This window comes from Triticum urartu, chromosome 1A (assembly GCF_056163025.1).
Source record: "Triticum urartu cultivar PI428250 chromosome 1A, HENAU_Tu73, whole genome shotgun sequence".
Classification (NCBI taxonomy): Eukaryota; Viridiplantae; Streptophyta; class Magnoliopsida; order Poales; family Poaceae; genus Triticum; species Triticum urartu.
This window is the reverse complement of record NC_141873.1, coordinates 408,318,415-408,390,503: the sequence shown is the minus strand read 5'-3', so window position 1 is coordinate 408,390,503 and position 72,089 is coordinate 408,318,415. Positions and strand designations below refer to the sequence as shown.

The 72,089-nt window shown below is 45.4% G+C and overlaps 1 pseudogene; it reads left to right on the top strand.

Annotated features, from left to right (window-relative positions):
* The first annotated feature begins 67,610 nt into the window (after positions 1–67,610).
* On the top strand, positions 67,611–70,827 carry LOC147991457 (protein FAR1-RELATED SEQUENCE 5-like; annotated as a pseudogene).
* Positions 70,828–72,089: the final 1,262 nt, after the last annotated feature.

Below are 72,089 nucleotides of genomic sequence, written 5' to 3'. Positions count from 1 at the left end.
AGCCTTGGTGCTGATCATGTTTTGCTCGTGGAAGAGGCTTAGTCAATGGGTCTGCAGCATTCAGATCCGTGTGTATCTTGCAAATTTCTATGTCTCCCACCTAGACTAGATCCTGGATGGAATTGAAGCGTCTCTTGATGTGCTTGGTTCTCTTGTGAAATCTGGATTCCTTCGCTAAGGCAATTGCTCCAGTATTGTCACAAAAGATTTTCATTGGACCCGATGCGTATGACACCTAGATCGGATATGAACTCCTTCATCCAGACTCCATCATTTGCTGCTTCCGAAGCAGCTATGTACTCCGCTTCACATGTAGATCCCGCCACGACGCTTTGTTTAGAACTGTACCAACTGACAGCTCCACCGTTCAATGTAAACACGTATCCGGTTTGCGATTTAGAATCGTCTAGATCAGTGTCAAAGCTTGCATCAACGTAACCATTTACGATGAGTTCTTTGTCACCTCCATAAACGAGAAACATATCCTTAGTCCTTTTCAGGTACTTCAGGATGTTCTTGACCACTGTCCAGTGACCCACTCCTGGATTACTTTGGTAGCTCCCTGCTAGACTTATAGCAAGGCACACATCAGGTCTGGTACACACACTACTAGAAAAAGGGCTATAGATGGGATTGACACTAATGGCGCACCAGACAAGCGGTGCGCCATTAGTATATACTAATGGCGCACCACCTTCTGATACGCCATTAGAGTTGAAACTACTAATGGCGCACCTGGCCCAGGGTGCGCCATTAGTATAAAAAAAATTGAACTAGTGCGCCTGTCCAAACATACTAATGGCGCATCCAGACACAGTGCGCCATTACTAGTTGTAACTAGTAATGGCGCACCTGTCGGAAAGTGCGCCACTAATGTTGTTTTTTTTATTATATTTTTTATTCCTTTTTTTGCAAAACTACTAATGGCGCACCTAGTAAAAAGTGCGCCACTACTATGTTTGACCAAGCTTTGACCCACTTCTGGACATAGTAATGGCGCACTTTTCCCTTGATGCGCCATTGCTATTTTTGATACTAATGGTGCACTTTTCCATGCGGTGCGCCATTGTGGTTTTGTAGGCAAGTGCCGCAGCCCGACCGCCCACCATCTCTCTCCTCTCTCTCTCGCACGGAAACCCTATCCTCTTCTCCCTCACCCCACGCACACACGTCTCTCGGCCTCGCCCCGGCCCCGATCCATGCTACCTACCAGTGCTCCCTCCTCTTCCTGCGCGGCGGCCCTTGCCCTCCTCTCTCTTCGGTCCCCTTCGCGCCTCCTCGCGGCAGTCGCAGCCAAGGAGCCTGAGCTCGGCGGCGACGGATCGGAAGGCAGCGTCGGTGCTGGATCTGGGAGTGGTGGAGCCGCCGCCGTCCCCGCTCCACCCTCTCCCGCGCCCCCCACCTTCTCTCCCATCCGCAGATCGAGAACCTTCTCTCCCATCCGCGGATCGGGAAGGGAAGGTCCTAGATCCACATCGGGTGGGTGGGTGGGTCCTTGCGCTTCGGCGCGCCGCCGTCCACCTGGGCCGCGACCACCGAGGTCCTCGAGGCCGGCCATGGAAGTCCGACCTGCCAGCAGCCATGCCTCGCGCCCGAAACCCTAGCATGCATGCCGCAGGAACGAGGTACAGCACCGGACCCCTATGCTCCTCCTTCTTCCATGGACTTCTCACCATGAGAGGTCTCATCTCTGTAGGAAGGAGGACAACGCCATGGAAGCTGCTCCTTCCCCTTCCCCACCAGGACCATGCACGCCATGGAAGGTATCCTCTCCTGTTGCTGCTACCTTAGCTCTTTTTCCATCTCCAGATCTGATTCCTGAGCATTTGTGTCTCTGACCTGATTTGGTCAAGGGGGAGAAAGAGAAGCTGCTCCCATCCGCCTGTGCCTTCAGATTTGGCCGCCCATACAGTACGCACACAGTTTAGGGTTGCTCAAATCCATTTACACTAGTTTGGATGAAACAGAGGCTGTCACAAATGCATCACCTCATGTAGCTTCTTGGTCCGCTAGCAAGTTAGTAACTTGCATGTATTTTTTGGTGACGAACAAGTCTGACTCCAATGGATTGACTCTGTCCGTATCGCAAATTTGTTGGATTAACCCAGCAACGCTTTAGTTTTACTTCCCCCTCCCCCCTAGCTAGCTAACTCTTTTAAGGTCCAGTAGTGCGCTGTGATTAATTGTTCGATTAAATCCAGTCCTGCTAGTCCGGCACACACAGATTTACTTTACTGACGATGAATGGGCTTTATATGTTGTCGTTCCATATTATCAAGGGTTCACTGCTCTTTAAAACTACACGAGTGTGTTGTGTTGTTGGCCTGTGTCATCTTGTTAATTCTGGTTGGTCTCTATTTCTAGAATCCCTACCTGCCTGTGATATTTTTTTTGGCACTGACAGGGATGCCTATATGGTCCTATATTGTAAGTTTGCAGACTCGTATGGAACAATATCTATATTCCTCTATCCCTAGAATGTAGGCAGTTTGCTTCGCTCACATCACCAAGTTCTCCCACTATGCTTAAATCTATTCTACTCCATTTCCTGAGATGAAATTGTGATGATGGGAGTGACATTAAACAGCTTGAACATCTAATTGTGCATGTACTCCATTGTTATATACTGATCCATCTTGTCTTTGCCTCTTATTAACATTCAAATTGTTAATTGCATTGAAAGTGTTAATTGCAGGAGCAGACACAGAGGAGGAATCTGCTACCTCAAAGCAGTTGATCGACGCCGGGAGGGTGGGTACGTGATGTCGGAGGCTGTCGGGAGGGTGGTGACGAGCTACCGAAGAGATGAGTTCTGGCTCTCCTCGATGCCAGGACGAGGCGCTGCTACCGATCGGACGTGGACTCGATTGATTTTGATTTGAAATATGACGGGTTGTAATGTAAAATGCACTTCAGTTCAAAATTTCCTCCCCTTGCGAGAGGTATTCTTGGACGGAGGGAGTAGAAGATTAGTTATAGGATTTTGTTTTATTTCTGTGCAATTTTCTTTTTATTGGATACTTGTAAAGACATGGTAATATTCTTGCTATAATAAAAATTATGGTTCTATTTCATTTTTTGTTTTTAAATTATTTTTACTTATAGGTTTTTTTTTAAATTTGTGTTTTTTTTGTTTTTCAAATATACTATTAGTGGCGCATTTCAGCCTTTATTGATGGCGCACCTAGCTTTTTAGCTAGTGGCGCACCTCTAAGGTTACTAGTGGCGCACTTGGCTTTATTACTAATGGCGCACGTAAGGGTTAGTAATGGCGCACTATTAGGTGCGCCATTACTGTCTGGGATAGTAATGGCGCACCAAATGTGCGCCATTACTAAAACTTACTAATAGCGTGCTAGTAATGGCGCACCTAATGTGCGCCATTAGTAGCCAAAATAGGTGCGCCATTAATAACCTGTTTTCCAGTAGTGACAGCATTGCATACATGATAGAGCCTATGGCTGAAGCATAGGGAAGATCTTTCATTTTCTCTCTATCTTCTGTAGTGGTCGGGCATTGAGTCTTACTCAACTTCACACCTTGTAACACAAGCAAGAACCCTTTCTTTGCTTGATCCATTTTGAACTTCTTCAAAACATTGTCAAGGTATGTGCTTTGTGAAAGTCCAATTAAGCGTCTTGATCTATCTCTATAGATCTTAATGCCCAATATATAAGCAGCTTCACCGAGGTCTTCCATTGAAAAACTCTTATTCAAGTATCCCTTTATGCTATCCAGAAATTCTATATCATTTCCAATCAGCAATATGTCATCCACATATAATATCAGAAATGCTACAGAGCTCCCACTCACTTTCTTGTAAATACAGGCTTCTCCAAAAGTCTGTATAAAACCAAATGCTTTGATCACACTATCAAAGCGTTTATTCCAACTCCGAGAGGCTTGCACCAGTCCATAAATGGATCGCTGGAGCTTGCACACTTTGTTAGCTCCCTTTGGATCGACAAAACCTTCCGGTTGCATCATATACAATTCTTCTTCCAGAAATCCATTCAAGAATGCAGTTTTGACATCCATCTGCCATATTTCATAATCATAAAACGCGGCAATTGCTAACATGATTTGGACTGGCTTAAGCATCGCTACGGGTGAGAAGGTCTCATCATACTCAATCCCTTGAACTTGTCGAAAATCTTTCGCAACAAGTCGAGCTTTGTAGACAGTAACATTGCCGTCAGCGTCCGTCTTTTTCTTGAAGATCCATTTATTCTCAATTGCTTGCCGATCAACGGGCAAGTCAACCAAAGTCCACACTTTGTTCTCATACATGGATCCCATCTCAGATTTCATGGCTTCAAGCCATTTTGCGGAATCTGGGCTCACCATCGCTTCTTCATAGTTCGTAGGTTCATAATGATCTAGTAGCATGACTTCCAGAACAGGATTACCGTACCACTTTGGTGCGGATCTTACTCTGGTTGATCTACGAAGATCAATAGCAACTTGATCTGATGTTTCATGATCATCATCATTAACTTCCTCACTAGTTGGTGTAGGTGTCACAGAAACCGATTTCTGTGATGTACTACTTTCCAATAAGGGAGCAGGTACAGTTACCTCATCAAGTTCTACTTTCCTCCCACTCACTTCTTTCGAGAGAAACTCCTTCTCTAGAAAGGATCCATTCTTGGCAACGAATGTCTTGCCTTCGGATCTGTGATAGAAGGTGTACCCAACAGTCTCCTTTGGGTATCCTATGAAGACACATTTCTCTGATTTGGGTTCGAGCTTATCAGGTTGAAGCTTTTTCACATAAGCATCGCAGCCCCAAACTTTCAGAAACGACAACTTTGGTTTCTTGCCAAACCATAGTTCATAAGGCGTCGTCTCGACGGATTTCGATGGTGCCCTATTTAACGTGAATGCGGCCGTCTCTAAAGCATAACCCCAAAACGATAGCGGTAAATCTGTAAGAGACATCATAGATCACACCATATCTATTAAAGTACGATTACGACGTTCGGACACACCATTACGCTGTGGTGTTCCGGTTGGCGTGAGTTGCGAAACTATTCCGCATTGTTTCAAATGTAGACCAAACTCGTAACTCAAATATTCTCCTCCACGATCAGATCGTAGAAACTTTATTTTCTTGTTACGATGATTTTCAACTTCACTCTGAAATTCTTTCAACTTTTCAAATGTTTCAGACTTATGCTTCATCAAGTAGATATACCCATATCTGCTTAAATCATCTGTGAAGGTGAGAAAATAACGATATCCGCCACAAGCCTCAACATTCATCGGACCACATACATCTGTATGTATGATTTCCAACAAATCTGTTGCTCTCTCCATAGTACCAGAGAACGGCGTTTTAGTCATCTTACCCATGAGGCACGGTTCACAAGTACCAAGTGATTCATAATCAAGTGGTTCCAAAAGTCCATCGGTATGGAGTTTATTCATGCGCTTTATACCGATATGACCTAAACGGCAGTGCCACAAATAAGTTGCACTATCATTATCAACTCTGCATCTTTTGGCTTCAACATTATGAATATGTGTATCACTACTATCGAGATTCATCAAAAATAGACCACTCCTCAAGGGTGCATGACCATAAAAGATATTACTCATATAAATAGAACAACCATTATTCTCTGATTTAAATGAATAACCGTCTCGCATCAAATAAGATCCAGATATAATGTTCATGCTCAACGCTGGCACCAAATAACAATTATTTAGGTCAAATACTAATCCGGAAGGTAGATGTAGAGGTAGCGTGCTGACCGCGATCACATCGAATTTGGAACCGTTTCCCACGCGCATCGTCACCTCATCCTTTGCCAGTGTTCGCTTAATCTGTAGTCCCTGTTTCGAGTTGCAAATATTAGCAATAGAACCAGTATCAAATACCCAGGTGCTACTGCGAGCTCTAGTAAGGTACACATCAATAACATGTATACCACATATACCTTTGTTCACCTTGTCATCCTTCTTAGCCGCCAAATACTTGGGGCATTTCCGCTTCCAGTGACCAGTCTGCTTGCAGTAGAAGCACTCAGTTTCAGGCTTAGGTCCAGACTTGGGTTTCTTCTCCTGAGCAGCAACTTGCTTGCTGTTCTTCTTGAAGTTCCCCTTCTTCTTCCCTTTGCCCTTTTTCTTGAAACTAGTGTTCTTGTTGACCATCAACATTTGATGGTCCTTGATTTCTACCTCCTCAGCTTTTAGCATTGCGAAGAGCTCGGGAATTGTCTTATTCATCCCTTGCATATTATAGTTCATCACGAAGCTCTTGTGGCTTGGTGGCAGTGATCGAAGAACTCTGTCAATGACACTATCCACCGGAAGATTAACTCCCAGGTGAGTCAAGTGATTATGGTACCCAGACATTCTGAGTATATGTTCACTGGCAGAACTATTCTCCTCCATTTTGCAGATGTAGAACTTATTGGAGACTTCATATCTCTCAATCCGGGAATTTGCTTGAAATATTAAATTCAACTCCTGGAACATCTCATATGCTCCATGACGTTCAAAACGTCGTTGAAGTCCCGGTTCTAAGCCGTAAAGCATGGCACACTGAACTATCGAGTAGTCATCAGCTTTGCTCTGCCAGACGTTCTTAGCGTCGTCAGTTGCATCAGCAGCAGGCCTAGCACCCAGCGGTGCTTCTAGGACGCAATTCTTCTGTGCAGCAATGAGGATAATCCTCAAGTTACGGACCCAGTCCGTGTAATCGCTACCATCATCTTTCAACTTTGCTTTCTCAAGGAACGCATTACAATTCAATGGAACAACAGCACGGGCCATCTATCTACAATCAAACATAGACAAGCAAGATACTATCAGGTACTAAGTTCAAGATAAATTTAAGTTAAATTAATCATATTACTTAAGAACTCCCACTTAGAAAGACATCCCTCTAATCCTCTAAGTGATCACGTGATCCAAATCAACTAAACCATAACCGATCATCACGTGAAATGGAGTAGCTTTCAATGGTGAACATCACTATGTTGATCATATCTACTATATGATTCATGCTCGACCTTTCGGTATCAGTGTTCCGAAGCCATATCTGCATATGCTAGGCTCGTCAAGTTTAACCTGAGTATTCTGCTTGTGCAAAACTGGCTTGCACCCATTGTAGATGGACGTAGAGCTTATCACACCCGATCATCACGTGGTGTCTGGGCACGACGAACTTTGGCAATGGTGCATACTCAGGGAGAACACTTTTATCTTGAAATTTAGTGAGAGATCATCTTATAATGCTACCGGCAATCAAAGCAAGATAAGATGCATAAAAGATAAACATCACATGCAATCAATATAAGTGATATGATATGGCCATCATCATCTTGTGCTTGTGATCTCCATATCCGAAGCACTCTCATGATCACCATCGTCACCGGCGCGACACCTTGATCTCTATCGTAGCATCGTTGTCGTCTCGCCAATCTTATGCTTCCATGACTATCGCTACCGCTTAGTGATAAAGTAAAGCATTATAGGGCGATTACATTGCATACAATAAAGCGACAACCATATGGCTCCTGCCATTTGCCGATAACTCAGTTACAAAACATGATCATCTCATACAATAAAATTTAGCATCATGTCTTGACCATATCACATCACAACATGCCCTGCAAAAACAAGTTAGACGTCCTCTACTTTGTTGTTGCAAGCTTTACGTGGCTGCTACGGGCTTAGCAAGAACCGTTCTTACCTACGCATCAAAACCACAACGATAGTTTGTCAAGTTGGTGTTGTTTTAACCTTCACAAGGAACGGGCGTAGCCACATTCGGTTCAACTAAAGTTGGAGAAACTGACACCCGCCGGCCACCTATGTGCAAAGCATGTCGGTAGAACCAGTCTCGCGTAAGCGTACATGTAATGTCGGTCCGGGCTGCTTCATCCAACAATACTGCCGAACCAAAGTATGACATGCTGGTAAGCAGTATGACTTATATCGCCCACAACTCACCTGTGTTCTACTCATGCATATAACATCAACGCATAAACCAGGCTCTGATACCACTGTTGGGGAACGTAGTAAATTCAAAAAAATTACTATGCACACGCAAGATAATGGTGGTGCATAGAAACGAGAGGGGAGAGTGTTGTCCACGTACCCTCGTAGACCGAAAGCGGAAGCGTTAGCACAACGCGGTTGATGTAGTCGTACGTCTTCACGATCCGGCCGATCAAGTACCGAACGTACGGCACCTCTGAGTTCAGCACACGTTCAGCCCGATGACGTCCCTTGAACTCCGATCCAGCCGAGTGTTGAGGGAGAGTTTCATCAGCACGATGGCGTGGTGACGATGTTGATGTTCTACCGACACAGGGCTTCGCCTAAGCACCGCTATAGTATTATCAAGGTGGACTATGGTGGAGGGGGCACCGCACACGGCTAAGAGATCAATGATCAATTGTTGTGTCTCTAGGGTGCCCCCGTATATAAAGGAGCAAGGGGGGTGTGGCCGGCCAAGGGAGAGGGCGCGCCAGGAGGAGTCCTACTCCCACTGGGAGTAGGACCCCCCCCCCCTTTCCTAGTTGGATTAGGACTTGAGGGGGGAGGAGTGGAGGAGAAGGAAGGAAGGGGGCGCCCCCCTCTCCTTGTCCTATTCAGACTAGGGGGAGGGGCGTGCGGCCAGCCATTGCCTCCTCTCCTCTCTTCCACCTAGGCCCATTTGATTCCCGGGGGGTTCCGGTAACCTCCCGGTACTCTAGTAAAATCCCGATTTTACCCAGAACACTTCCGATATCTAAACATAGGCTTCCAATATATCAATCTTCATGTCTCAACCATTTCGAGACTCCTCGTCATGTCCGTGATCACATCCGGGACTCCGAACAACCTTCGGTACATCGAACCATATAAACTCATAATATAATTGTCATCGTAACGTTAAGCGTGCGGACCCTACGGGTTCGAGAACTATGTAGACATGACCGAGACACGTCTCTGGTTAATAACCAATAGTGGAACCTGGATGCTCTTATTGGCTCCTACATATTCTACGAAGATCTTTATCGGTCAGACCGCATAACAACATATGTTGTTCCCTTTGTCATCGGTATGTTACTTGCCCGAGATTCGATCGTCGGTATCTCAATACCTAGTTCAATCTCATTACCGGCAAGTCTCTTTACTCGTTCTGTAATACATCATCCCGCAACTAACTCATTAGTTGCAATGCTTTCAAGGCTTAAGTGATGTGCATTACCGAGATGGCCCAGAGATACCTCTCCGACAATCGGAGTGACAAATCCTAATCTCGAAATACGCCAACCCAACAAGTACCTTCGGAGACACCTGTAGAGCACCTTTATAATCACCCAGTTACATTGTGACGTTTGGTAGCTCACAAAGTGTTCCTCCGGTAAACGGGAGTTGCATAATCTCATAGTCATAGGAACATGTATAAGTCATGAAGAAAGCAATAGCAACATACTAAACGATTGTGTGCTAAGCTAACGGAATGGGTCATGTCAATCACATCATTCTCCTAATGATGTGATCCCATTAATCAAATGACAACCCATGTCAATGGCTAGGAAACTTAACCATCTTTGATCAATGAGCTAGTCAAGTAGAGGCATACTAGTGACACTTTGTTTGTCTATGTATTCACACATGTATTATGTTTCCGGTTAATACAATTCTAGCATGAATAATAAACATTTATCATGATATAAGGAAATAAATAATAACTTTATTATTTCCTCTAGGGCATATTTCCTTCATGGCCTTCATCTTTTTGAGGTATTTTTTATATTTTCCAAAAAGTTGCTCCGTGAAGTTTCAGGTCATTCCGAGAACTTTTGTTTCTGCACATAAATAACATCATGGTAATTCTGCTGAAAACAGCGTCAGTCCAGGTTAGTTCCATTCAAATCATGCAAGTTAGAGTCCAAAGCAAGGGCAAAAGTGTTTGGAAAAGTAGATACGACGGAGACGTATCATCCCCTGTCTCCTGTTACCCATCGATCCTAAGACACGCAGCTAGGGACCCCCTACCCGAGACCTGCCGGTTTTGACACCGATAATACCCCCTTACTATCAGCCTAGCAAAGTTGTATAGATCATTTGTCCGTCGCTTTGTGAGTTTTCATCCATTTGTTCGAGAAGCGGGGAGAAGTTTCAAACATTTCGGCCGCGAGGTGCGGCCACTGGCGTAGGCCTAGTTAGTATTTTGATTACATCAAATTCAGATGGAGTTCGGACATCATCAAAATCGATATGTGCCTGTGGCGTGCTCTCACGACCCCGTGGAAAAAAATTGGTAAAGTTTGGCACAAGTTTTCATGACCACTCCTTCCAAACCGGAGCATCTCACATGAAGGATCATGGTTTTCCAAAAGGAGACGTGTCAATTCAAACTCCTGTGGCCAGTGACTTCATCGTTTGGCCTCATAAAAATTTCCCCATGGTACGCAATCACCAATATACCACGTGTTTGATTTTCTAGCGCATTTGAGGTATCGTTAGCTATATTTAAGACATTTTTTGAGATTAACGTGCATTTTGTGCATAAAAAAAAATTACAACCGGAACTGCATGTGCTGTCGAAAGGGATGAGGATCGCCGTTCGATCTGCGAGCATCCAACGGTGCAGACGTACGATCCGTGGGGTTTGGGTTCTGGCCAACCACAAAGCACGACTCAGATCGTGGGCGGGGTGGCGGGGTTTGGTCGGAACAGCGGCTTTCATCAACGAATCGTGTGCTATTCGCAAACCAAATTGCATATATTTGTTCACACATATTGTAGTGAGATCAATTGAGTGTGCTACCTCAATGATATAATAATAATAATAATAATAATAATAATAATAATAATAACAAAAAACAGTTCATATTCATTGTCTGAGCTGACAGCATATTAAGGTCAACATATTAATGGTTCTTACATCAACAGAAAACCGGGCATAACTCACAAATTTAGTACACGTGATAGTTCTAAATTGAATGAATTAAGTTGCAGAGTTGGCATAAAGACTAGTCTTAAAGCTTGATTCCCATGTACATGGGGGAACTGCGATCATTAAGTTGACCCCGGATAAACTTGGGGTTTTTGATGATTTTACGATGCTCTGTTACACGGGTGCATGATCCCTTGGCTGGCAACTCATCAAATTCATCGTACTCGTCTTGATCGGCAACATCGTCGACACCCAGTACCCTTCTCTTCCCATGCATCGCTAAATGGCCGTTCTTATGCAAGGGGTCTTCCACAAAGAAAATCTGGGTAGCATTGCCGGCAAGAATGAATGGGTCCGTGTGATATGCCATCGTTGTCCTGTTAACACAGGTCTTCCTGTACTCATCAATCCTTACCTGACCAAGAGGGATCCATGCGCACCTGAATAATGCCACCTTAACTTTCACATAGTCAAGCTCCCAAATCTCTTTGATGGTTCCATAGTATACCCTTTTATCAGCTTCATTTAAAGTCATGCATTCTATTCGAATAGAGCTGTTCTGATACAAGGTCTTCTTATCACATTCCTCAGTGTAGAACGTGTATCCATTTATGTCATATGCTTGGTACGTCAACAACGTTGGTGATGGCTTTTGTGCCAACCACGTAGCAATGTCATCGATGGATCCTTGTGCCAAACGATTCTTCAGCCATTCGGCGTAGTTCTTAGTGTGCTCCTTCATCTCCACATCTCCTGAAGGCACCATTGGTAAGAATCTTTGGCGTATCTCCGCCAAGTGTTGTTCGGCATAAGCGATGAGAACTGGTTGTTAAGCAGTACCGTCAAATCGGCTTTCTCTGCCAATTCTCCGCGTGCGGCCATTTGTGTGCCAGCAAGGACCGGCTTACCTTTCAGCCTTCCCTCGTGGTGAGAGAGGGGCAAACCTATAGGTCTTTGTTTCATGTATTCGGTGCAAAACTCAACCACCTCCTGAAGGAAATATGCCCTAGAGGCAATAATAAAGTTATTATTTATTTCCTTATATCATGATAAATGTTTATTATTCATGCTAGAATTGTATTAATCGGAAACGTAATACTTGTGTGAATACATAGACAAACAAAGTGTCACTAGTATGCCTCTACTTGACTAGCTCGTTAATCGAAGATGGTTATGTTTCCTAACCATAGACATGAGTTGTCATTTGATTAACGGGATCACATCATTAGGAGAATGATGTGATTGACATGACCCATTCCATTAGCTTAGCACCCGATCGTTTACTATGTTGCTATTGCTTTCTTCATGACTTATACATGTTCCTATGACTATGAGATTATGCAACTCCAGTTTACCGGATGAACACTTTGTGTGCTACCAAACGTCACAACGTAACTAGGTGATTATAAAGGTGCTCTACAGGTGTCTCCAAAGGTACATGTTGGGTTGGCATATTTCGAGATTAGGATTTGTCGCTCCGATTGTCGGAGAGGTATCTCTGGGCCCTCTCGGTAATACACATCACTTAAGCCTTGAAGCAATGCAACTAAAAAATTAGTTGCAAGATGATGTATTACGGAACGAGTAAAGAGACTTGCTGGTAATGAGATTGAACTAGGTATTGAGATACCGACGATCGAATCTCGGGCAAGTAACATACCGATGACAAAGGGAACAACGTATGTTGTTATGCGGTCTGACCAATAAAGATCTTCGTAGAATATGTAGGAGCCAATATGAGCATCCAGGTTCCGCTATTGGTTATTGACTGGAGACGTGTCTCGGTCATGTCTACATTGTTCTCGAACCCATAGGGTCCGCACACTTAACGTTACGATGATAGTTTCATTATGAGTTTATATATTTTGATGTACCGAAGGTTGTTCGGAGTCCCGGATGTGATCACGGAATTGACGACGAGTCTCGAAATGGTCGAGACATAAAGATCGATATATTGGACGACTATATTTGGACACAGGAAAGGTTCCGGGTAAGATTGGGACAATACCGGATCACCGGGAGGTTATCGAACCCCCTGGGAGGTATATGGGCCTTATTGGGCCTTAGTGGAAAGGAGGGGAAAGGAGCAAGGGAGGGGGCGCCCCCCCCCCAAGCCCAATCCGAATTGGGAAGGGGGCCGCCCCCCCCCCCTTTCCTTCCTCCCTCCTTCCTCTTCCTTCCCACAACTACTCCTAATAGGAAAAAGGGGAGTCCTACTCCCGGTGGGAGTTGGACTCCCCCCCTTGGGCGCGCCACCCTCCTTGGCCGGTGTAACATCCCAAAATTCTAAATTTTGGAATGTTATAATAAATAGATAGATTTGACTGATTGTTTGATTGATTGTCTGAAAGTGAGTGAATTCGAAACTTTTGAAAGTTAAATGAGAGGGAATAAAAGGACTTTCCCAAACTTTCATATTTGCTTTCTGATCTCCATGAATTCAAATGCTTTTCAAGCACAAAACCCTAGAGAGAAGATGACATGACTTCTTCCATTTAATAATGGAAAGGGTGTTTGAAAAATAATTGAATTTCATTTGGAAATATTCCAATTCTGAAACTTTATGCAACTCAATGATTTTCACGAAAGAAGATAAAATGACTTCTTCAAATTATATGAAATATGAGTTGGGAGTTTCAAAGAATTAAATTCAAAGCTCTTTTGAATTTATTTTCAATTTGGAATGTTATACATTAGACCGTCATGCGTATCTTATTTTCTTGCATTTGGTCGATCCTAGAAATTTCACGCAACTCAAGGACCCTCGGAGAGAGTTGGAGATTCGTTATTTTCATATTTGAGAGTTTTCTCGAATTTGAAAAAAAAGGATCATTTGATTTATTTATTTTATCTTCAATTATTTTTCCGTTATCAAAAATATAAGAGAGGGAATAATATGACTTTCCCAAATTTAGGAAAAATGAAGATTTAATAAATAGATCAAGTTTTGGTTTTGCCGGAGTTTTGGTTGCATTTTATTTGGATAGGGAAAAATGGGCGTTTTCAAAATTTTTATTTTAGGTCCGGAGAAAAGTTCATTTTGTTCGACTCATTTTTAGGAGTCGGGGAAAATTTACTTTTAGAATTTTGGAGCCCTTTTAGTTTTCTTTTTTTTTCTGCGCGCGGAATCAGTTAAAAAAACTGGACCAAGGCCCAGCCGGGCCAAAGGCCCAAGCCAAGCCGCAGCCTCCCTGCGCGCAGCGCAGCGCCAGGCGCCAGGAGCGCCCAGGCCGCCGCCTCTTGCTCTACGAATCCTAAAAGGATTCTAGGGTAGCCCCTTGCCCCTTTTTCCTTTGTTTCGTTTTTTCTTCTAGGACTCTTTTTCCTACTCTTTTTCCTATTCCTAGTCTAATTCCTTGCCCCCTACCCCAAGTAACCTCTCCCCTCCCCAATATAAATACCCCAACACCCCCCCCCCCTCACCTCACACCAAAAACCCAAACCCCCTCTCCTCCCCAAGCCGTGCCCCACCCCGCGCCCCTCACCCGCCGCGCCACCCCACACCCGCGGCGCCGCCCTTGTGCCCACGCCGCTGCCGCACCTTGTCCACGCCGCCGCCCTACGCCATGCCGCTGGAGCCCCTCGCTGGAGACCTCGCCGAGGTTGACCCGCGTCTCTTTTCCTCGGATCGTTTTCTTCTAATCGTTCCGATTCTTTTCTTCTCTAAACCGTTCCGGTTTTCTAGATCGGTTTTTCGTTCGGTTTTTCTTCTCCGAAACCCTAGATCGGATTCGTTTTCTTTTCCGATTTAGTTGCCTTTGGACCGTTCGCCGGACCGTTCGTCCTAACGAACGTGATCACCGGATTCTTCTAGGTTAACGAACGTCCGTTCGTTTATCCGTTCTTCTTTTCTTTCTGTCGGATTTATTCCGCGATCGCGATCTCAGATCCGATCTTCGTTCTAGTTTATCTTCTCGCCCGTTTATCGGAATTAGGTGATTCAAGCGCCTGGAGTTTCGTCTCGAAACCGCCATTCCGTCTAATCAACTTAAACAAGTTTTTCCCTGGTAAAATTTGACCTAGTTTCAACTTGCTAGAACCGAGTTGTTTCTTCCGCCGTTTGTTTTCGGTTTCTTTGTTCGGTTCTTTCTTTCTTTGCAACCGGAGTTCTTAAGTTGAACTATCTGGTTCGTTCTCTTTTTCGAGTTTTACTTGTGCATTAGATGAGTATTGATTGTGTAGTTACTATTGTTTGCTTACGATAGATTGACCGGAGAGTGACGAGTAGATCTATCAAGAGTTTTAAGTGCGAATCATCTTCATCTACATTGCAGGCAAGTTCACACTTTGACCATACCTTTTCTACAACCCATGTTTTATTGCATTAGATCAATCCTCTCACATTGCATGATTAGGATCTAATTAAATTGTGGGATGGGAAGTAGATGAGGTAGTACCTATTACCTGTTTATTTTCAAACCTTTGGGAGTTACTTCTACGTTGCTTATTATGCCATGCTATGCTAGTAGACGTGGATTGGCTGAGTGATATCCATGACATATGTGAGTTGATAATTTTAATGGTTTATCTAAGGTGGCAACTTAAACACACATCTGGGTGGATTGAGGCACCTGATGTCTATCAGGACTTGCCTGTTTTTTTTCGGACCGCCACCCAGGCTCAAAGGGATCATAAGATAATTCATGCTAGAAACTTCCGTGTGCAGCCACATGCTACTATGGGCTCTGGCATAGTTGACTAAGTTGTGCGAACTCTTACGGGTAGACTAGCAGATGTAGGGGAAAGTAGGTGTACCGGTCTACCCACATGTAAGGTGCTAGCGCTTCTGAAAGACTATGTCTCGGTCATCCGTTTCTCAAACACCATGTAGTGCGAGAAAACAAATGGAGGCGATCGAGTCATGTGGGGAAAAGTGCGCAAACCTCTGCAGAGTGTACAAACTAATCATGATTAGCCGTGTCCCCGGTTATGGACATCTTGAGTATCTAGTTCTTGAATATCATGTGAATCTCAACATGTTACTTCTAATTAATGTTGTTGGGTTTTAATTATTTTTAATTGGGATTGAGAATTCTGTCAACCATTCTCAATGTTCAACAACCACCCTGATAGTTAATTAAAATGTATTCCTTTGCGGTAGGGAAAAATTGGCTTTACGCAAAAACCTTATAACCATAGAGCTTTTCCACCAGCCAAATATGCATGTAGTGATATCCATTGTTCATCATTCTCTATGGTGTGAATTTGCCAGTACATTCAATGTACTGACCCGTTTCGGGCTGCAACGTCTTATGTTGCAGGTTTTCTTACGACGAGTAAGTGATACGTTAGGGTTACGATTTCTACACTCAACTTTGCCGTTGGTGTTGATGGGAAACCACAATCTTGTTGCTTCCGCTATATGGATTGAGGTAATAGTATTTACGTTACTTTATACATGTGATTTACCTCTGCTATAAATCCTTCGAGTACTGTGTGTGTCAGCATACTGATCTAGGGATGACACATAAGCACAGAGACTTGATCCATTCGGGTCGGGTCGCTACAAGATGGTATCAGAGCACATGTTGACTGTAGGACGTGACCCTAGAAACTGGCAAGCCCATAGCAAAGATTTTTCTCTACAACTTTCCCTTTCAAAAAAAAATCTTTTACCTCTCTTCTCTTCTGAGCTTATTCAAAAATTCCTTTTTTTAGTGAGACCATACCCCTTTTCCCCTTTTGACCACACGAAGATTCGACTGATGAGACCACTCCAAGATGTACCAGATATCGGACAACCGAGACCATTCGGAAATGAAGAGGATTTTACCATACAACGGTTGAATACCGAAGACAAGTAGAATTTGAAGGCTCTGAAGAATCCCCAGATTTGTATGACCTAGGAATGCTACCCTTATGGAACTTGGCAGACTATGGAAGTTGTCAATACCCGAGATCAAGGTGTATCAGAGAAATACTGAAACAAGGAGCATGAGAACTCAAAGCTTTGTCAAGAAAACCCTAAGGTAGGAGATATCAACTATGGAATGATAGCTCATGGAAATGACAAGAGCAGAAACACAGCTATCCAAGAAGTTATCTCGCGCTGATGCTATTGTCACCATGCTAAGTTAAGGATGCATGTCATCAGAATGGATTTGATAGAAGAAGGCTGATGGAGCACCTATTAGTAAGATGAAGTTTTAACCTTAGCCGGTGTATCACCAGGATCTGGAGTAGTGCATCAAGAAGTTAAAATGGAGCTCCAGGAAGTCGTATTAGACAAGGAAACATTTCGTGAAGAACTCAGGACCCAAAAGTTGAAAGTAGCCAAGCTAGAGTAGAAAAACCTCGAGATACCGAAGATTCGTCAGGAACTGAAGGACAGTATACCATGGTTCATGTGAAGGATGTTGAAACCTAGAAGTTTGGAATGCAACTCCAGAAATATTGAAGGACGTCACGAGAGACTACGCGTCAACAGAGTTGATCTAGCTAAAGAACTTGAGAAAGACAAGCATGATCGGAAGAAGCCATTGGAGGCATGAACAAGGTTTGAAGAATTTGGAGACGTTGAAGATTTATTGACCTTTAGAAGACCAAACCCCTGTTATATACCTACGTTAGATGCGACGTTTGTGAGCTGTCATTTGTTTGATGTTTTTCGACAGCCACAACAAAAATCTGTCTTTTTCGAAACTTTTGTTTGTATTGTGTGTATCCCTCTCTATCTCTCTTATCTTACCCCAAACCCATGGACCCAATAGAGGATGAATGAATATGAGCTTATATTTTCTGGACCGATGAGTCAATTGGAGACAGACCGATGGATTCAGAACATGGAGGATCATATGGAGAACAACCCTATAGTCGGAAAGGATATGGCCCAGCATGCTCTTCAATGCTTTGAAAGAGGTGCTGCTACTTGGTGGAGGATGTACCAAACCATCAATGGATGGCAAGGAGTAACCACTTGGAAAGAATTTAAGTTGACTCTACAAAGTCTCAGTTTGTGTCCCAGAAGTTGAAGCCTTATGGAAAGGACATGAAGAAACCTTGTGCATGCAAGATTTGTGGAGAAATCGAATACACCCATAAAGAACACAGGGACGAATGCCCTAATTATGAAGGAAGTCACCCAGTTGAAGAATGCCCAACTCGGCAGATCACTTGTTTCTTGTGTGAAGGGACTACCCACTATCCTACTCAGTGTCACATTTACCCCATGGTACAAAGAACCATCCAGCAGAAGAAAGAAGCAACGAGAGGAGCCCTTATGGAAAGTTTAGAAGAACCTATGATGAAGGAAGATGTGGAGGACACACCCAAAGAAGAACCAATTAAACCCTACACCAAGTCTTGCTATTCATGTGGAGAAGAAGGACACATCTCCCAGAATTTGTATGAATGGGAATCTAGTAGAATTCCCGGCTGAGGAAGTAGAGTATGACCCACAGGAAATAGAAGCCCTGATTGGAATGGAAAAGTCCAGAAGGAGAAGTAGATTGGATTCCAGGAAGGATCTGAGTCATGTCACCTGTTATGGGTGCAAGGAGTCAGGGCACTACCTCAACAGTTGCCCAAAAAGGAAACCTCGATACCTGTCAGAAGTAATATGTTTTAGTTGTAATGGAGCAGAGCACTTTGCCAGATAATGCCCCAAGGAGAAGGAAACTTGTGCTAGATAGTTGGGTTTGCAACAAAAGAAGTGGAGTAGTAGAAGTGAGAACATTTTCTTTTATATTGAGGTGGTGAGTTGAGACTTGTAATGGAAAAGCAAGAGATTGTAATCATTGGAGAATGAATAAAGTAGCAACGTTGGTACTGATATGGATTTTATGAGTTGTTACTCTATGAAGAAGGATTTTGACCATTTTTGAGGATAAGAGAAATATGGTCTATGGAAGGTTTGTGCATTTTAAGGGTGGTAGTACCCTGTAAGAACCATTGACCCCTGGAAAAGATAAGGATACCCCACTGAGTGGATTTCCGACAAAAATGAATATGAGTTTTGTCTCGATATGTGTGATGCCCCAAGAGTATGTGGTATGAAGTTGGAGACATTCAGTTGTTTGGACCAAATGTGATCAAGGAGTCAGAAGAGAATGTTAAGTTGATTCGAGATAGACTGAAGGTAGCTCGGTCCAGACAGAAGAGTTATGTAGACTCAAAAACTCAAGGAGGTAGTCTATGAAATTGGAGACAGAGCATGTCTTCATGTGTTCCCTCTGCGAGGAGTTAAATGAATTGGAGTTAAGGTAAAAGTTAGCCCCGAGATTTGTAGGACCATACCGAGTTTTGGAGCGTATGGGAGAAGTGGCCAACAAGTTGGAGTCACCCGAAGGGCTGTCAGGAGTTCAGGATGTGTTTCACGATTCCCAGTTGAAGAAATGCCATGCAGTGATGGCCAATATTCCCGTGTAAGGACGCTTGACCGTGGAAAGGATAATGATGTTCCACGAAGTGGAATATGGACTCCATAAGTATAGGTTTTTACCTTGGTATGAGGGATAACCCACGCGGATGAAGAGATGAGTTACCATTGGATATAAAGGAGGTATGATGTTGGTAATATGGAGCAATGGCAACCCCATGATGAGTCTGAGTACTCATGTCCTAGTTTTGTACCAATAGAAGGAAGGAAGATAGTACAATTGGATGGATTTAAGAATACTAGGAAGTTGGAAGTTGGAATAATGATCGGTTGCCCGATGATAAGTTCAAGGACTACAAGTGATGAGATGGGCCATAACCCACAAGCCCCAAGACCTTCCAAGAAGCAAGCACACTCTTGCTAAAGGAAAAACCCTGGAAGAGGATATGCCCTTATCGATAGACGATCTTATAGGAGTAACGCAAAACCTGAGAGTTGTGAAGGAACGATAGATGGTTGTTTGTCTTGCAGAATCAATGGATATATCCGAACTTGGTTCATCGACAAGAGAAATTCTGCAATGCTTGTGAGGATGACCAAGTGTTAGAATGCGAGATTCGCTAAAACCATATACCAGGTAATGATTTGGGTGCGGGATGGATTGATCACCATACCGACTTACTCTTATTATTCGCCTTGCTATATGGGATGGTAAATCTGAGTGACTTGCCTATAGTAGAGAGACGACGATATTAAACCTTGTTAAACCTTAGAATGGTATAGCAATTTTTTTCCCTTGTACACGGCAGTTGTGCCAACCGTAGGTTATACGGTGAGGATCAACCAAGACCCATTTCCTGCAGGAGAAACCATAAATTGTTGACCACCATGAGATATCGATAGCTGTGTAGTTTTGGCGCCAGACCCGTCAGCTAAGAAGACCCAATCTCGAAATAACCTTACCAAGAGGAAAGGACAGAAGAAATGAGGAAAAAGTTATGCCACTACTGGAAGAGCCCAGAGAAGGAATTTGCCGAGAATCTGAGAAGACCGGCCCCGTCAAGAATAAGGTTGGAGTATATGAGTATTGATGGGACCGTAACAAAGTTTCTAAGGGTGGTAGCACCCCAGACCCCTTTGATGATCGATGGATTTTGAGGAGACCCCCAAACCCTAACCTTTTCTTGCTAGCCTCTCCGAATCTCGAGGACGAGATTCATTTAAGGGTGGTAGGTTTGTAACATCCCAAAATTCTAAATTTTGGAATGTTATAATAAATAGATAGATTTGACTGATTATTTGATTGATTGTCTGAAAGTGAGTGAATTCGAAACTTTTGGAAGTTAAATGAGAGGGAATAAAAGGACTTTCCCAAACTTTCATATTTGCTTTCTGATCTCCATGAATTCAAATGCTTTTCAAGCACAAAACCCTAGAGAGAAGATGACATGACTTCTTCCATTTAAAAATGAAAAGGGTGTTTGAAAAATAATTGAATTTCATTTGGAAATATTCCAATTCTGAAACTTTATGCGACTCAATGATTTTCACGAAAGAAGATAAAATGACTTCTTCAAATTATATGAAATATGAGTTGGGAGTTTCAAAGAATTAAATTCAAAGCTCTTTTGAATTTATTTTCAATTTGGAATGTTATACATTAGACCGTCATGCGTATCTTATTTTCTTGCATTTGGTCGATCCTAGAAATTTCACGCAACTCAAGGACCCTCGGAGAGAGTTGGAGATTCGTTATTTTCATATTTGAGAGTTTTCTCGAATTTGAAAAAAAAGGGATCATTTGATTTATTTATTTTATCTTCAATTATTTTTCCGTTATCAAAAATATAAGAGAGGGAATAATATGACTTTCCCAAATTTAGGAAAAATGAAGATTTAATAAATAGATCAAGTTTTGGTTTTGCCGGAGTTTTGGTTGCATTTTATTTGGATAGGGAAAAATGCGCGTTTTCAAAAATTTTATTTTAGGTCCGGAGAAAAGTTCATTTTGTTCGACTCATTTTTAGGAGTCGGGGAAAATTTACTTTTAGAATTTTGGAGCCCGTTTAGTTTTCTTTTTTTTTCTGCGCGCGGAATCAGTTAAAAAAAACTGGACCAAGGCCCAGCCGGGCCAAAGGCCCAAGCCAAGCCACAGCCTCCCTGCGCGCAGCGCAGCGCCAGGCGCCAGGAGCGCCCAGGCCGCCGCCTCTTGCTCTACGAATCCTAAAAGGATTCTAGGGTACCCCTTGCCCCTTTTTCCTTTGTTTCGTTTTTTCTTCTAGGACTCTTTTTCCTATTCCTAGTCTAATTCCTTGCCCCCTACCCCAAGTAACCTCTCCCCTCCCCAATATAAATACCCCAACACCCCCCCTCTCCTCACACCAAAAACCCAAACCCCCTCTCCTCCCCAAGCCGCGCCCCACCCCGCGCCCCTCACCCACCCCGCGCCCCTCACCCGCCGCGCCACCCCACACCCGCGCCGCCGCCCTTGTGCCCACGCCGCCGCCGCACCTTGGCCACGCCGCCGGAGCCCCTCGCCGGAGACCTCGCCGAGGTTGCCCCGCGTCTCTTTTCCTCGGATCGTTTTCTTCTAATCGTTCCGATTCTTTTCTTCTCTAAACCGTTCCGATTTTCTAGATCGGTTTTTCGTTCGGTTTTTCTTCTCCGAAACCCTAGATCGGATTCGTTTTATTTTCCGATTTAGTTGCCTTTGGACCGTTCGCCGGACCGTTCGTCCTAACGAACGTGATCACTGGATTCTTCTAGGTTAACGAACGTCCGTTCGTTTAACCGTTCTTCTTTTCTTTCTGTCGGATTTATTCCGCGATCGCGATCTCAGATCCGATCTTCGTTCTAGTTTATCTTCTCGCCCGTTTATCGGAATTAGGTGATTCAAGCGCCTGGAGTTTCGTCTCGAAACCGCCATTCCGTCTAATCAACTTAAACAAGTTTTTCCCTGGTAAAATTTGACCTAGTTTCAACTTGCTAGAACCGAGTTGTTTCTTCCGCCGTTTGTTTTCGGTTTCTTTGTTCGGTTCTTTCTTTCTTTGCAACCGGAGTTCTTAAGTTGAACTATCTGGTTCGTTCTCTCGTTCGAGTTTTACTTGTGCATTAGATGAGTACTGATTGTGTAGTTACTATTGTTTGCTTACGATAGATTGACCGGAGAGTGACGAGTAGATCTATCAAGAGTTTTAAGTGCGAATCATCTTCATCTACATTGCAGGCAAGTTCACACTTTGACCATACCTTTTCTACAACCCATGTTTTATTGCATTAGATCAATCCTCTCACATTGCATGATTAGGATCTAATTAAATTGTGGGATGGGAAGTAGATGAGGTAGTACCTATTACCTGTTTATTTTCAAACCTTTGGGAGTTACTTCTACGTTGCTTATTATGCCATGCTATGCTAGTAGACGTGGATTGGGTGAGTGGTATCCATGACAGATGTGAGTAGATAATTTTAATGGTTTATCTAAGGTGGCAACTTAAACACACATCTGGGTGGATTGAGGCACCTGATGTCTATCAGGACTTGCCTGTTTTTTTTCGGACCGCCACCCAGGCTCAAAGGGATCATAAGATAATTCATGCTAGAAACTTCCGTGTGCAGCCACATGCTACTATGGGCTCTGGCATAGTTGACTAAGTTGTGCGAACTCTTATGGGTAGACTAGCAGATGTAGGGGAAAGTAGGTGTACCGGTCTACCCACATGTAAGGTGCTAGCGCTTCTGAAAGACTATGTCTCGGTCATCCGTTTCTCAAACACCATGTAGTGCGAGAAAACAAACGGAGGCGATCGAGTCATGTGGGGAAAAGTGCGCAAACCTCTGCAGAGTGTACAAACTAATCATGATTAGCCGTGTCCCCGGTTATGGACATCTTGAGTATCTAGTTCTTGAATATCATGTGAATCTCAACATGTTACTTCTAATTAATGTTGTTGGGTTTTAATTATTTTTAATTGGGATTGAGAATGCTGTCAACCATTCTCAATGTTCAACAACCACCCTGATAGTTAATTAAAATGTATTCCTTTGCGGTAGGGAAAAATTGGCTTTACGCAAAAACCTTATAACCATAGAGCTTTTCCACCAGCCAAATATGCATGTAGTGATAGCCATTGTTCATCATTCTCTATGGTGTGAATTTGCCAGTACATTCAATGTACTAACCCGTTTCGGGCTGCAACGTCTTATGTTGCAGGTTTTCTTACGACGAGTAAGTGATACGTTAGGGTTACGATTTCTACACTCAACTTTGCCGTTGGTGTTGATGGGAAACCACAATCTTGTTGCTTCCGCTATATGGATTGAGGTAATAATATTTACGTTACTTTATACATGTGATTTACCTCTGCTATAAATCCTTCGAGTACTGTGTGTGTCAGCATAGTGATCCAGGGATGACACATAAGCACAGAGACTTGATCCATTCGGGTCGGGTCGCTACACCCTCCTCCACTCCTTTATATACGAGGGCAGGGGGCACCCCAGAGACACAACAATTGATCATTGATCTCTTAGCCGTGTGCGGTGCCCCCCTCCACCATAATCCTCGATAATATTGTAGCGGTGCTTAGGCGAAGCCCTGCGACGGTAGAACATCAAGATCATCACCACGCCGTCGTGCTGACGGAACTCATCCCCGACACTTTGCTGGATCGGAGTCCGGGGATCGTCATCAAGCTGAACGTGTGCAAAAACTCGAAGGTGCCGTAGTTTCGGTGCTTGATCGGTCGGGCCGTGAAGACGTACGACTACATCAACCGCGTTGTTATAACGCTTCCGCTTCCGGTCTGCGAGGGTACATAGACAACACTCGCCCCTCTCATTGATGTGCATCACCATGATCTTGCGTGTGCGTAGGAAATTTTTTGAAATTACTATGTTCCCCAACAGTGGCATCCGAGCCTAGGTTTTATGTGTTGATGTTATATGCACGAGTAGAACACATGTGAGTTGTGGGCAATATAAGTCATACTGCTTACCAGCATGTCATACTTTGGTTCGGTGGTATTGTTGGATGAAGCGGCCCGGACCGACATTACGCGTACGCTTACGCGAGACTGGTTCTACCGACGTGCTTTGCACACAGGTGGCTGGCGGCTGTCAGTTTCTCCAACTTTAGTTGAACCGAGTGTGGCTACGCCCGGTCCTTGCGAAGGTTAAAACAACACCAACTTGACAAACTATCGTTGTGGATTTTGATGCGTAGGTAAGATTGGTTCTTGCTAAGCCCATAGCAGCCACGTAAAACTTGCAACAAACAAAGTAGAGGACGTCTAACTTGTTTTTGCAGGGCATGTTGTGATGTGATATGGTCAAGGCATGATGCTAAATTTTATTGTATGAGATGATCATGTTTTGTAACCAAGTTATCGGCAACTGGCAGGAGCCATATGGTTGTCGCTTTATTGTATGCAATGCAATTGCCCTGTAATGCTTTACTTTATCACTAAGCAGTAGCGATAGTCGTAGAAGCATAAGATTGGCGAGACGACAACGATGCACGATGGAGATCAAGGTGTCGCGCCGGTGACGATGGTGATCATGACGATGCTTCGGAGATGGAGATCACAAGCACAAGATGATGATGGCCATATCATATCACTTATATTGATTGCATGTGATGTTTATCTTTTATGCATCTTATCTTGCTTTGATTGACGGTAGCATTATAAGATGATCTCTTACTAAATTTCAAGATAAAAGTGTTCTCCCTGAGTATGCACCATTGCCAAAGTTCATCGTGCCCAGACACCACGTGATGATCGGGTGTGATAAGCTCTACGTCCATCTACAACGGGTGCAAGCCAGTTTTGCACACGCAGAATACTCAGGTTAAACTTGACGAGCCTAGCATATGCAGATATGGCCTCGGAACACTGAGACCGAAAGGTCGAGCGTGAATCATATAGTAGATATGATCAACATAGTGATGTTCACCATTGAAAACTACTCCATTTCACGTGATGATAGGTTATGGTTTAGTTTATTTGGATCATGTGATCACTTAGAAGATTAGAGGGATGTCTTTCTAAGTGGGAGTTCTTAAGTAATATGATTAATTGAACTTAAATTTATCATGAACTTAGTACCTGATAGTATCTTGCTTGTTTATGTTTGATTGTAGATAGATGGCCCGTTCTGTTGTTCCATTGAATTTTAATGTGTTCCTTGAGAAAGCAAAGTTGAAAGATGATGGTAGCAATTATACGGACTAGGTCCGTAACTTGAGGATTATCCTCATTGCTGCACAGAAGAATTACGTCCTGGAAGCAACGCTGGGTGCCAGGCCTGCTGCTGATGCAACTGACGACGTTAAGAACGTCTGGCAGAGCAAAGCTGATGACTACTCGATAGTTCAATGTGTCATGCTTTACGGCTTAGAACCGGGTCTTCAACGACGTTTTGAACGTCATTGAGCATATGAGATGTTCCAGGAGTTGAATCTAATATTTCAAGCAAATGCCCGGATTGAGAGATATGAAGTCTCCAATAAGTTCTATAGCTGCAAGATGGAGGAGAATAGTTCTGTCAGTGAGCATATACTCAAAATGTCTGGGTACCATAATCACTTGACTCACCTGGGAGTTAATCTTCCGGTTGATAGTGTCATTGACAGAGTTCTTCGATCACTGCCACCAAGCCACAAGAGCTTCGTGATGAACTATAATATGCAAGGGATGAATAAGACAATTCCCGAGCTCTTCGCAATGCTAAAACCTGCGGAGGTAAAATCAAGAAGGAGCATCAAGTGTTGATGGTCAACAAGAACACTAGTTTCAAGAAAAAGGGCAAAGGGAAGAAGAAGGGGAACTTCAAGAAGAACAGCAAGCAAGTTGCTGCTCAGGAGAAGAAACCCAAGTCTGGACCTAAGCCTGAAACTGAGTTCTTCTACTGCAAGCAGACTGGTCACTGGAAGCGGAACTGCCCCAAGTATTTGGCGGATAAGAAGGATGGCAAGGTGAACAAAGGTATATGTGATATGCATGTTATTGATGTGTACCTTACTAGAGCTCACAGTAGCACCTGGGTATTTGATACTGGTTCTTTTGCTAATATTTGCAACTCAAAACAGGGACTACGGATTAAGCGAACACTGGCGAAGGACGAGGTGACGATGCGCGTGGGAAATGGTTCCAAAGTCGATGTGATCACGGGCGACACGCTACCTCTACATCTACCATCGGGATTAGTATTAGACCTAAATAATTGTTATTTGGTGCCAGCATTGAGCATGAACATTATATCTGGATCTTGTTTGATGCGAGACAGTTATTCATTTAAATCAGAGAATAATGGTTGTTCTATTTATATGAGTAATATCTTTTATGGTCATGCACCCTTGAAGAGTGGTCTATTTTTGATGAATCTCGATAGTAGTGATACACATATCCATAATGTTGAAGCCAAAAGATGCAGAGTTGATAATGATAGTGCAACTTATTTGTGGCACTGCCGTTTAGGTCATATCGGTGTAAAGCGCATGAAGAAACTCCATACTGATGAACTTTTGGAACCACTTGATTATGAATCACTTGGTACTTGCGAACCGCGCCTCATGGGCAAGATGACTAAAACGCCGTTCTCCGGTACTATGGAGAGAGCAACAGATTTGTTGGAAATCATACATACAGATGTATGTGGTCCAATGAATGTTGAAGCTCGTGGCGGATATCGTTATTTTCTCACCTTAACAGATGATTTAAGCAGATATGGGTATATCTACTTAATGAAACATAAGTCTGAAACATTTGAAAAGTTGAAAGAATTTCAGAGTGAAGTTGAAAATCATCATAACAAGAAAATGAAGTTTCTATGATCTGATCGTGGAGGAGAATATTTGAGTTACGAGTTTGGTTTACATTTGAAACAATGCGAAATAGTTTCGCAACTCACGCCACCCAGAACACCACAGCGTAATGGTGTGTCCGAACATCGTAATCGTACTTTACTTGATATGGTGCGATCTATGATGTCTCTTACAGATTTACCGCTATCGTTTTGCGGTTATGCTTTAGAGACGGCCGCATTCACGTTAAATAGGGCACCATCAAAATCCGTTGAGATGATGCCTTATGAACTATGGTTTGGCAAGAAACCAAAGTTGTCATTTCTGAAAGTTCGGGGCTGCGATGCTTATGTGAAAAAGCTTCAACCTGATAAGCTCGAACCCAAATCGGAGACTGTTGGGTACACCTTCTATCACAGATCCGAAGGCAAGACATTTGTTGCTAAGAATGGATCCTTTCTAGAGAAGGAGTTTCTCTCGAAAGAAGTGAGTGGGAGGAAAGTAGAAGTTGATGAGGTAACTATACCTGCTCCCTTATTGGAAAGTAGTACATCACAGAAACCGGTTTCTGTGACACCTACACCAATTAGTGAGGAAGCTAATGATGATGATCATGAAACTTCAGAACAAGTTACTACTGAACCTCGTAGATCAACCAGAGTAAGATCCGCACCAGAGTGGTACGGTAATCCTGTTCTGGAGGTCATGCTACTAGATCATGATGAACCTACGAACTATGAAGAAGCAATGGTGAGCCCAGATTCCGCAAAATGGCTTGAAGCCATGAAATCTGAGATGGGATCCATGTATGAGAACAAAGTGTGGACTTTGGTTGACTTGCCCAATGATTGGCAAGCAATTGAAAATAAATGGATCTTCAAGAAGAAGACTGGCGCTGACGGTAATGTTACTGTCTACAAAGCTCGACTTGTCGCAAAAGGTTTTCGACAAGTTCAAGGAATTGACTACGATGAGACCTTCTCACCCGTAGCGATGCTTAAGTCTGTCTGAATCATGTTAGCAATTGCCGCATTTTATGATTATGAAATTTGGCAGATGGATGTCAAAACTTCATTCCTGAATGGATTTCTGGAAGAAGAGTTGTATATGATGCAGCCGGAAGGTTTTGTCGATCCAAAAGGAGCTAACAAAGTATGCAAGCTCCAGCGATCCATTTATGGACTGGTGCAAGCATCTCGGAGTTGGAATAAACGCTTTGATAGTGTGATCAAAGCATTTGGTTTTGTACAGAATTTTGGAGAAACCTATATTTACAAGAAAGTGAGTGGGAGCTCTGTAGCATTTCTGATATTATATGTGGATGACATATTGCTAATCGGAAATGATATAGAATTTCTGGATAGCATAAAAGGATACTTGAATAAGAGTTTTTCAATGAAAGACCTCGGTGAAGCTGCTTACATATTGGGCATTAAGATCTATAGAGATAGATCAAGACGCTTAATTGGACTTTCACAAAGCACATACCTTGACAAAGTTTTGAAGAAGTTCAAAATGGATCAAGCAAAGAAAGGATTCTTGCCTGTGTTACAAGGTGTGAAGTTGAGTAAGACTCAATGCCCGACCACTGCAGAAGATAGAGAGAAAATGAAAGATGTTCACTATGCTTCAGCCATAGGCTCTATCATGTATGCAATGTTGTGTACCAGACCTGATGTGTGCCTTGCTATAAGTCTAGCAGGGAGGCACCAAAGTAATCCAGGAGTGGATCACTGGACAGTGGTCAAGAACATCCTGAATTACCTGAAAAGGACTAAGGATATGTTTCTCGTATATGGAGGTGACAAAGAGCTCATCATAAATGGTTACGTTGATGCAAGCTTTGACACTGATCCGGACGATTCTAAATCGCAAACCGGATACATATTTACATTAAACGGTGGAGCTGTCAGTTGGTGCAGTTCTAAACAAAGCGTCGTGGCGGGATCTACATGTGAAGCGGAGTACATAGCTGCTTCGGAAGCAGCAAACGAAGGAGTCTGGATGAAGGAGTTCATATCCGATCTAGGTGTCATACCTAGTGCATCGGGTCCAATGAAAATCTTTTGTGACAATACTGGTGCAATTGCCTTGGCAAAGGAATCCAGATTTCACAAGAGAACCAAGCACATCAAGAGACGCTTCAATTCCATCCGGGATCTAGTCCAGGTGGGAGACATAGAGATTTGCAAGATACATACGGATCTGAATGTAGCAGACCCATTGACTAAGCCTCTTCCACGAGCAAAACATGATCATCACCAAGGCTCCATGGGTGTTAGAATCATTACTGTGTAATCTAGATTATTGACTCTAGTGCAAGTGGGAGACTGAAGGAAATATGCCCTAGAGGCAATAATAAAGTTATTATTTATTTCCTTATATCATGATAAATGTTTATTATTCATGCTAGAATTGTATTAACTGGAAACGTAATACTTGTGTGAATACATAGACAAACAAAGTGTCACTAGTATGCCTCTACTTGACTAGCTCGTTAATCGAAGATGGTTATGTTTCCTAACCATAGACATGAGTTTTCATTTGATTAACGGGATCACATCATTAGGAGAATGATGTGATTGACATGACCCATTCCATTAGCTTAGCACCCGATCATTTAGTATGTTGATATTGCTTTCTTCATGACTTATACATGTTCCTATGACTATGAGATTATGCAACTCTCGTTTACCGGAGGAACACTTTGTGTGCTACCAAACGTCACAACGTAACTGGGTGATTATAAAGGTGCTCTACAGGTGTCTCCAAAGGTACATGTTGGGTTGGCATATTTCGAGATTAGGATTTGTCGCTCCGATTGTCGGAGAGGTATCTCTGGGCCCTCTCGGTAATACACATCACTTAAGCCTTGCAAGCAATGCAACTAATAAGTTAGTTGCAAGATGATGTATTACGGAACGAGTAAAGAGACTTGCTGGTAACGAGATTGAACTAGGTATTGAGATACCGACGATCGAATCTCGGGCAAGTAACATACCGATGACAAAGGGAACAACGTATGTTGTTATGCGGTCTGGCCGATAAAGATCTTCGTAGAATATGTAGGAGCCAATATGAGCATCCAGGTTCCGCTATTGGTTATTGACCGGAGATGTGTCTCGGTCATGTCTACATTGTTCTTGAACCCGTAGGGTCCGCACGCCTAACGTTATGATGACAATTTCATTATGAGTTTATATATTTTGATGTACCGAAGGTTGTTCGGAGTCCCGGATGTGATCACGGACTTGACACTGAGTCTCGAAATGGTCGAGACATAAAGATCGATATATTGGACGACTATATTTGGACACCGGAAAGGTTCCGGGTAAGATTTGGACAATACCGGATCACCGGGAGGTTAATGGAACCCCCCGGGAGGTATATGGGCCTTATTGGGCCTTAATGGAAAGGAGGGGAAAGGAGCAAGGGAGGGGGCGCCCCCCCCCAAGCCCAATCCAAATTGGGAAGAGGGCCCGTCCCCCTTTCCTTCCTCCCTCCTTCCTCTTCCTTCCCTCTCCTACTCCTAATAGGAAAAAGGGGAGTCCTACTCCCGGTGGGAGTTGGACTCCCCCCGCTTTGGATGCGCCACCCTCCTTGGTCGGCCCCCTCCTCCACTCCTTTATATACGGGGGCAGGGGGCACCCCAGAGACACAACAATTGATCATTGATCTCTTAGCCGTGTGCGGTGCCCCCCTCCACCATAATCCTCGATAATATTGTAGCGGTGCTTAGGCGAAGCCCTGCGACGGTAGAACATCAAGTTCGTCACCACGCCGTCGTGCTGACGGAACTCATCCCCGACACTTTGCTGGATCGGAGTCCGGGGATCATCATCGAGCTGAACATGTGCAAAAACTCGGAGGTGTCGTAGTTTCGGTGCTTGATCGGTCGGGCCGTGAAGACGTACGACTACATCAACCGCGTTGTTATAACGCTTCCACTTCCGGTCTACGAGGGTACGTAGACAACACTCTCCCCTCTCGTTGTTGTGCATCATCATGATCTTGCGTGTGCGTAGGAAATTTTTTGAAATTACTACGTTCCCCAACACCTCCTTCGTGGTATAACCTTGTAGGATGCTTGCCTCTGGATGGTTTCGGTTCTGACAAAAGCACTTCAGTATTCCCATGAACCGCTCAAAGGGATACATGTTGCAAAGAAACACGGGACCACAATACTTTATCTCGTCGACAAGGTGCACAGTGAGATGGACCATGACATCAAAGAATGACGGTGGGAAAAACATCTCTAGGTTGGACAATATTCTTGCAATATCATCTTGCATATGATCCATCTCTTCAGGATCTACAACTTTCTGCCATAGTTGGTTGAAGAAATCACAGAGGTCAATGAGTGTGTTTCTTATATATTTGTCCATCAGATTCCTGATGGCCACCGGGAGGATTTGTGTCAACATTACATGGCAATCATGTAACTTCATGTGTCCCAACTTCATTTTACCTGAGCTCACATCCACGAGACTTCTGATGTTTGCACAGTAGGAAGAGGGTTCTTAACTGACAACAAATAGGTGAGGGATTGTGCTGCTTCTTTTGTACTGAAATTGTAACTCTGGCAAGCTTTGATGAATTTGTCATCATCTTCTACTTCACTCTTGCATTGTGATTGATTAGCAAGCATATCGAGCCGTGAACCGTCACCATCCTTTCTTTTACCTTTAATCTTCAGCAGAGTACCAAGGATGCTTTCACATACGCTCTTCTCTATGTGCATGACATTGATGCAGTGACGTACACGTAGAATCTCCCAGTAAGGTAATTTCCAGAACATTGATTTCTTGTTAACCACTTGATCCTTGGGTGTTAGTTTCACCGTCAAAGGGTGGTTCTTGCCAAGCACAACATTAATATTTTTAGCCATGTTGTGGACCACCTCCCATTCATAGGGTCTTGGGCCCGCACCTGCCTCTGTCGTACCATCAAATTCAGTTTTCATCTTTCGGTATGGGTGATTTTTCCGTAAGAACCTACGATGATGCAAATACACCATTTTGCATGAGTTGGGAAGTCTTCTACATGTGACACACCCTACATCTCCCCTTATTTTCTGCCCCAATGTGTTGCCTAATGTCGGCATATCTTGAATGGTGTGCACCAGCATCGCATGTAGATCGAAAATCTCCTTTTTGTAAGCATCATAACATTTTACAGCAGGCGCATCTATCCACACTGTCAGCAGTTCTTCTACGAGTAGCTGAAAGTAAATGTCGATGTCATTTCCGGGTTGCTTCGGGCCTTGGATAATCATTGATATCATAATGTATTTTTTCTTCATACACAACCAAGGATCTAGGTTATATATGCACAGAAGCACCGGCCATGTGCTGTGATTGGTGCTCATATCGCAAAAATGATTCATCCCATCAGTACACTCCCCGATCTTTATACTTCTAGGATCCTTGGAAAAAAAATTCAATTTTTTTGTCGATTAATTCCCACTGAGCCCCATCTTTTGGGTGCCTCATAAACTTATCCGCAATTTGCTCATCATGATGCCACCGCAACCTCTTTGCCTCTCTAGGGTTTGCAAACAAACACCTCAACCTTGGAATTAAAGGCAAGTACCAAACAACCTTGAACGGGATTCCTGTCTTGATCTCGTCGTCCAATTTGTACTTGTCATTTGCTCTCATGCGCTTGTATCATGCATGCTTGCATGTGACATGCACGAAAATCTTTGTACTCACCACGGTACAATATACAATCATTCACACAAGCATGTATCTTCTGTACTTCAAGTTCCAATGGACAAACAATTTTCTTCGCTTCATTCGTGCTTCTGGGGAGCACATTATCTTTCGGAAGAATTTCTTTAAAAAGACCTAACATCTCTGTGAAGCCCTTGTTTGATAGACCGTTTGCTGCTTTAAATCTGAGAAGTTCTAGGGTGGCACTCAACCTGGAATATTTCTTTTTGCAACCTGGATACAATTCTTTCTTGGAGTCCGCATCAATGGTTGGCAGATCCTTGTACCCAATCATATCATTTCTTGGGCCCTCGAAATCTGCAATCATAGAAGCAAAATCTGGCATATCAAGATCGTCGTCATCTGCGTCGATGTCTTGGTTTTCCAGTGGGCGTTTCGGCTTTCCGGTGTTCCATTGGTAGCTTGACGCCTCTGCCCACATGTTAGATTCAACATCCATGTGACACTGATCAGAGTTTGGCATCTCGCTGCCCTGGGTATCTTCATCCATGACCTCCTCTTCACCGTGTCTGGTCCAACGTGTATATCCATCCATGAATCCCCTAGAGACTAAGTGCATATGGACATCTGCAACTTCATGTGACTCTGTATTGGCACAATCAGTACATGGACACAGGATGTAATCCACATCACCAATTCTCCTCCTTGTACTTTCAGCCAAATTCATGAACTCTATCACACCACTGATAAAATCTGCGGTTCTCCGATTCTTCATCCATCGAGATCGTTCCATCTGCAGCACATGAATGGTAATTAAAAACAAAACAACAACATTAATACACGGATTAACTGCTGCCCAAAGACGCGTGCATAAATCATAAGGTTTTATTTTAATAATTACTGAGGGCGCTCCATGTTGTTATCCAGACGTGCAATGACAAAAATTAATGGCCAGTCAATTTACATGCAGAGTATTAGTTATAGCACTACACTTAGGAATTGAATACCTTAACTTAGCCACTCACGAAAGGAATACCCTAATTAATTAGCCGCGCGGAGACCTCCACCTAGCAGACAGACAAGCGCGATACGGCGGCACGCCGAGACAGCAGTGTCGAGGAGCAAAGCTTAGTGCAGCTGCCGCCTAAAGTTCAACCTCCACTATCCCACCATCGACCGCGATGGACGTGCTCGACTCACGTCGCCGACGACCTTGATGGTTGAGCTCCTCCTATCTCCCGCCGTAGAACGAGGATTGACCTCCTATGACGCTGCCACCGCCCACCGACCGAGGATTGACCTCTTCTCCGGTAGCCGCTGCCTAGGCCGCCGCCGCCATCTCTATATGCAGAGCGGCTGGTTTTTTTTACGGATATCCACGGAGCGGCTGTTTACACGATATCTCACCGTAACTCAATTATATGGATAGGGTAGTACATCATATGGTTATGTAACGGCAACCATGTCTAACCTACGTTGTCTTCTCACACGGTTTGGTGCGGAAAACGTGTGTGACGTTGTAATACCTAACACGAACGACATATACAAACAGTGTGCCATATACAACATATATATAGTGCCATTAGTAGTTCCCGACCGTTAGCTTATCTCCACAGTTTCCCCATTTCCCCCAAATCCCTACATAGCCTCCAAATTCCCTCGCCTGGCACTGACATTGGGGGAATGCGGATGAGTGATGCTGATGGTTTCGGTGCTGCTGCTCCTGCTCGTATCCCCGCCGAGCACTTGCCTAAGGTCATTAGAAGGTAGGTGTACTACGGATCCGAATCGTCCTGTCAGGTTCCAATCTATCCCGATCTTTTTTAGCATGTCCAAAGTATAACTCCTTGCTGAATCCATCCTGAATGACCCCCCCCCCCAGGAAAGCGATTTGTCGCCAGATCCAGAGCTTGACTCCAGACTCCCGCAACACGAGTTCGACTCCAAGTTTTGCGCCACCGAGAAGTACCAAAAGTTGAGTTGTGTGCATGGGCACACTCCCACTCGATGTGTATGCATAGAGGGATTCGACATTGGCAGGCGGTTTCTCATTTGCCCCTTAGAGGTTAGTGCTAATTAAGTTCATCATTTTACTTCAGTTAATGCCACCGCTCATCCAGAATACTATTTAACATTGGCAGGGATATGAGGCTTGTGCCTTTGTTAACTGGCTGGATGAAGAATGGCATGGCAGGGCTCGAAGTGTTATCACCAAGCTCGCAGAAGATAATGTAAAGATGAAGAAGAAACTGGTTGATCTGGAATGCACAATCAGTACGATGAAGCAAGAAAGAATCAATCACGGGCAACAGATGAAAGCAAGAGACAAGAAGGAACTAGCATGTGTAGTTGTGGTTGTCATACTAGCCATGTTCTATGTGCTGTTTGCAATGATGATTAGGGGTTTTTTTGACAGTATTGCTACACATCTAGTTGTGCTCTAAGTAATGCACATCTAGGTCCTATATGTGCCATTGATGTTACGTGAAGATTCATGCAGATATTTTTCTTTGTCTTTTCCTTTCTAGTTTGATTATTACTGGCTTTATCAATAAGAAGGCTCAATGTATTGCTTGCCAACTGTCCTACTCCATTCGTATCGGTACCGGTGCATAATCCCAAAACTCGTTCCTTGTTTTTGTCCTGAAAAAGGAAACCAGCCAAATAGCCAATAGGAATCCTGCGCAACCACGAGAATTTGGAGAGACTGGGTATAATTGCGGTTGATCATATCAACGGTTAGATAATACGTCAACCCCCGTTTCAATTCCCCCCCCCCCACGGCAAGAAAACCCCCCGCTTCAATTGGCAGTTCCTCTTCTCTGCATACCCCGCGCACTTAAGTGTCCACCATCTTCATCGTCCCCGGCAGGCCGCGCTACACACTGGCACACACTCTGCAGCCATGTCGAGCGACAGCGAGGATGACAGTTCGGCCAGCAGTCTGGCGCCCGATGATAGGTCAACATCGGAATCATCCCGCTCGTCTTCCATGAGTTCGACGTCGAGCCTAGACCTCGATTATATCCGGTTCATGGAAGGGACGCCGCCTCCGGAGTCGTCAGACGAAAACCAGACGGATGAGGAGCCATTGGAGGACGAAGAAGAGGACGACGATGAGGAGGAGGAATGGTCGAACGAGGAGGAGCACGATGACAACAACAATGACGATGACGACGGCGGCGGCGATGAAAAGCCAACGGACAGTGGCAAGAAGTGTCCTCGCCAATACGATGTCGCGGGGCCATCCAACAACAACAACAAGAAGAAGAAGGACTAAATTAAGCAGACTGTATATATCTCTGTTTATCCTGTCAATCTCATCGCAGACGGTTAGTAATATGTATTCGGCAGAGATCTTCTACATTATCGCCCACAGGTTGCTTTGTTGAATGCTACCTCTTAAGCATTGCGTTGGTTTTCCCTTGAAGAGGAAAGGGTGATGCAGCAAAGTAGCGTAAGTATTTCCCTCAGTTTTTGAGAACTAAGGTATCAATCCAGTAGGAGACTACAAGCAAGTCCCTCGTACCTACACAAACAAATAAGAACCTCGCAACCAGCGTGATAAAGGGGTTGTCAATCCCTTCACGGTCACTTACGAGACTGAGATCTGATAGAGATAATAATGATAAGATAAATATTTTTGGTATTTTTATGATATAGATTGAAAGTAAAGATTGCAAAATAAAATGGATTGGAAACTTATATGATAAAAGATAGACCTGGGGGCCATAGGTTTCACTAGTGGCTTCTCTCAAGATAGCATAAGTATTACGGTGGGTGAACAAATTACTGCCGAGCAATTGATAGAAAAGTGCATAATTATGAGAATATGTAGGCATGATCATGTATATACGCATCACGTCCGAGACAAGTAGACCGAAACGATTCTGCATCTACTACTATTACTCCACACATCGACCGCTATCCAGCATGCATATAGAGTATTAAGTTCAAAAGAACAGAGTAATGCACTAGGCAAGATGACATGATGTAGAGGGATAAACTCAAGCAATATGATATAAACCCCATCTTTTTATCCTCGATGGCAACAATACAATACGTTCCTTGTCGCCCCTACTGTCACTAGGAAAGGACACCGCAAGATTGAACCCAAAGCTAAGCACTCCAAACTGATAATTCGAAGAGACTTGCAAAGATAACCAATCATACATAAAGGATTTCAGAGAAGAATCAAATATTGTTCATAGATAAACTTGATCATAAACCCACAATTCATCGGATCTCGACAAACACACCGCAAGAAGAGTTACATCAAATAGATCTCCAAGAAAATCAAGGAGAACATTGTATTGAGATCCAAAGAGAGAGAAGAAGCCATCTAGCTAATAACAATGGACCCAAAGGTCTGAAGTAAACTACTCACACATCATCGGAGGGGCTATGGTGTTGATGTAGAAGCCCTCCATGATCGATTCTCCCTTCGGTGGAGCTCTGGAAAAGGCCCCAAGATGGGTTCTCTTGGTTACAGAAGGTTGTGGCGGTGGAAATAGGGTTTCGTGGTGCTCCTGGATGTTTTCGAGGTATATGGATATATATAGGAGGAAGAAGTAGGTCGGTGGAGCCACGAGGGGCCCATGAGGGTGGAGGGCGCGCCCAGGGGGGTAGGCACGCCCCCTGCCTCGTGGCCTCCTCGTAGGTTTCTTGACGTCCACTCCAAGTCCCATGGATCATGTTTGTTCCAAAAATAACTCTCCCGAAGGTTTTATTACGTTTGATATTCCTTTTCTATGAAACACTGAAATAGGCAAAAAAACAGCAATTTGCACTGGGCCTTGGGTTAGTAGGTTAGTCCCAAAAATAATATAAAAGTGTATAAATAAGCCCATTAATATCCAAAACAGACAATATAATAGCATGGAACAATCAAAAATTATAGATACGTTGGAGACGTATCATTGAACTGTGTGCCCTGACGAGCACACAATTCACAAAAAAGACTGTATGGGCTGTCTATAATGATCGCACACAATTCTGATTACCTACCTGCTTGTCGGGTATCACACACATCTTATTACGCCGAATCATTTGTGTTCACCTCAATCATCGCAAACGGTTCATCAGAGTGAACTGTATGCCGTATATCGCACACACCTTGATCTGGCTGCCCGTTTCTGTTGTTCTGTCTCATCGCAAACTGTTCGTATAGATCAACCGTATGCCCTTCATCGCACACGCAACTAAAATCTGAACCGTGTTTGATGCATCCTCCATCGCAAACGATTTGCACCTTTTTGACGGTTTTCATACACCACCGTTTGCGATTATTGCATCGCACATAGTTTCTGGAAGGGTCTCTGATCATACTGTCGCATTAGTAGCATCCTGCAGTAGTGTCTCGTAGGTCAACCAGAGTAAGATCCGCACCAGAGTGGTACGGTAATCCTGTTCTGGAGGTCATGTTACTTGATCATGACGAACCTGCGAACTATGAGGAAGCGATGATGAGCCCAGATTCCGCAAAATGGCTTGAGGCCATGAAATCTGAGATGGGATCCGTGTATGAGAACAAAGTGTGGACTTTGGTTGACTTTCCCGATGATCGGCAAGCCATAGATAATAAATGCATCTTCAAGAAGAAGACTGACGCTGACGGTAATGTTACTGTCTACAAAGCTCGACTTGTTGCGAAAGTTTTTCGACAAGTTCAAGGAGTTGACTATGATGAGACCTTCTCACCCGTAGCGATGCTTAAGTCCGTATGAATCATGTTAGCAATTGCCGCATTTTATGATTATGAAATTTGGCAAATGGATGTCAAAACTGCATTCCTTAATGGATATCTTAAAGAAGAGTTGTATATGATGCAACTAGAAGGTTTTGTCGATCCAAAAGGTGCTAACAAAGTGTGCAAGCTCCAGCGATCCATTTATGGACTGGTGCAACATCTCAGAGTTGGAATATACGCTTTGATAGTGTGATCAAAGCATATGGTTTTATACAGACTTTTGGAGAAGCATGTATTTACAAGAAAGTGAGTGGGAGCTCCGTAGCATTTCTAATATTGTATGTGGATGACATATTGTTGATCGGAAATGATACTGAATTTCTGAATAGCATAAAGGGATACTTGAATAAGAATTTTTCAATGAAAGACCTCAGTGAAACTGCTTACATATTGGGCATCAAGATCTATAGAGATAGATCAAGACGCTTAATTGGACTTTCACAAAGCACATACCTTGATAAAGTTTTGAAGAAGTTCAAAATGGATCAAGCAAAGAAAGGATTCTTGCCTGTGTTACAAGGTGTGAAGTTGAGTCAGACTCAATGCCCGACCACTGCAGAAGATAGAGACAAAATGAAAGTCATTTCTTATGCCTCAGCCACAGGTTCTATCATGTATGCAATGTCGTGTACCAGACCTGATGTGTGCCTTGCTATTAGTTTAGCAGGGAGGTACCACAGTAATCCACGAGTGGATCACTGGACAGCGGTCAAGAATGTCCTGAAATACCTGAAAAGGACTAAGGATATGTTTCTCGTATATGGAGGTGACAAAGAGCTCGTCGTAAATGGTTACGTCGATGCAAGCTTTGACACTGATCCGGATGACTCTAATTCACAAACCAGATACGTATTTTTATTGAATGGTGGAGCTATCAATTGGTGTAGTTCTAAGCAGAGCGTCATGGCGGGATCTACGTATGAAGCAGAATACATAGCTGCTTCGGAAGCAGCAAATGAAGGAGTTTGGATGAAGGAGTTCATATCTGATCTAGGTGTAATACCTAGTGCATCGGGTCCAATGAAAATCTTTTGTGACAATACTGGTGCAATTGCCTTGGCAAAGGAATCCAGATTTCACAAGAGAACCAAGCACATCAAGAGACGCTTCAATTCCATCCGCGGTCAAGTCAAGGAGGGAGACATGGAGATTTGTAAGATACATACGGATCTGAATGTTGCAGACCCTTTGACTAAGCCTCTCTCACGAGCAAAACATGATCAGCACCAAGACTCCGTGGGTGTTAGAATCAGTATTGTGTAATCTATATTATTGACTCTAGTGCAAGTTGGAGACTAAAGGAAATATGCCCTAGAGGCAATAATAAAGTTTTTATTTATATTTCCTTATATCATGATAAATGTTTATTATTCATGCTAGAATTGTATTAACGGAAACTTAGTACATGTGTGAATACATAGACAAACAGAGTGTCCCTAGTATGCCTCTACTTGACTAGCTCGTTAATCAAAGATGGTTAAGTTTTCTAGCCATGGACATGTGTTGTCATTTGATGAACGGGATCGCATCAATAGTGAATTATGTGATGGACTAGACCCATCAGGTAGCTTAGCACTATGATCATTTAGTTTATTGCTATTGCTTTCTTCATGACTTATACATGTTCCTATGACAATGAGATTATGCAACTCCCGAATACGGGAGGAACACCTTATGTGTTATCAAACGTCACAACGTAACAGGGTGATTATAAAGATGCTCTACAACTATCTCCGATGGTGTTTGTTCAGTTGGCATAGATGGAGATTAGGATTTGTCACTTCGTGTATCGGAGAGGTATCTCTAGGACCTCTCGGTAATGCGCATCACTATGAGCCCTGCAAGAAATGTGACTAATGAGTTAGTCATGGGATGATGCATTACAGAACGAGTAAAGAGACTTGCCGGTGATGAGATTGAACTAGGTATGATGATACCGATGATCGAATCTCGGGCAAGTAACATACCGATGACAAAGGGAACAACGTATGTTGTTGTGCGGTTTGACTGATAAAGATCTTCGTAGAATATGTAGGAACCAATATGAGCATCCAGATTCCGCTATTGGTTATTGACCAGAGATGTGTCTCGATCATGTCTACATAGTTCTCTAACCCGTAGGGTCCGCACGCTTAACGTTCGATGACGATATGTATTATGAGTTATGTGATTTGATGTAACGAAGGTTGTTAGGAGTCCCGGATGAGATCACGAACATGACGAGTAGTCTTGAAATGGTCGAGACATAAAGATTGATATATTGGAAGGTTATATTCGGACACCGAAATGGTTCCAAAGTGTATCGGGTATTTTCCGAAGTGTCGGGAGGTTACTGGAACCCCCCGGGGGATTAATGGGCTACAATGGGCCTTAGTGGAGAAGAGAGAGGGTCGGCCAGAGGTGGCGCCCCCCTCCCCTTGCCCAGTCCAAATTGGACAAGGGAAGGGGCGCCCCCCCTCCTTCCTTCTCTTCTCTCCTCTTTCCCTTCTTCTCCTTCTTGGACTAGGAAAGGGGGAAACCTACTCCTACTAGGAGTAGGATTCCTCCCCTGTCGGTGTCAAAACCGGCGGATCTCGGGTAGGGGGTCCCGAACTATGCGTCTAGGCCGGATGGTAACAGGAGGCAAGGGACACAAAGTTTTACCCAGGTTCGGGCCCTCTCGATGGAGGTAAAACCCTACGTCCTGCTTGATTAATATTGATGATATGGATAGTGAAAGTGCGTTATATCGACTAGAGGGGGGGTGAATAGGCGATTTTTATGAAAGTCTTCAAAACGTGAGTGTTATGAAGACAAACAGTGAAGATTATGCCTATTACTATGCAGCAGAAGTTAGATTACACTAGACCAGCCATGGTCATGTATTCAATAGAGTGAAAGCGCAGTGACAAACAGCTTCAGTGTAATAAGGATCAGGTAGGAAGAAGTTATGAAGGCAAGCAGATCATACATTCATGTTGTGAAGACAAAAGGTAAAGCAGGCATGTAATGGCTTCACAATGAATAACTGTAAGTAAAAGGAAGTGAAGATGAAACCAGTGACACATTGAAGACAATGATTTGTTGGACCAGTTCCGGTTGCTGTGACAACTGTACGTCTGGTTGGAGCGGCTAGGTATTTCAACCAAAGGACACACAGTCCCGGACACCCAGTCAAGGACACTTAGTCCAAGACACCCAGTCCTCACCGTTTTCTCCTTGAGCTAAGGTCACACAGACCTCGCCCAATCACTCTGGTAAGTCTTCAAGGTAGACTCCCAAACCTTCACAGACTTCGTTCACTGGCAATCCACAATTTCTCTTGGATGCTCTGAACGCGACGCCTAACCGTCTGGAGGATGCACAGTCCTCAAGTGTAATAAGTCTTCAAATCACACAGACACGAAGACTTAAGTGATGCCCAATTTACTCTGACTCTGGGTGGTTAGGGCTTTTCTCCTCACTAGGAATCTTTCTTTCAAAGGCTTCGAGGTGGGTTTCTCTCAAACGACAAAAGCCGTGCACTGAAATCTGAGCAGCCAACCGTTTAAGGTTGTCGGGGGTGGACTATTTATAGCCACTTGGCAACCCGACCTGATCTGTCCGAAATGACCCTGGGTCACTAAGGAACTGACACGTGTACCAACGGTCAGATTTCGAACTCACACGGCAACTTTACTTGGGCTACAAGTAAAGCTGACTTGTCTGACTCTGGACATGATTTTCTCTCATAGGCTTCGCTCGAAGACATAGGATTTGAATTAGGCATCACTTCAGTCATTCTGACTGGTTCTCTTCGACCCCACTTAACAGTACGGTGGTTCCTATGACACAACATGAATGAAATAAAACTACGAAGGATCTAGGTCTTCGAGTTTCAAAAGCTTCATAGGGAGTCTTCTCATGTCATTGTCTTCAATATGAATATCTTCATAAACCACCATTGTCTTCAATGTCTTCGTACATTTTTAGGGGTCATCTCTGGTAGTAAAACCGAATCAATGAGGGACTTCTACCTGTGTTTTCCTGCAATTCTCACAAACACATTAGTCCCTCAACTAGGTTTGTCGTCAATACTCCAAAACCAACTAGGGGTGGCACTAGATGCACTTACAATATCCCCCTTTTTGGTGATTGATGACAAACTAGTTGAAGTTTTCAACGGGAAACATAATTTGTGAAATTGTAAAAGAATTGTCTTCATAAGTTGCAAGGGCTCCCCCTGAAGATGTGCATATAAGTAATTTGCTTCTTGAATGCAAATGCACATGGCAGGTTGTACTTGTGGAGATCCACTTCAACTTATGACAATCCACTATGCATGTGAAAGTATATGAAGATAATGACATGCATAATGGAAAATGGACGTCTGCAGAATGAGATGAGTGCGGAATTTATCTTCGCAAAACGGAGTGACAAACAGGTAGCAGACGACCATCAAGGCTAAGTGTTACAACTCAATGAAGCAAATGTAGCAAAAAACGGGAGTTGTAAGCACGAAGCAAAATGTAGCAAAATATGAAGGCACCCGCCCATAGTGACCCGCTTGAAGACTATAACCATCATATGCTTCTCCCCCTTTTGTCAGTGATGACCAAAAAGGTTTGAAGACATAGAGGTTTCTACGCGTTCCCATGCGCAGCAGGGTCGGTGGAGTTGTTTGGCGGTGGTGCAGACGAGCTTGGTGCAGATTCGACGCGCGTTGAAGCAGGTGGAGATGATGTCGCGTCGTCTTCTTCTTCAATAATCCGGGCAGACACGGTGGCAGCAGAAGAAGAGAACTCTGACTCTTCAAGTGATGGTGTGCTGCGCATCACCGCTCTTCTTGGAGGCGTGGAGTCAAATTTGAAGTGCTCTGTGAAGCCATCCTCATGCAGTTCAGCTTCAGGGCACATCATGGTGAGGCCCTTCCAAGTGCGGCGACAGGTCTCGTGTGTGACAAATGCATTCTTGGTTGCCAGATTTCTGATGCGATTGACGTCTTGCATGATGCTTCTCATCTGCCTCTTGAGCCAGTCGTGATGCCTATCTTGCTTTTGGTGAAGAGCCGCAAGAAGCTCTCTGTCATTGAGTGCACGAGCGCGCTTCTTGGGTCTCTTTGCAGCTGTGCTGTTGGTGGCTTCAGTTGATGCAGGGGCACGTGTGGTGCCAGCCATTGGATACACTCGGGAGAGAGCTTCAACACCTTCAATATTTTGAGTGAAGCTCTGGTGTTCTGCATTCTGAAGACTTAGTGGTTGCTTGGCCGGCTCTAGATATATTGCTTCAGCAGATGTGTCCACATCTGGCAAAAATATCCTATGATTGCGGGCTGAGGGTTGATAGGAGATTGCAGAGTGAAGCTTGATCAGCCTCATAACCCAAGGAGCATAAAACTTTAATCCAAACAGTTCTGAAGCAGACGCTGCAAATTGACGGATGAAGAGATCCTGTGTATTGAAGCATTTGCCGTGAAGAATGCAGAAGATGAGAGTCTTCATTGCACCATCAATCGTTGCATATCGAGAGTGTCCCTTGACTGGCCATAGAGTCCGCCTTATGATATGATATATTGTTCTGGGCAGGTACTCTAAGTCTTCAACGAAGAATCTAGTTGGATAGGGTGCATTCGGAGGCAGTGGCTTCATCATTGAGAGCATCTGACTCATATCTGGCTCAGGACGCTGAAATATGCTCTCAATTGCTTCAGCATAGAGTTGGCACCCTTCTTCAAAGAATTCGCCAGGAGTGGGAAGGCCGGTAAGCTCAATTAGGTCGAAAGCATTGGCTTCATGATGGATATTGCCTGTCATCCACTCCAGGACCCATATCTTCGGATCTCTGTTATAGCCTTTGATATGCAAAGTGGCATAGAACTGGAGCAGAAGCTCTTCGTTCCAGTGCTCTTCGTCAGTGATAAATGGCAGCAAACCCACTTGCTTGAAGCAATCCAGTGCTTCTTCCAGACCAGGCAGACCTGCAACAGCTTCAACCTCAAGGCGCTTGTGAGGAAAGATGCGGCCTTGGTTGTAGAGGATGCATGAATAATAGCTGCGCTGTTGATGGCTCCAGAACCTATCTGATACAATCCGTTCCCTTGAATAAGGGTTCTTGGAGCGGTCGAAAAACGTGTTATCTTCCCTGAAGCCGTTGATGTTGAAGGAACCAGGATCTGATGCAGGACCTGGGAACCTTGGTAGTCATGGGATCGGCTTCTGGACCTGGGGCCTGTGCGCAATATGATAGTTGAATTGTGGTCCGGCAGCAGACTCAGGCACAGAATGTTCAGGAGCAGTAGCTTCGGTGTCTTCTGAAGCTGGTGTTGGGGAGGGCTCCACATTTGCTTCGGCGTTGTTTGTGGCAGCCTCAACATTTTCAGCTTCAGGCACGTTCTCCTTGAGAACTGCTTCTTGTTGGTGCGGGGGAGTGGGAGCTTGTGGTATTTCTGCTTGCTCTTCGGCTGATGCAGTCGGAATGTCTTCAGCAGCCTGAGCCCTTGGCCCTTTGCGAAGCCTATGGAGTGTAGGTGCTGGTGGAGTTGCAGTGGGTTGGGGCTCATCTTCCTCCTGTGGGCGATCTGCCCACGACGCATTTTGTGTGATTGGCGTCAATGGACGACCAATACTGATTTGTTCGCTTGTCTCAAGCTGAGGAAGGGCTGCATCACCTTGCACATTGTCTTGGGGACCAATGTCTTCAGCAGCATTGGGGTTGGCTGCTGGAATGTCTTCAGCGTGCGGAGCCTCTATGTAAGCAAGCTCATGCACTGTCAACTGACGATCTGCGTCAGGATAGCGGACGCAGAGGGGTTCAACTATCAGGGGCTCTGTGGGAGCAGCCCGAGATTTCTTGGTCTTGCGCTTCTTGATGATGGGTTCAGAAGGAGAGGCTTCAGAATGTTTTCTCTTCTTAGCTTCAGCCTCTGCAGTCCGTGTCTTCTTGTGCTGTGAGGCGGTTGATCGACTCTTTGGCTTCGAGCCAGTCGTTGCAGCGGGGAAGACAATCGGAGCAGTTTCTGACCTTGGCGCTTCAGGTTCGGGCACAGCCGCCTTCTTTTTCTTCTTCGCGGCCATCCTGGGGTCAATGCCGGGACGCCGAAGTGCCTTGCGCTTTTCTGCCTCATTGTAGGCTTGCACGCAGCAATCAGCCAAAGTCTTCATGCGTTCTCGCGAGCCTTGAGCTTCGGCACGCGTCTTCAGGAAGTTTTCTTTCAGCTCGTGCAACATGATCTTGAAGTTTTTCACTTCTTGCACACTGAGCTTGGCCACGTGCTTCTTGAACTGAGCCTTTTCATGATCAATTTTCTGCTTCAGTTCTACAATTCGCTGGGCTATTGCAAGTTCTGAAGCGATTGCACCTTGAAAGGCAACGCTGAGGCCTATGGGTAGCTGCAGATCATTGAAGCTTATGTCTGGTGTGTCAAACCATTCATCGATGAAGTTGTGGATGATGGCGACATCAAACAGAGGCAGATTGTTGAAGATTTCAGCCTCCTCCTTGCTCTTGATGAGCTGCTCAAGAGCACCATCTCCAAGATCTTCATCGCTTGAGAGTTCAATGGCTTTGCAGCGCAGAATGTCAGCAGCTGTGAGCTCTTTGCCTGTGTGTGGCTGAGGCTTCTTGGCTTCTTGGGGCTTGGACACTCGTGATAAGCCTTCTGACTGCACACTGGCTTCAGGAGGTGCAGTTGCTAAAGGCTTCACTCTTGCGATCTTGGGAGAAGTGGCTGGCTTTGAAGCTTTTGGAGCTTTTGGCTTCTTCTGCTTTGGCTTCGGAGCAGCAGGGGCGTCATCTGACTCAGTATCTGCTGGAGGGTCATTCACAGCAGTCCCTTGGACTAGGATGCGAGTGATGAGGCCTGCAAGATTGGCATACGGCCCGATGATATTGGGATCGGCGTTGCGTGTGCCATCTGCCCTTGGTGAGGAGGGACCAAGGTTGAAGTCAAGCCCAAATTTCTTCTTGTTTATCTTCGCTGACTGTTGTGCAAACTGAAAGTTGCGCTTGAAGAGATTATCATCGCGGCACCAGAGAAGTGATGACGGATGTGCCTCAGCTGGCTGTGGTCCTCTCACCATGCATGGATAGAAGCCTTGAGCAATGGCTTCGTCTCTGGACCTGGGTACGAGATTTTTGTATAATACATCTCCCCACGGTCTCTTGATGGCGCACTTCTCCGCATATTCCTGAGTGACGAAGCGGTAGTGGAACCATTGCTCTGCCCAATATCTTCGAATCCATTGGATTCGTGTCTTGCGCTGACCATAGCTTTCTTCAGGATCAGTTTTGTACATCTCTGCCAATTCATCAGGCAGATCTTTGGACGTTTCACCACGTCGCTGTCTGCCTCCCTTCCTTGCTGCTGTTTCTGAAGCCATGAATAACTTGGAAGGCTTCAAGATGTTCAAAGGCTTCCTTTTGCAAGAACTGGCTTCAGGCGAGTTGATGTGATGCTGCAAGTACTCTGCAAATGAATGCAGACTATGAGAACCAAAGGATTCTCCCACGGACATGTACCTGTGACAGCATTAAGGTGCGAGGGAAGGGGAAGAGGTCATATGCATTCTCAGAAGATTTTGAAGATAAATCGGTTTAGAAGACATTGACCTCATTATGCGAAGACATTCACTTGTAGATAAGAAGTTGGTTCCAGATTTGTACGAACCCATAGATCAGTACAAGTGAGGAATCTAACTACTTTATGAAGCACAAGTGAATATACTAGGCATGTTATGAGATGCAGCGAGAGATTTAACTGGTGTGAAGAGAAACTTCTTATGGCAGAAAGTGACTGAACTGTAGGATCAAAAGAAGCTGTAAAAAGAGGTTTTATTTACCACACTTGGAACTGCTAGACGAAGTGAGAGTTGAGGCCGAGCAGTTCGATCCTTCGTGCCCTAACTTGGCGACGGAAGACACCTACGGCGACGGCGGAGAGAGCGATGTCCGCTGTCGGCGTGAAAACGGCGTCGGAGAGGTTGCGGCAGTGAAGCGCTTCGTCGCCGGCGTCGTCGAGTGCTAGCGGTGGCGCTAGGGTTCGTGCGAGGGTGGAGGAAGGAGATAATGACCGCGGTAAGTGTGAATTTATAGACTCAGAGGCAGCACTGTGCTATTACCCAGGTGCCCCTGGCGGTTCACATTTGGGGCACGCGTGGCCAGTTAGAGGAAGGTTGGGATTTGTTCCACGTCCCACGCACGCCTAAATTGTCGGGCGGTCGTTCCTGCTTCTCCGGATCTTATGTGGAGGAATGAGCATTAAAAACGGACTTTTATGGTTGTCTCAATGTCTTCGGCTGACAAGGACACAGTGAAGACATTCGACAGTTTCAACAGAATGCATATGACTTGGAGAGATAGAGTTTGAGATAGAAAGCATAGAGAGGTTAGAGTCCGATCACATTCACTTAGTTCAAAAAGATTCAACCAAGAAGACATAGCTATAAGTGAATGCTGTAGAGGAGAGAACATCAGTACATATGTATCCATATAATCAACGCGGTGAAGATAATCATGAAGACATATTGAGAATGAAGCCAAACCAAATGTGAAGACATTGCGAGGTAACGCCATGAGTGAAATACTTCAAAATAGAACGTTTGGTGGTGGCGTTACCCACCGTATAGGAAGTATTAGACCCAGACACGGCGCACAATTATCGTGGCGCTCCGAAGTCAAATTCCACATTAATGTATTCACACTTAGAATGTATGTCTTCATTGATTGAAGATATACGCTACTTCGTGTGTTGCACATCTAAGTCATCAATATGCATAAGTGTTAGGATGTGTGCCTGATCACAGGACATTTGAGGATTCCAAGATATTTAGCTCACACCGTAACTTGCAAAATCTCTTCTCATCCAAGGGCTTGGTGAAGATATCTGCCAATTGCTCTTCAGTATTGACGTGTATGATATCAATGTCTTCCTTCACAACATGATCTCTGAGAAAGTGATGACGAATTTCAATGTGCTTTGTCTTCGAGTGCTGAACTGGGTTGTTGGCAATCTTGATGGCGCTTTCGTTGTCGCAGTAAAGTGGCACTTGCTTCAGATGAATGCCATAATCCTTGAGTGTTTGCTTCATCCACAGAAGCTGAGCGCAGCAAGATCCAGCAGCAATGTATTCAGATTCAGCAGTGGAGAGAGATACACAGTTCTGCTTCTTTGAAGACCAACATACAAGTGATCGTCCCAGAAAATGACATGTGCCTGATGTAGATTTGCGATCAACTTTGTCACCAGCATAATCAGCATCCGAAAATCCAACCAGATCAAACTCTGAGCCCTTTGGATACCATAATCCTAGAGTTGGGGTGTGAGCCAAATATCCAAGAATTCGCTTCACAGCTAAGTGATGCGACTCCTTTGGTGCCGCTTGAAATCGAGCACACATGCAAACACTAAGCATGATATCTGGCCTAGATGCACATAAATAAAGCAAAGACCCAATCATGGAGCGGTATACCTTTTGATCGAACTCTTTACCATTGTCGTCGGGACCCAGATGATGCTTGGCTGGCATTGGTGTTGTGAAGCCTTTGCAGTCTTGCATACCGAACTTCTTCAGGCACTCTTTAAGATATTTCTCTTGTGATATGAAGATGCCGTTGCGTTGTTGCCGTATTTGAAGACCGAGGAAGAACTTCAGCTCACCCATCATGGACATCTGATATTGCTCTTGCATCATATATCCAAACTCTTCACTATACTGGTGCAGCCGAAGATAATGTCATCCACATATATTTGGCACACAAACAGTTCACCATCATATGTCTTCGTGAAAAGAGTGGGATCCAGGGAACCAGGTATGAAGCCTTTGCTCTTCAGAAAGTACTTGAGTGTATCATACCAAGCCCTGGGGGCTTGTTTGAGGCCATACAGTGCCTTGTTGAGCTTGTATACCATATCAGGATGTTTTGGATTTTCAAAGCCAGGTGGTTGTGCAACATACACTTCTTCTTCAATCTTGCCATTGAGAAAGGCACTTTTCACATCCATTTGATATAGAGGTATGTTATGATGATTTGCATAGGCCAGCAGTATGCGTATGGCTTCAAGCCTAGCCACAGGAGCAAATGTTTCATCGAAGTCAATGCCCTCCACTTGAGTATATCCTTGAGCAACTAGACGAGCTTTGTTTCTGACAACTTGACCATGCTCATCTTGCTTGTTGCGGTATATCCATTTGGTGCCTATTATGTTGTGCTTCCGTGGATCAGGACGCTTAACCAGTTCCCATACATTATTCAGCTCAAACTGGTGAAGCTCTTCTTGCATAGCTTGAATCCATTCAGGTTCCATGAAGGCTTCTTCAACTTTCTTGGGTTCTGATATTGAGACGAATGCGAAATGCCCACAGAAGTTTGTTAGCTGAGTTGCCCTTGAACGAGTGAGTGGACTAGGTGCATTGATGCTGTCCAGTATTTTGTCAATTTGTACTTCATTTGCAACACGAGGGTGTGTGGGGCGAAGACTTTGCTCTTGCTGATCTATGTGGTCATTTGAAGGTATATCTTCAGGCTGAGCATTGTCTTCATGTGGATCAGGTGCTGAGATGATAAGTTCTTCTTCAGGTTGAGCTTCAGAAGGTACAATTTCTCCAGTTCCCATAAGCTTGATTGATTCATTTGCTGGAACTTCATCTAGCACATTTGGCAATTGCTCTCTTTGTGATCCATTGGTTTCATCAAACCGCACATCCACTGTTTCAACCACTTTGTAGTGGAAGAGATTGAAGACTCTGTAGGAGTGCGAATCCTTTCCATATCCAAGCATGAAGCCCTCATGTGCTTTTGGTGCAAACTTTGAGGTGTGGTGTGGGTCCTTGATCCAGCATTTTGCGCCAAATACTCTGAAGTAACTGACATTTGGCTTCTTGCCAGTTAGGAGTTCATAAGATGTCTTGTTCAGAAGCTTGTGAAGATAAACACGATTGATTGTATGGCATGCAGTATCAATGGCTTCAGTCCAGAATTTTCTTGGAGTCTTGTATTCATCTAGCATTGTTCTGGCCATCTCAATGAGTGTTCTGTTCTTGCGTTCGACGACGCCATTCTGCTGTGGTGTGTGTGGAGCTGAGAATTCATGTGTGATGCCCAAGGTGTCCAGATATGTATCAAGACCAGTGTTCTTGAATTCAGTGCCATTGTCACTTCTGATGTGCTTTATCTTGGCGCCAAAATTGTTCATAGCTCGATTTGCGAAGCGTCTGAAGACATCCTGCACTTCAGTCTTGTAAAGGATTATGTGCACCCAAGTATATCTAGAATAATCATCAACAATTACGAAGCCATAGAGGCATGCAGAAGTAGTAAAATTTGAGTAGTGAGTGGGACCGAAAAGATCCATGTGAAGTAGTTCGAAGGGTTGTGTAGTAGTCATGATTGTCTTCGAAGGATGTTTTGCCCTTTTCATCTTCCCTGCTTCACAGGCACCGCATAAGTGATCTTTCTTAAACTTGACGCCCTCGATGCCTACGACGTGCTTTTTCTTCGCAAGGGTGTGGAGGTTCCTCATGCCAGCATGCCCAAGCCTTCGATGCCAAAGCCAGCATTCTGAAGCTTTTGCAAGAAGACATACTGCAAGTTGTGGTCCTGCTGAGAAATCTACCACGTACAAATCACCCTTCCGATACCCTTCAAACACTAGAGATTTGTCAGATTCCATTAGCACCAGGCAACGATATTTTCCAAACATTACAATCATATTCAAATCGCAAAGCATTGAGACAGACATTAAGTTGAAGCCAAGGGATTCCACAAGCATGACTTTATCCATGTGTTGATCCTTTGAGATTGCAACTCTACCTAGACCCAATACCTTACTTTTACCAGTGTCAGCAAATGTGATGTGGCTCTTGTCGGATGGACGTAATGTTTAGTCCATAAGAAGGCTTCTTTTGCCAGTCATATGATTTGTACACCCACTGTCAATAATCCATTCTGAAGACTTTGAAGTCGCTGGTGTCGTACCCTACAGTGCAGTTAGGGGGATAGGCTTCACGAAGGGTATTGTGAAGCATAAACATTTGACGAACCAGTGGGTTATGAAAACTCAGATCCAGATTAGGACTGATAGGGAGAGTAGCATGCGATTCAGGAACGAAGTACATAATGATGCCATTTGGGCATTTTATCTTGCGCCCCACAAGATTTTTACGGTCCCCAGCAATAGCATCAGAAGATTTTGTTTTTGTGCTGGAGACCTTTCCCTGCAAAGGAGAATTAAGCTTTCTTAACCACCCACATCTTCAAGGGTGGCTTAGAAGCTATAAGTCTAAGTGCAGCATCTGAGAATTTTGGCTTTGAAACCTTAGCAAACAGTCTAGCAGGTGGACAATAATACTCATAGGAATAAGCAGAATAAATTTTGGTCATATGAACATGACGGTTCAATGAACCACTCTCATATTCATATGTCTGAGTATGGTTCCCCCGCAAAACATTTGCGTTAGTGCGACTCAGGTGAGTCCCCTGTTTGTATGAAGCATTTGGGCCATATGAAGCCTTTGGTCTGAGGTTTGTCTTCTTCAAGTGAGGTGTCATGAAGACATTCACAGGAAGATTTTCCAGACATGTTTTCGGAACCCAGATCTTCTTCATAGGCGGTCCATTCCTGCAGTTAGTACCAATGTACCTGGCAAACACTTCATCATTCTGATTCTTAAACAGTTTATAGTTTGCATCAAAGGATTCATCAATGATAATTGGGTTAGCACAAGTGAAGCCAGACAGATTGGATGGATCTGCTGAGGATTCCTTTGCAGCAACCCATGTGGTTTTGGGGTACTGCTCAGGTTTCCAGTAAGACCCATCTGCATTAATTTTCCTCACGAACCCAACACCCTCTTTCCTAGGGTTTCGGTTCAGAATCTGCTTCTTAAGGACATCACATAATGTCTGATGCCCTTTCAGACTTTTGTACATCCCTGTTTCAAGCAATGTCTTCAACCTAGCATTCTCATCAGCAATAGCAGTGGTATCCTCAGCAGAGGGGTTAGTTACCACATCAACAGTTGAAGATATTGAAACAGTAGTAGCAGTGGAACATTCAGCAACAGAAGCAGCATTATCACGCTCAATGCATTTAAGACATGGTGGTTCAAATCCTTCCTGATCGGGACTGATCTGTTCAGCGCGAAGTGACTCGTTTTCCTTTTGAAGATCTTCATGAGCCACCCTCAATTTCTCAAGTTCTTGCTTCCTTTGAAGATAATCATACGAAAGCTTTTCATGAGTTGTTGAGAGAGTATCATGACGATCTTCAAGTTCCTGATACTTAACGTGAAGGTTTTTTATGTCTTCAATTAAGGATTCAGATCGAGTCATTTCAGCACCCAACAGATCATCGCTTCTGTCTAACAATTTTTGAATATGTTCCATAGCTTTCTGTTGTTCAGTTGCAATTTTAGCAAGTGTTTTGTAGCTAGGTTTTGAATCACATTCAGAGTCATCGTCACTAGATGTTTCATAGCGAGTTGTGCGTGTGTTTACCTTGGCACCGCGTGCCATGAAGCAGTAGGTAGGAGTGGAGTCGTTCTTGTCATTTGCGTCGGTGTCGGTGATGCAGTCATTGTCTTCAGTATTGAAGATGGACTTGGCGACGTATGCTGTAGCCAGACTCGCAATGCCAGAATCAAACTCCTCCTCAGACTCCACCTCTGCCTCCTCAGATGCGGACTCCTCCTCTGAATCCATCTCCTTTCCAACAAACGCACGTGCCTTGCCAGATGAGCTCTTCTTGTGTGATGAAGACCTTGATGAAGTTTTGGAAGAAGACTTTGAGTATTTCTTCTTCTTCTTGTCGTCAGAATCATATTCCTTGCTCTTCTTCTTCCTTCTGTTCTCATTGTCCCACTATGGACACTCAGAGATGAAGTGTCCAGTTTTCTTGCACTTGTGACATGTTTTCTTCTTGTTGTCATGAGCAGAAGCTTCATCATTCCTTGAGCTTGATCGTGAAGATTTCCTGAAGCCTTTCTTCTTAGTGAATTTTTGGAACTTCTTCACTAGCATTGCAAGTTCTCTTCCAATGTCTTCAGGATCATCAAAACTGCAGTCAGATTCTTCTTCAGATGAGGAGACAGCTTTTGCCTTCAAGGCACGAGTTCGCCCATAGTTTGGGCCGTAGATATCTCTTTTCTCAGAAAGTTGAAACTCATGTGTGTTGAGCCTCTCAAGTATGTCAGACGGATCGAGTGTCTTGAAATCAGGACGTTCTTGAATCATCAGGGCCAGGATGTCAAATGAACTATCAAGTGATCTCAGCAGCGTCTTGACGATTTCATGTTTGGTGATCTCAGTGGCGCCGAGGGCTTGAAGCTCATTTGTGATGTCAGTGAGCCGGTCAAATGTGTGCTGGACATTCTCATTGTCATTTCGCTTGAAGCGGTTGAAGAGGTTGCGAAGAACACTGATTCTTTGATCTCTCTGGGTTGAGATGCCTTCATTGACCTTTGAGAGCCAGTCCCAGACTAGCTTGGATGTCTTCAAAGCACTCACACGGCCATACTGTCCTTTGGTCAGATGACCACATATGATATTCTTGGCAGTGGAGTCCAGTTGAGTGAACTTCTTGACATCAGCAGCAGTGACACCTTCTCCAGCCTTGGGAACTCCGTTCTCGACGACATACCATAGGTCGATGTCAATGGCTTCAAGATGCATGCGCATCTTATTCTTCCAATAGGGATATTCAGTTCCATCGAAGACGGGGCAAGCAGCGGAGACTTTGATTATCCCTGCAGTCGACATAACTAAAACTCCAGGTGGTTAAACCGAATCACACAGAACAAGGGAGCACCTTGCTCTGATACCAATTGAAAGTGCGTTATATCGACTAGAGGGGGGGTGAATAGGCGATTTTTATGAAAGTCTTCAAAACGTGAGAGTTATGAAGACAAACAGTGAAGATTATGCCTATTACTATGCAGCGGAAGTTAGATTACACTAGGCCAGCCATGGTCATGTATTCAATAGAGTGAAAGCGCAGTGACAAACAGCTTCAGTGTAATAAGGATCAGGTAGGAAGAAGTTATGAAGGCAAGCAGATCATACATTCATGTTGTGAAGACAAAAGGTAAAGCAGGCATGTAATGGCTTCACAATGAATAACTGTAAGTAAAAGGAAGTGAAGATGAAACCAGTGACACGTTGAAGACAATGATTTGTTGGACCAGTTCCAGTTGCTGTGACAACTGTACGTCTGGTTGGAGCGGCTAGGTATTTAAACCAAAGGACACACAGTCCCGGACACCCAGTCAAGGACACTTAGTCCAAGACACCCAGTCCTCACCGTTTTCTCCTTGAGCTAAGGTCACACAGACCTCGCCCAATCACTCTGGTAAGTCTTCAAGGTAGACTCCCAAACCTTCACAGACTTCGTTCACTGGCAATCCACAATTTCTCTTGGATGCTCTGAACGCGACGCCTAACCGTCTGGAGGATGCACAGTCCTCAAGTGTAATAAGTCTTCAAATCACACAGACACGAAGACTTAAGTGATGCCCAATTTACTCTGACTCTGGGTGGTTAGGGCTTTTCTCCTCACTAGGAATCTTTCTTTCAAAGGCTTCGAGGTGGGTTTCTCTCAAACGACAAAAGCCGTGCACTGAAATCTGAGCAGCCAACCGTTTAAGGTTGTGGGGGTGGACTATTTATAGCCACTTGGCAACCCGACCTGATCTGTCCGAAATGACCCTGGGTCACTAAGGAACTGACACGTGTACCAACGGTCGGATTTCGAACTCACACGGCAACTTTACTTGGGCTACAAGTAAAGCTGACTTGTCTGACTCTGGACAAGATTTTCTCTCATAGGCTTCGCTCGAAGACATAGGATTTGAATTAGGCATCACTTCAGTCATTCTGACTGGTTCTCTTCGACCCCACTTAACAGTACGGTGGTTCCTATGACACAACATGAATGAAATAAAACTACGAAGGATCTAGGTCTTCGAGTTTCAAAAGCTTCATAGGGAGTCTTCTCATGTCATTGTCTTCAATATGAATATCTTCATAAACCACCATTGTCTTCAATGTCTTCGTACATTTTTAGGGGTCATCTCTGGTAGTAAAACCGAATCAATGAGGGACTTCTACCTGTGTTTTCCTGCAATTCTCACAAACACATTAGTCCCTCAACTAGGTTTGTCGTCAATACTCCAAAACCAACTAGGGGTGGCACTAGATGCACTTACAGATAGTACAAGAGTAGATCTACCACGAGATCGAAGAGGCTAGACCCTAGAAGCTAGCCTATGGTATGATTGTTGATGTGTAAGTTGTCCTACGGACTAAAACCCTCCAGTTTATATAGACACCGGATAGGGTTAGGGTTACATATAGTCGGTTACAATGGTAGGAGATCTACATATCCGTATCGCCAAGCTTGCCTTCCACGCCAAGGAAAGTCCCTTCCGGACACGGGACGGAGTCTTCAATCTTGTATCTTCATAGTCCAGGAGTCCGGCCGAAGGTATAGTCCGGCCATCCGGACACCCCGTAATCCAGGACTCCCTCAGTAGCCCCGGAACCAGGCTTCAATGACGACGAGTCCGGCGCACAGATTGTCTTTGGCATTGCAAGGCGGGTTCCTCCTCCAAGTACTTCGTAGAAGATTTTGAACACAAAGATAGTGTCCGGCTCTGCAAAATAAGTTTCCACATATTGCCATAGAGAGAATAATATTTACACCAATCTAATCTGCTGACGTATTCCGTAGCGTGACACACCACGGCCAAGCCTTTATCCGAGTCGTTTCATTATCCCACCACAGCGCGTTATGCGAGGCGGTTTCCTTGGCACGTCTTGTTAAAGCAGAGATCGTGTCCCCTTATCCCGGGATTCTCATCAATACGGGCGTGGGCAAACCAACCGCTTCTAGGACTCCTAGATTATAGGCAAGTCCAAACGGACACGGAGAGGACACTTGATAATCACCCTCTTTATAAAGGGGACAAGGCTTTTATTTTTCCCTCCCGTGCTCAATCGAATCCTCCCCCACCTCAAGCTCAAACGCCTGAAGTTCAGGTCAGGTGCTCCGAACCTCCAGTCATGTCCGGATCTAGCCTTCAAGGCCGATGGATGCCTTCCTCCGTCATGGAAGAAGACATCAAGAAGTTGAGGGAGGCCAGATATCTGACCGCCGAGATTTTGCATCGGCTGCCTCCCCGAGGGCAGGCCATCCCCACCCCCGAACCCAACGAGAACGTCGTGTTCGTTTCCCACTTCCTCCGAGGTCTAGGCCTTACCCTGAATCCTTTCATCAGGGGTTTGATGTTTTACTACGGGCTAGATTTTCATGATCTAGCTCCGGACTTCTTTCTTCATATCACGACATTTATTGTCGTGTGCGAGGCCTTCCTCCGGGTTACCCCTCACTTTGGCCTATGGCTCAAGACCTTTGAAGTGAAGCCGAAGATGGTCGAGGGGCAACATGCAGCGTGTGGAGGTGCCTCAATATGCAAGATGACGGGAGCTCCGTGGCCCAAAGGTTCCATCCCAGAGGTGTCTGAATTGTGGCAACAGGAGTGGTTCTACATCACGGCTCCTAGAAGTGCCAAGTGGGCGGCCCCCCCTGCTTTCCGCTCGGGCCCTCCACCACAGCTGATGTCATGGATCAGCAGAGGTCTGAGCTGGGGTCCAGTCAAGGACGTGCCTATACTGCAAAGCCGCATTCGAGGTCTCTTCAATGGAGATTTCAGTTTGGTTGCGGTAACACAGGTTATGCTGGTTTGTCAAGTCCAGCCTTGCAAACGCCGGCCTCTTCGCCTGTGGGAGTTCAATCCCGAGGGACCACGTGCCGTTCAGAATTTTCTCGGCCTGACGCACGAGGAGATGTACAAGTCATTCTTCGGACCTCAGGTGGAGTGTCCGGAAATCACCGAGGACGTGGGCCTGAGTAGTAACCGCACCGCCGAACAGGTAAGGCATCTTCCGGCCGAACATACTCTCTCTACTTCGTTACGAAGTTATTTCTGAGAGTTCGCTTTTTGACCAGGACTAGCTAACAAAGGCGAAGTTGATTCGGTGTCCGGCCCCCCTCCCTGAGGGTTTGGAAAATCTGGTATTAGAAAAGATGCTCCAAACCGCACCTTGCCCGGAGCCCTTGAAGGAAGATACTGTGGAGGATAATGCGGGCGGACGCGGGCCCCCAACGCTGCCCATTCTAGCCGAGGGAGCAAGCGTCTCCATGAGGGAAGGCGACCAGAAGAGGAAAAGGACTGCGCCCGGGGATTCGGAAGCCGAAGCTTCCAAACGGGAGAAGTCTCCCACAGAGGGTCGTACCTTGGGGGGCGCTATTGCCGCACAAAGTCCGCGGGGGGATCAATTCTCCCTCAAGTCGTAAGTGACACGAAATACTTTTAATAGTACAGATATGCCATCTTTTTCTTCTGAGGAAATAACCACCGCATATATTTTTGCAGTTCGGGCCTTAGCCCCTCTCAAATGAGCTCATCTTCGGGGGATCTTCTTCCAGAGATGATGGAGAGCGAAACGCCTCCTCCGGATTCCTCCGCTCCAAAAGCGGGCGACCCTGAAGTGTTGTCGCGGAGGGCCTCTCCGAGTCCGGTGAGGCCAGAAGATAATCCCATTGACCCCCGAAGCTCCTAGTGTCCGGCTCCCGAAGAGAGCAGAAAAAAGAGTCCGGCATCGTCTAGTGTGCGATCGGATGTTCTGACGGAGTTGGTGGGGCGAGCAGCCATCTCAGATGAACACCGTGTGATGATGAATACGGTGATGGAGAGAATATCGTCCGCTGAAAGCGGATTGCATGAAGCTTTTATGAGTCTACTGACATGCTTTAAGGTACGTAAAAGAATGTATGATAATCCTGCACATGCTAGGTGTGCCCTGTGTAGAGAGTAGCCCCTGAGACTCTGGTTGTCGTCGGAAACGATGACAAACAGAGGATCATATTCCCAGGAAATAACCATATTGCCTCTATGTGCAGGTGATGGAAACTCCGGTGGCTAGCCGGACTAGCGAGTTTGCCCATTTAGAGCGGCAGTTGGATGCGGCAGACGCCGACATCGAGCTTGTGAACAAAAGGCTTGACGAGGCACAGGGTAAGTGTGAATATCTGGTAAATGCCACATAGGAAGAGCAGCATGATGCCAGTATCTTTAATATGTTGTGACTGCAGATGGAGTTGCCACTGTTGAAGCCTTGCGGGCAGAACTTGCCCGAGCCAAGGAACAAGCGAGGTTGGGTAATCCGGCTGCTGTGAAGGCGGCCGAAGAGTTGTAAGCCGAGAAGGCTGCGCATGGCGAGACCCGAGACAAGATGGCCAAGATGGCTATAGAATTAAAAGCCGCCGCCGACCGTTGCCGGGTTCTTGAAAAGGAAAACCAAGCGAAGGCATCGGATCTTGAGAAGTCTGCTGCGATGAAAAAGGATCTCCGCTCTGCTATGAGGGTAAAGAAGGAGGAGCTGTGGGAAGCCGGGGATATTGTAGCTGGGAAATCCTTTATGTTGCGGAGGAAATTCAGAGATCCACGATATGCCCCTCTGGATCGGCTGTGGAGTTCGGAGGATGTGTATATGGATTTGGCGGCGAGCGCTGCCGATGCGGCCAAGTACTTCCAGGGTCAGACGGACCGTGGAGTAGACCAGCTGTTTTGGAGACAATTCCATTCTCCCGAGCGTCCACTTTCATTAACTAACCAATTAGCTGAATGGGCCGAACTAAATAGGTTGTCCGGACTCTCTATGAGGTCTGTTGTGGATCAGCTATGGACGGGAAGGTCAAAACCGAACAGCTATTTCAGCTTGGTGCAGCAGGTCCTTGATGTGGTGCCGCGCATTAATGCGATGAGGAGGTCGGCGTGCATAGAGGGCGCACGGATAGCCTTTGCCCGTGTTAAGGCACATTGGGCGGAGATGGATGCTACCAATGTTGCAACGCGGGATTCGACTATAGGTCGAAAGGCTGTCGAGCATTACTTTGAAGAAGTTCTTGAGGGTGCCCGTTTGATAGAGACCCAGTGCTCAAAAAATATTATATTTGAGTGATATGTAATCTCATTGTAAGCGACATGCTTTGATAAGTTTTTATAAGGCTATTTTTATACTTTTGCCTGAAAGTAATATGATGCCTCCTGGGCGGCCGTTTATGTATACATGTGTATAACCTGAAAGATTGCAGCCGTCGGCTTCAACCCTCACGCATATAATGCGAAGGTGCTCGCAGAAACACGCATTCACACTTAACCCAACATCTTGGTCCTATTAAGGAGGTGATAGCGGAGCGAGCGAGGCAACCGGATTATAATGCTTTAGCACTTTCACTTAGCCATAGGAGTTTGACAGTGGGGCTACTAGATAGCCCCTGGTGGCTCCGCACTCTCCCGATCTCGGGGTGCGTACATGCCTGGCCGGGAAACGGCCCTTCGTTAAGGCGGAGGAATTCTAACATTCCCACAGGTCATCGAGTGGTTGACCAGTCTCACGCTATATCATGACAGTCAGTTTTCGGCTTTCTCTACTGAGGTGCTCGTCCGGATGAACCAGGGCACAATCACAGTAGTTCTCCTGGTGCTACCTTAGCCGGCAAGGCGGAACGTAAGGCACCAAAACACGGGAGCCGGGCAAACCCAACATTTGACCAAAGACAATGATTCGGAGCTAATGCATATAGGGCCAAACTCGCGACGCCGAACACTCCCTAAGGTATTCGGTCTTTGTGGTATAAACCGGGCCTAAATAGTGGTCTTTGTAAGAAGCCCCGTGTGTCCAGGTATGTGCATTGTTCTGGCGTGGCCACATGCCAAGACGTCAGCATCCTTCTCAACGGTGGATATGTATCAACAAGAGACAGTAAAAAAGGTTTATGCAGGGTCTTAATCTAAAAAGAATCCTTGGAACGGGTCCCTGCTGCACGTCTGCGCATGTGTCTCCGTTGTGCCGTATCCTGGACGGGTGTAGCACGATGATCGTCTGTAAAAGAGGGGAAGTTAAGTGAAAAAGTTGTCGTGCAAAAGGATAGTTTTTAAAGAAACCATGTATAATTCAAGATGATAAGAAATTGCCACTTGTCTGCATGCGTTGAGCCCCTTGTATTGACAAATAGGGGTGTGACCACTTATTTCCGTATAAATAGCGGCGCCGGGCTTGATTAGTTGTATCTGAGGTCTTAACAACCTATTGGATGCTTTCGTTTGTCCGGGCGCCTTTAGTGTGCGGCGGCCAAGGCAGCCTCACTCTCTTCAGCGCGCAGAGATCGCTTGATATTTCCGTGCACTGTAATGATGCCACGTGGACCGGGCATCTTGAGTGTGAGGGAGGCGTAGTGTGGTATTGCATTAAAGCGAGCGAAAGCTTCGCGTCCGAGCAGTGCTTGATAGCCACTTTGAAACAGAGCGATGTGCAAAGTTAAATTCTCGCGACGGAAGTTATCGGGGGAGCCGAATGTAACTTGTAGTAGGAGGGAGCCCGTACAACGAGCCCCTGGGCCTGGCGTTACTCCTTTAAAGGTAGTATTGCTATGGAGAATTTGTGTTGGGTCTAGCCCCATCCCGCGGATTGTATCCTGATATATTAGGTTTAGGCTACTACCGCCATCCATCAAGACCTTTGTGAAGTGATATCCGCCAATTACTGGGTCTAATACCAGGGCAGTCCATCCTGCGTGTCAGATACTTGCTGAGTAATCACGATGGTCGAAAGTGATCGGTTGAGATGACCAGTGGCAGGACATCGTGGTGATAGGCACTTGGGTATACTTTCCTAGGAGTGCCGCATTGTTTTTTCCCTTGATTACGTGTAACGCGTTTACTGTTTTGACTTCTAGTGGAAATTGTTTTTGTTCCCCCGTGTCTTTCTTGGGGGGCTCGTCCTCGTCTTCACTTAGTGTATCCTCCCCCTTGTGTACGGCGTTGAGCTTGCCGGACTGCTTGAAGACCCAACATTCTCTGTGGGTATGATTAGCAGGTTTACCAGGGGTACTATGAATCTGGCATACTTGGTCCAGAATTTTATTGAGGCTGGACAATTCGTCCCTGGTGCCTTTAGGGGGCGGCTTTTGGCCTGGCCGAGAGCTTTTGAATCCGGCATTTACTGTTGTGCCCTTTGTGCTGTCTTCTTTATTCCGGCGTTTGTTATTGCTGTTGCGCCGTGATTTCCCGTTTCCATCTCTAACTTTAGATGTACTAGGGTCGCTGGTGCTGCAACTGGCTAGCCAGCTGTCCTCCCCGCGCAAAAGCGGGTCATGAGGTTTGTTAATGCGGCCATCGTTCTCGGCTTATTTTGGCCGAGGTGTCTGGCGAGCCATTCGTCACGGACGCTATGCTTGAAAGCTGCTAAGGCTTTGGCGTCCGGACAGTCGACAATCTGGTTTTTTTAGTAAGAAACCTGTTCCAAAGCTTTCGGGCTGACTCTCCGGGCTGTTGAGTTATATGACTCAAATCGTCCGCATCTGGAGGTCAGACATAAGTCCCTTGAAAATTTGCCCGAAAGGCGTCTTCGAGCTCTTCCCAACTTCCAATGGAGCTTTCGGGGAGGCCTTTGAGCCAGTCACGAGCTGGCCCTTTGAGCTTGAGGGGTAGGTACTTGATGGCGTGGAGATCACCTCCTCGAGCCATATGGATATGAAGGATGTAGTCCTCAATCCAGACCCCAGGGTCTGTTGTTCCGTCGTATGCCTCTATGTTTACGGGCTTAAATCCCTCTGGAAATTCGTGGTCCAGCACCTTATCGGTGAAACATAGGGGGTGTGCGGCACCCCTGTAGCTGGGTGTACCGCGTTGTTCAGATGTTTGTTGTGTTGCATTGTATGCTGGGGCGCGCTTGCGTGGTCCATAGATGGATCTTGTTGCACCGTCCTTTGGGTGCGAGCCCTCGCATTGGTTGCGTGTTGCATGGTGAGCGGCGTTGTATGCCGCTCTGTGTTGGTAGAGGGGTCGTCTATCCGACCAGGTGGCTGCTTTGATATTTGGTTGTGGGGGGTCTGAGGCCTCCTCATCGAATTCGGGTAGCAGCTTCCGCTTTGGGTAACTCTTGTAGGGGCAATTGTCGCCGTACCTTGTTGTTGTGTTGAGTATTTTACTCCATCTGATTTGGAGTGTGTCTTGCGCGGCCTTGAGCCTTTGCTTCTGTTTTTTCAGACTCCTCACGGTGGCAACAAGCCTTTAACGGGCAGTCTGCTGCTCCGGGTACCTGTCCGACGTTATGTCGTCCGGACCATTATCATTGATAGGATTTGTTTGTTTGGTTTGATTATCCGGATTGCTGTTGTGCGGCAGCGGTTCGCCCTGCTCCAGCGCTGGGTCTGTGTGATCGCTATTTCTGTCGAGGCGGGATTTGGGGCGGCGCTTGCGTCGCTGCTTTGACTCCTTTTCGAGGGGACAAGCCTTCGGTGCGTCCTTCCGCTCCTCGTCGTCATCTTTTGGTGCGTCCACCATGTATACGTAATATGACGAGGTGGCGTTCCAGGGCCCAATAGGCGCTGGTTCTTCATCGTCTCCTTCATCGGCGTCCATACCGTCGATGTCTTCGGAGTCGAGGTCGAGCATGTCGGTTAAATCATCAACAGTGGCTACAAAGTGGGTGGTGGGTGGGCTTTGAATTTCTTCATCGTCCGTACCCCAACCTTGCTGACCGTAGTTCGGCCAGGGCTCTCCTGATAAAGAGAGACTTTAGTGTCTTCAGAATATCGCCGAAAGGCGAGTGCTGGAAGATGTTCGCGGCAGTAAACTCCATGACCGGCGCCCAATCGGATTCGATCGGCAGGGGCGCGGAGGGTTTGGAGTCCGGAGAGGAGTCCGGCTCCTTGGAGTCACAAGTCTCGCAGAGTACGGGGCTGGTGTTCGGCTCAATCGTCGTTGGGATCGCAGCCCCCGAGGTGGCGTCCAACCGCCCATCCTCGATCGGCGCAGTTGGCTCCGAATTAAGGGTCGAAGCCGATGCGGGTGCGGCCTCCAGGGCACTGTTCGGCGGCAGAGCTAGATCATGCTCGTCGGGACAGTGCGGCGCGCTCGGCAGTGGCTCGAATCCGTCGAAGATTCAGTCCCCGCGGATGTCAGCAGCCAAATCTGACCTGACGGCCAGGGGCGTAGCTTTCGATCTGCTCCAGATGGCCAAGTGCATTGGCCCGCAGTGCGAAGCCGCTGAAGACGAAGATCTGTTCGGGGAGGAAGGTCTCACCCAGGACTGCATCGTTATTGGTGATCGTAGGAGCTATCGAGCCTGACGGTGACGACATAGAGGAACTCTCAATGAAAGCACCAATGTCGGTGTCAAAACCGGCGGATCTCGGGTAGGGGGTCCCGAACTGTGCGTCTAGGCCGGATGGTAACAGGAGGCAAGGGACACGAAGTTTTACCCAGGTTCGGGCCCTATCGATGGAGGTAAAACCCTACGTCCTGCTTGATTAATATTGATGATATGGGTAGTACAAGAGTAGATCTACCACGATATCGAAGAGGCTAAACCATAGAAGCTAGCCTATGGTATGATTGTTGATGTGTACGTTGTCCTATGGACTAAAACCCTCCGGTTTATATAGACATCGGATAGGGTTAGGGTTACATAGAGTCGGTTACAATGGTAGGAGATCTACATATCTGTATCGCCAAGCTTGCCTACCACGCCAAGGAAAGTCCCTTCCAGACACGGGACGGAGTCTTCAATCTTGTATCTTCATAGTCCAGGAGTCCGGCCGAAGGTATAGTCCGGACACCCCCTAATCCAGGACTCCCTCATCCCCCCTTGGCGCGCCCCTTGTGGCCGGCCGACTGGCCTCCTCCTCCCCTCCTTTATATACGTGGGAGGGGGCACCCCATAGACACACAAATTGATCTTTAGCCGTGTGCGGTGCCCTCCTCCACAGTTTTCCACCTCGGTCACATTGTCATAGTGCTTAGGTGAAGCCCTGCGTCGGTAACTTCATCATCACCGTCAACACACCGTCATGCTGACGGAACTCACCCTCGGCCTCAGATGGATCAAGAGTACGAGGGACGTCACCGAGCTGAACGTGTGCAGATCACGGAGGTGCCGTATGTTCGGTACTTGATCGGTTGGATCGCGAAGACGTTCGACTACATCAACTGCATTACTAAACGCTTCCTCTTTCGGTCTACGAGGGTACGTAGGCACGCTCTCCCCTCTCGTTGCTATGCATCTCCTAGATAGATCTTGTGTGATCATAGGAAATTTTTGAAATACTGCGTTCCCCAACACATGGAGCACTTATCGCGGAAGCATCTCTCGTTGTGCTCACTCAAGTGCGAGGCTACCAGCATTAGCATAGTCTTTAATCTTTTCATTTCTGGGGGGTGGGGGCAGCAGAGTTGATCACTATTGTTGCCTGGTGGGCAGAATTAGCAGTAGGAGGCCAGTTTGCAGGGTTGAGGTGCTGCAGCTAGGCTAGAGAGAAACATTGTCCCATACCTCTCTTGCGGTCAGGCATTCCCAGAACAAATGGAAAGTGCTTTCCAAATTGCGCATGCATGGGGGCAGAAGTAACCATTGATCCATCCTCTTCTCTTGAGCTTGTTGTTGCACCAGACTATGTTTTGCATGAGCAGTCGGGTGGCTTAGTTTTCCCTGGTGCCCGAGCAGACCAGAACAAGCTCTTGAAGTTCGAGGACGCATGCCCCTAGAACTGCATCAAGTAGGTGGATCTCATTGTATATTCTCCAAAGGCATTTAAACTCCAACTAATCTCGTCAGGTGTGGTCTCACTTAGGCTAGGGTAGATGTTACGGGTGAGCCTCCATAGCACGATGAACTCATCAACCAAGTCCATATAGTTACCTCCCCTGATATCATTCACCTAGTTGTCTTGGCGAAGGGCATCCTGCACCGTTCTGTTCTTCTTTCTGCATCTCTTGTATGTCTTTGGGAAAAGAGTATCTAGTGTCTCCATGCTGAACCAACAACAATGCCAGAAGCTTGTTATTCTTCCGTCTCCAACTTCAATCTTGGTCGCTGATGCGAACAGGGTGCGGTCAGATGCATCACCGGGCAGCTTAGAGCCGACCCAAGGTCTTTCCGGGCTCTTCTAAGCCATCCATAACCAATGCAAACATAGGGATCTTCCAAATTTCTCTAGAGCTCCACGAACGTTATTTCATTATGATATTTTGCACGCACGAAGATAATTCAACAATGTTTGTTGCCAAAAAATTTTAGTTTGTTTACTATTGTATTTGATTTCATTTTTCAGAAGAAGTCATTTGAGCTTGAGTGTAGAAACTCCATGTTCAAAAAGGACATTTTAGTGTCAAGCCTAAGAGGAATTGCCTGTACTGAAAGAAATAGTCATAGTGTGCATCAAGCTTTAAAAAAAGTGCAACCAAGTCTTTCTCGAGCATCAATTTTGTTATTTTTGCCCAAAGCTCCATGAACGTCATTTCATCATGAAATTCTGCATGCACGAAGATAGTTCAACAATGTTTGCTGCCGAAAAACTTATTTTTTTTCCTTTCAACTTTTTACAATTAATTTTTATTTATTCTTCACAAGGATGCATTTGACTATGTAGTTAACTGCATATCCAAAAAGGACATGTTAGTGTCAAGTCCAGTAGAAACGTCCTGTCCTAAAAGAAACATTAATAGTAGCGCATCAAGCTTCAACCCCCCCCCCCCCCCCTCTCCAAAAAAAAGAAATAGTTGTGCAACCAAGCCTTTCTGGAGCATTACTTTCGTTGTTTTTCCACGGAGCTCCATGAACGTTATTTCATCACGATATTTTGCAAGCACGAAGATAATTCAACAATGTTTGTTGCCAAAAAACAGTTTTTTTAAATTTGTTTACTATTATTTTCAATTTCATTCTTCACAAGGATGCAGTTTAGCTCAAGTGTAGAAACTCCATGTTCAAAAAGGACATGTTAGTGTCAAGCCCAATAGAAACTGCTTGTACTGAAAGAAATAGTCATAGTGCGCATCAAGCTTTAAAAAAAGAAGTTGCGCGACGAAGTCTTTCTAGAGCATCAATTTTTTTCCTCAAGCTCCACGAACATTATTTCATCATGAAATTCTGCACGCACGAAGATAATTCAACAAAGTTTGTTGCCAAAATAAAACAGGTTTTTTGAATTTGATTACTGTTATTTTTTTAATTTTTTCTTCTCAAGGATGTGTTTGACCTTGAGTTTAGAAGCTCCATGTCCAAAAAGAATATGTTAGTATCAAGCCCAATAGAAACAACCTATACACAAAGAGAAAGTAAAATTAGCGCATCAAACTTCTAAAATGAAAAGTTGCACATCCAGGGACCTCGATACTTAAAAAAACTTCTCCAGAAAAGTAGCTCAAATGCTCATGTGTGAACAATAAAATCTGAAGAAAATGTATAAAATAACCGATTCTTATTACAAGAGACATGGCTTAGTTTTCTTCCTGGGTGTAAATTTCCGTGATGAAATAACATCTGTGGATGTCTGACAAAAATAGTCAAGAAATGCTTTAAAAATAGTCTTTTGGAGGGACGCGGCGTTTTTGGTCGTACTACCATATGATCCCATTATCCCGCTCGTCCAGAAGGCCTGATCGGCAGGTGCGTGGCATTTAAGGCTCAGTCGGTGCGAGCGCTGGAAAAAGCCGTATTGCAAGCGGCGCGGGAGCGGAGACCGTAGAAGCGTACGCAGCTAGTATGCCAGTCCGTATGTCTGACACAGGTCGGACCCGCGCGGGGTGAACGGGGATGAAAAGTGGACCGGTGGTCTCGGTGTTGATTGTCGGTAGTGGACCATGGTCCAGATTTTTTCGACACGTACGATGAACTAAAAAAACATGGCGTCACGGAGTACTCGCCAGACACATAACTCGGCCGGGTGACGTCGATCCAAAAAGCACGGGCGCAGGCTGGGGGTGAGAAAAAGGGGCAGGGGAAAACAGAGAAGTGGTGTGCTACGATGGAAGTACAGGCGACTAGGGCGACGGCGGCGGCGGCGACAGAGCCGGCAGCGGCGCCCGGGGATTTCCCTCTGCATCCGGTCTGCAGGTACGTTCTCTCCATCGACTACACCGAGGTGGGCGCGGTGTCCCTCACTGGGTGCAGTTCGGCGTGCCTGGATGATAGATCTGGCGGTCGTGTGCAGGTTGCTTCCGGTCGCCGCCGGGCTCTCCGGCGATTTCGCTGGAGGACGACGGGAGCAAGGTGTATTCGGAGCTGCTGGGGATTCTTCAGTTGCTGCGCATGACAGTTGTGGGGGGGCGCCGGCTGAAGCGAGTGGTGACAGCGCGCCGGCGGAGTCCGGCGAGTCGGCCGTGAAGCCAGATCCGAAGACGCCTGGATGGATTAGGAGGTACATGGCTTACAGAAATTAGTTTAGACCTCCAGCGTCCTGATTGTTTGTTATTTCGTCAGTACGACTAGGTATAAAATTATCGTATATGTTCCTGAAGACACAGGGCAATTAAGCTTACGAATATGGGCGATTTAGGGGGGATATCCATACAGGCTTTGTTTGGCTACTTTACTTGCATGACACAGCCCTTCACGTTTAGAAATTTAGATAGCATAGTTTCAGGTAGAAACAAAAAGGGAAGTAAAAATGTGGCAGGTGAGAGCTACCTGGGTGGGTTTAGAGTTGAAGATGAAGTCGTAATTGTATGATACTGAATGGAGCTAGACCAGGGGGAGGGGGGTAGTGCCAGGGTGTGCAATTCCTTTACTTTGTTAGGGTGATAGAATAGGCAATAGGACGCAGTGGCGACGACATATCTTATGCCTGCGTTCTAATATTGCACACAAAATACATGCAGAGTACGTGTTGGCGCTAATCCAATCGAGAGGACACCATGTCCCGGGAGGATGGGTGCCCTGGAGAAATCCATCAGAGGTTTCGCGGAAAGATAAGGAGATGACGTGGTGAAGCCTGAACTTGGGAGGACATTCGACTCACTGACAGAAGCGTATGACTTCTACAATTTGTATTCGTGGGAGAATGGGTTCGGCATCAGATACCGCAAGAGCAGACTGAACCCAGACAAGAGGAAAACAAGGCAAGAGATTGTGTGTGGATGCTCGGTAAGTAGTTGTTTAAACAGAACACATCTCTCACGGATTGTCAATTACTGGCACGTGCTGACGTGGAAACGCTGTTCTGTTTATGTTTGGATCAGGGGAAACCATTGAGGGAGAACTCACGGTCGTGTCGATGTGAGTGCCCTGCTATGATTAGGTTGTTAAGGACGTCCGACAATGGGTGGTATATTACTGAGCATAGAGTTAAGCACAACCATGTGTTGACTCCAAATTGTGGGGAGATGTTGCACTGGCCTTCTCACAAACACATAGATGTGTACACTAGGGACCTGATTCGGAACCTAAGAAAGAACAACATCAACCTAAGCAAGGTGTACAGCATAATCGGGGGGTTCTTTGGGACGGTTGAGAATGTACCATTCACGAAGAGATCTCTGAGGCACCTGTGTGGCCAGATAAGCCGGGAGGAAGCTGATGATGATGTTCAGAAAACAATTGAGGTGTTTGATGAGCTAGGGGCAAAAGATCCGGAGTTCTTATTTAGGGTACAAGCGGATGAACAGAGCAAAATAAGGAATCTAATGTGGGCAAGTGGAGATAGTCGGTTGAAGTACAAATTTTTTTGGGGATGTCGTGACGTTCAACACAACTTACAGGATGAACCTGTACGATATGCCGTTTGGTCTATTCGTTGGGGTGAACAACCACTACCAGAGCATACTCCTAGGTAGGGTGCTGTTGAGAGATGAACAGGTTGAGAGCTCTGAGTGGGTGTTCACAAAGTTTGTGAGGATGATGGGCGGTGTGGCACCCCGAACCATACTAACAGGTGAGTTGGTAGGGCAATTTTCATTTTTCATATTTCGTTTTGGGTTCATTAGTGCCATCAATTATACTCACGCGTGAGCCGGTCAAAAATGCAGATCAGTGCCGGGCTATGGAGGTCGCTATTAAGAATGTACTTCCTAACACAGTGCATCGGTGGTGTAAGTGGCATGTGTTGAAGAAAGCCAAGGAAAGTTTGGGCGCAATGTTTGCGAAAAGAAATGAGTTTAGGCAGGAATTTCATAAAGTGGTGGACCACATGCTCACGGTAGAGGAGTTTGAGGAGGCTTGGTGACAACTGCTGGAGAAGCACAATCTGAAAACACACCAGTATATGACAAATCTATTTGAGATAAGAGAAAAATGGGCAAAGCCGTACTTCAAGGGTGTGTTCTGCGCCAAGATGACGAGCACACAGCGGAGCGAGAGTGCGAACCATATGCTGAAGAGCTACGTGCCTCTGGGTTCTCCGATGCACAAGTTCATGAGGTAATACATGAGGTTGCAGTTTGACCGTGCATCGGACGAAAGTTACGAGGAAAAGCGAACGAAGCTGGTAAGTTAGCTGGTAAATAGGCAAGCAAAATTTTTTTTTGATTGTGACTAATAACTGAAGCATTCCGTGGACTCAGGGCAGTGTGGTGTTGCGAACGAACTCTTCAATAGAGATAGATGCAAGTAAGATATACACGCGGGCAATGTTCGAGCAGTTCGGACAAATCTTGTACGAGGCTAGAGGCTATCGAGTAGAAGAGATCGAGAAGCACTCTCTATACAAGGCGATCCACACCAGGCCAGAGAAGCGAGAGAAGTGGAGCAGAGTAGTCTTCATGGTGAAAATGCTAAGCGGCGGTGAGGAGTTCGAGTGCGAATGTGGTTTGTTCGAGCACATGGGCATGTTGTGCTGCCATGTTCTGAAGGTAGTAATGGAACACTGGATTTAATCGCAGCACGTCTCGCTGATAACTGCATATTAAGTGCCAATTCCTGTGTTTTGCATGCCAGGTGATGGACTACTTGGGGATGACAACAATTCCAAAGAAACACATAGTCAAGAGATGGATGAAGGATGCAAGGGACATTTTGCCTGAGCACCTGCAGCACTACTAGAAAGATCAGATAAAGACTAGCACGCTCACATTCAGGCACAACCGAATGTACGTGCAAGCGCTAGAGCTGGTCAGGTTGGGAGATGCCAGTGTCGAGGCGTACGATACTTTGATGGGCTTGTTCAAGCAAGCCATGACTGTTATGGCACCGTACGACATGCAGAGGGACAGGCTGGGCCTAGAAGACCGTGGCCATAACAGGAAGCAAGCGAATGGAGTCGTCGGCAAACGGGATAATGTGGAAAAAACCAAGAATCAAGATGAGGGGAGCGCCTTGGCGGGCCTTGAACCTCCAGCTAAGAAGAGGAATGCAGGTCGCCCCACCAATGCTAGAGACAGGCCACCATACGAAGGGCTTAGCAAGAGGAGCAGATTTTGCAGTATTTGCAAGGTACCAGGACACAAGAAGACTACATGCCCGCAACGAGGAGACGCGCCGAAGGTGCCCAGGAAAGAAGGTAGATGCAGCAATTGTGGTGTGGCGGGACATAGGAAAAACACGTGCGACAGAGTTGGGGGCGACCAAGCTGATCAGCAGCAGTAGTGCGACAGCTGAATTTTTCTCCTAACTGTAGAAGCATGAGGCTAGAAAATCTTCACATTTCGAGATGAGAAACATTGTACTAGTGTTAGCAAACTAAGCGGCTGTCCCAATAAGGTGTTTGAAAAGTTTGGTTTGATATAAGGCGAACCGCGGTGTAGCTACATTTACCATCCGATATGTTTGTCCCAGAGAAAATACACGTGCGCATAGTATGGATGTCCTGAGAAGCTAGGTTGTTGACATCTGGCAGGCCATACAGTGCAGCATGGGGGGAGGTGTGATCAGTTTGAGAGTTCAAAATTCAAACTTAGTGCGGGCGGGATGTCCCACCCGGAGTTAGTATTCATAGGGGGGTGTGGGGAGGGGGTGGTGGTGTGTGGAAAGCCTTGACACAGAGTGAGTGCCGCTCCAGTGTGTTGTGTTGTTAGTAGTAGATCAAGCAAGAATGGCTCCATCCATCAGCTGGCCAAGCTCTGGAGTGCTCACCTCCGGCCTAGCATGGTCGCCCCCAACGTTCATCAATGATGAGGTTAGTGCAAAAACCCAGGTCGCTGCTATGTTTTCGTGGTATGCCCACTTGGGTGGTGGCTGAAGGAAGTTGTATGTCACTGTCTTTCAGTTTGAAGCGTCTGAGAGCGACCAGTCTGTGGGCGGGGAAGAGGTGGAGCAGGTCGGGGGTGGCGACTCGTCGGAAGCAGGGCAAGGAAACAACGAAGCTGATACGGTGAGCATAACCGGGGGTGAGGATGAAGATTTTATGGATGAATGTGTTTGTTTGATTGTTGTTTCCAATTGGTTTGTTGTTGCAGGAATCTATGGAAGGCCAGATCGGGATGAATGACGAGGCTGGCATCTGGGCTAATGCTGAAACAAATGGTGCAGATGCGGGCGCCGTGGTGGAGCTGCAAGAAGGTGGGGGCGAGCATGACCCAGAAGATTTGGAGGCAGTGCCCGAAGAAGACAGTGTGGATCTGCTGGAAGCAGGTGAATAATCAGGGGTCCACCCGACAAGCTGGGGAGAGGTGGAGGAAGAAGACGACGTGACCAGCAGGGCGCCGAAACGGGCACGTACTTAGTTAGTGACGATCATGCGTACTTTGGGTGTTAACTGCAGCATTTGAAAACAACAGGGAGGGGTGTGTGGGTCCAGTTAGTGGATGTACTATCAATGATGCATGCATGGTGCTGCAAGTCCACGTAGTAATAGCATCCGAGCTGTGTGGTTAGTGTAGGGCACTATATGTAATCAGTTGTTAATGACT